The sequence below is a fragment of the Podarcis melisellensis genome (genome assembly GCF_964234715.1).
Source record: "Podarcis melisellensis genome assembly, chromosome: 1".
Classification (NCBI taxonomy): domain Eukaryota; kingdom Metazoa; phylum Chordata; class Lepidosauria; order Squamata; family Lacertidae; genus Podarcis; species Podarcis melisellensis.
Genome location: NC_138528.1, coordinates 130,918,608 through 130,979,555, shown reverse-complemented (window position 1 = coordinate 130,979,555; position 60,948 = coordinate 130,918,608). Strand labels below are relative to the sequence as shown.

At 44.3% G+C, this 60,948-nt stretch overlaps 1 protein-coding gene across 1 annotated transcript; it reads right to left on the bottom strand.

Annotated features, from left to right (window-relative positions):
• Positions 1-1,042: 1,042 nt before the first annotated feature.
• Positions 1,043-27,839, bottom strand: SH3BP4 (SH3 domain binding protein 4). Its single transcript, XM_081913588.1, has 5 exons — positions 27,738-27,839; positions 17,535-17,806; positions 9,644-11,997; positions 5,830-6,018; positions 1,043-4,346 (listed from the first exon to the last, which is right to left on the bottom strand). Exons 2-5 carry the CDS (start codon positions 17,650-17,652, stop codon positions 4,122-4,124), a joined length of 2,886 nt encoding a protein of 961 aa, XP_081769714.1. The 5' UTR covers positions 17,653-17,806; positions 27,738-27,839; the 3' UTR covers positions 1,043-4,121.
• Positions 27,840-60,948: the final 33,109 nt, after the last annotated feature.

Sequence of the window (60,948 nt, the reverse complement as noted above, 5' to 3'; positions counted from 1 at the left end):
ACTCCAAGTGTGATCTGACAAAGGCAGAAAAGAGTGGTACTAGTATCTCCCTTGATCTGGACACCAGACTTCTGTTGATGCAACCTAGAATAGCATTAGCTTTTTTTGCTGCTGCATCACACTGTTGACTCATGTTCAGTTTCAAGTCCACTAAGACCCATAGATCCTTTTCATATGTAGTACTAGTAAGCCAGGTGTCCCCCATCTGCCTTACATTTATCCATACTGAAATTCATTTTGTTAGATTTGGCCCAGTTCTCTAATCTCTCATGGTCATCTTGAATTTAGATTCTGTCTTCAGCGGCATTGGCTACTCCTCCCAGTTTGGTGTCATCTGCAGATGGAATGAGACTCCTCTCAAGACCTTCATCCGAGTCATTTATAAAGCCGTTGAACAAAAAGGGGCCCAGGACAGAACCTGCGACACCCCACTTGACACTTTCCCAGAATGAGGGTTGTCACTCTTTGGGTGGGCAGTCAACAGCTACAATCCACCTAACCGTTCTCTTGTCCAGTCCACATCTTACCAGCTTCTCTGCATGAATATCATGCAGGATTTTGTCAAAAGCCTTACTGAAATCAAGATAACCATGCCCACAGCATTCCCCCACACCCACCAAGCTTGTAACTCTTATCAAAAAAGGAAATGAGATTCGTCTGGCATGCCTTGTTTTTGGAAATGAGCTCAAAGTTGTAAGCAGTGGCGTTGAACTGCTGAGCCTGACACAGAGGAAGTTACCTGTTCAATGAATGTTTGTTCCTATTGATTTAAGTCATACTTCTTGGGTATATTTCTTGATGCTAGGGGAAGAAAGCTTTCAGGTGGGAATTGGAACATCTGAGCCCGTTCAGTTCTGGTGAGAACCTGACACCACCCCAGAAGGAGTCTCTGCAATAGTTTTTATTCCAGCCTTCACAATGACTAAAATCTACATCTGATGTGAAAGTTCAATGAGAATATGCAGAGTGGCCATTGCTTCAAAGCACAAACGCACAAAAATCTGAGTCAAGCTCCCCCAAAATGAATCACACTGAAACAAAGCAGTGTTCAAATATCTGATTTAATTGTAGTTTTGACAAGTTTTTTTTATTTAAAAAAATGTACAACAAACTACTTGTACAGTGTATTAATGTAAAATCCAAAGCAAGCTTACAATGTAAGGACATACTTTGAGTGAAAGGCATTTGGCTGAACATACAAACCACTCCAACTATGTGCTAGGACCTGACTTTTTTTTAGTCAAAACAGAAAATCAGTCATGCAGCAATTGCATCAAACTAATCTAGAAAAGCTGCTGTTGTGATTTGATAGTGTAGGTGTTGGTGGTGTGTAGTAATCATCCAGGGGAGCTTTTAGACTTAAATCCAAACATGGAAAAGTGTGTAAGACCTGAGGTAGTTTGATAAAAATGGCAGAAAAAGGCAAACCAGACCATTTCCCTGCCTCCCCCCCCCAAAAAAATCTCATGGAATATTTCATCCAATTTATGGAAACGAAATCTCCCCCAATAGCCAGCTTTAAACTCCCACTGTTAAAACGGATTAAAATCTCATTGCTGTGGCTCGATTCTGCTCTTACAAGACACAGAAGAACAAATTAACTCTGTGACTGAATCTGTAGAGTCCACAATCACTGTAACCAAGTTTCACAGGTGAAACGCGTCTGGCACAGAGGCAGGTGCAGAATAAGGCTACCTTGAACACATTATCATTAGCTCAGTGATTGCGCGCATACAGTGAGAACATTTATACACAGGAGGGGGCCTGTATTCTCACATCCCCATCCATCTGTGGGGAGCCTAGACTATCATGTGCAATATATTCCCCTCAGGTTTCCGTGTATCTAGAGAGAGACTAACCATTCCACGGACTTGTTTTATTTCTGAAAAATATCACAATGAAAGAGAAGCCCCACCCCCCCAGCCCAATTAAAAATATTTTACTCTTAATGCTCTGGCTTGCCATCTTGCATCATATTTTTGTATGGGCTACAATACAAGGGGGTCTGTTTTTCCTTCCCTACACTCAAACATGCTACTCAGGATCATGTGCAGATTCTGGTTTTGTCAAGAGAGAAAAACAGGCATGCTTTGGAAAAATGGCTTCCATGAGCACAGGATAATACCACTAGCCTAACCAACTTCAAACATGTGATGTGAACACTTGCATAGGAATCTGCTTCAATCTCTTGCAACAAAACCCCAAGTTTAAGGTGCTTTTCATTAGACAGAGTAGGGAAGTACGTAGGGAGGCCATTTAAAAGGAGCCGGCTAAGAAAGCAAATAAATGACAAAACACTTTCCTCACTAATTAAACATGTACGCAAACAATAGGAACACCTTTCCAACAAGCTTGGATCAATGCTTTCTTCAAATTCTGGAACTGTTGATAGGAAAGTTGTGTTGTATAACCCAAGTTGCTTAAAAGGTCAGCTTGTTCCAAAGAACAAAGCTGTGACATGTTTCTAAAATGGGAAAACAGGTTTAAAACATTACTAATAGTGATCACGTTCCCTTTAATATTCAACATTTGAACAGTGCCTTGGGAAATTTAGTAAATGTGTTATGAAAATCTCTTGTGCAAAAAACCAATTCACACACTAGAAAAAATGAAAACACTTCCCACATGAAGTATTTTGGAATCAAGAGGTAGACTTAAAGGGCTTCACAAAACCTTCATTTGAAAGTTGTACAACTAGACTTCTTTCTATAGCTTTATATGGTACATGACATCACAGAGGTGGTGTCATTTCAGCTCTTGAATGCTCATACAGCACATAAGGTGAATCCGAGTGACCTAAGGGCTAATAAATGAACAGAATACCCTTGGGAACACAATGAGAGAGTGCTGTCAAGTCAAGCATTTCTGAGTGACCAACTAGGCACCTGATCAGAGGTAGGTCTAGCTCTTACTTAAGGTGGAATATGTGTCTAGGCTGAAAATACTTCGGACTGCATGCAGGGCCTCACATGGTAAGTATGCTCTTCACAACTTGTGGTCCTCCAGATGTTTGAGGCTATACCGCCATCGTCCCTACGCGCACTAACGCTGATGGAGCTCAAGAACCATTGGAGGTTGCAGACGGCTGCTCTATGTGTTATGGGGAGGGGGAACGGACTATAGGCGGACTATATCCTCCCTTTGAGGAGCCAGTTTTCTGTATCCAGAGAATGTGTGGAATAGAGACACATTCAGTCATGTGAGCTTCAATTGGTGCAGCCTCAACACAGGGCAATGATCCTTGAAAGAACTAATCCTAAAACTTCAGCTTAATCAATGGCACACTTAAGAACCACTATTGAATACTTGTTTCTGCATTTATAATAATACAATGTAAACTTCTGGTGACAGTCACCTGCCAGCAGAGATGGTCAAGACACTACCGTTAGAGGATGAACCTGTGAAATGCTATTTGACCATAAGTGGTACCCATTACAATTTTCTAAAATGTGAAAGGGGATGGATCAGTCCTATAATCTGAAATTGTTTCTAGTTATTTCTAATCATGGATCTGAAGCAGCTTGGGCACTAGCACATAGTCCTAAATTTTAACAAAATCACTTCAGTGGGGGTGGGGGGGGGGGAAGTGTGCTTTTTCTTCCTTACAAAAAGGTGTACATAAAAGTGAACCATGGAGAGTCGTTATAAGACCGAGAGGATCACTGGATGGGGGGGGGGGCGTGTTAGCACACTAATGTATAAACTGTTTTCAGAGCGGCACATTAGAAATTGCAAATGCTTGCAAGATGCCTGACTGTGCTTCACTTTAATGCATATCAATGACTCATTGAGGAATGATAGTTTTAAAGGGGGCAAAAATGTGTTCCATGTTACACAGAAATGGTAGCTCTCCAAAGTAATTTCAACTTTCAAGGCTGATATCTGCAAATGCCTAAAAAAGTTCCATTTTAAATGTTACAAATTAAGAAAAGCTGTCAACCACAGAGCATAGAAAACATGAGTCTTGAGTGTCTTCTGCACCAGGGAGAAGCAACAGTAAGAAGTTTGCAGTCTGAGCACAGAAACTATTGCTCAAAACTTTGGCTTTGCAGAAGTGTCTTCCCACTGTGTTTTAGTTAAAAACATACAAATAAGAAGCATCGAGAAGTTAGGGCTCCCCTTCATATAGCATAGTCATCATGGTCTTGTGGGCTGAAGGCAGATGCCCTCAAAATCTCCAGGGAGTTGACTAAAATTAGTGTTCCAGTGAGATGCTTCCAGCGTTTTGTGATGGGATTTTTCATCTTGTCAAGGCCAATGTGCAGCTCTTGTGTCACATCGCGATAACTGTCTCCCATCTGATTGCTCCATGTGAGCATAAAGTCATACGCTGGTTTCCACATTGCCTGCCAAAGACATGAAACCAGCATTAACACAGTATACAAGACCCCTCTGCTGTTAGGATTTATGTCAGCTAAACCAAACCATCTCTGCAGTCTCTTGCAGACCCAAGAGCAAGGGCTGTCTCATAACACTTTTTGACTGGACCAGGCATGGGATAAAAATCCTGAAATATCTACCTAAGATATTCATCCATGTGAATCAACACATACAGGCTGAAATGGCACAGCCTTGACACCAGCTGCGACTTCAATGAGAACTAGACCAAAAGAAAGGCAGGAATTTCAATCCTAGAATAAACCGTATCAGAACAAATTTATGAGAAATACTGCAGCAGGCTAGGCTACATTTCTTTTTATTAAAGGGTTTCCCGCAAAACCAAATGCTAGAGGACAGAATAAGGAAAAGGTCTCAGACACAGCACACTAAGTCCAGAAACACTGCTGTCAAATTACCGTATTTTTCGCCCTATAGGACGCACCGGCTCATAGGACGCACCTAGATTTGGGGGGGGGGGAATAAAGGGAAAAAAATTATTCCCCCGCCCCCAGCCCCCAGAACGGGTCGGAGAGCGATGGCGAAGGTGCGCGCACGTTCGCCATTGCTCTCGGAGCTTGCGAGGCTGCGGGCGGGGGAAGCCAGAGCTTCCCCCACCCCAGCCCCCAGAACAGTTCGGAGAGCAAAGGTGGGCGCACGTTCGCCATCGCTCTCGGAGCTTGCGAGGCTGCAGGTGGGGGAAGCCGGAGCTTCCCCCGACCTCAGCCCCCAGTGTTTGCTTTGGCATCGCTCTGGGAGCTTGCCAGGCTGGGGGGATAGCTTCCTGAAGCCTGGAGAGCAAGAGGGGTTGGGGCGCACTGACCCCTCTCACTCTCCAGGCTTCAGCAAGCCTGCATTCACCACATAGGACGCACACACATTTCCCCTTCGTTTTTGGAGGGGAAAAAGTGCATCCTATAGGGCAAAAAATACGGTAGATGCTTCGTGTGCTGCAAATTTGGGTCTAACTCAGATTTGCAGCTGACAAATGGCTCGGTATTCTTGTAAGTACTGAGGGGTTTTCAATAACTCTTTCAACATTACAAATAGCGGCAATAGTTAGCTGGATGGAAAGAAACACCCAGTGCTGTCTGTGCCAGGTTTCCCTGTTCTGTTCCTGTGAACATGGAAAACAGATTAAATCTGAGGGTGGCCAACATTCAGATTGCAAGTACTAGGAAGGGCGAGCCATTTCACTTTGATACCTTTTTGCGATAAATACAACACCTGCAAGACCATGGAAGAGGAATAACACTCAAGGCGGAATGCATTTCTTCCTGTGCGGCCACTTTTTTCACCACAGCAAACATGCAACAAAAAATGCCGTGCTCTTTTGTCATCATTCAAGATCAAAAAGGGAGCTGTACATAATAGCAAACTGTTTTTCCAACCTATAGTGCTGAGTGAACCATCCAGCAAAACCCAGAATGCATTACATGAAAGCTTTCTTACCTCACTATCGACAGCTCCGTTCTTGTCTCGATGGGGGGCTTCATAAGCATCCATCTGTTGCTTGGAGACCTTGGCCAGTTTCTCAGCAAGCTCTCTCCAGCGTTGGGCCACTTCCACAGCCGTAGTCAGAAGCACAAAATCCTGAATTAGCCTCACAACCAAACCCTGGCAGTCCATTTTCAGCAAGGCCTGAAGGAATGCAGGACAAGTCAAGTTAGCCATGGACACCCACCCTCAATGGAGCATCAGGCCATTTCTGTAGGAGATCAGAAGATAGAGCAAAACCACTACTATTTTATATTTATATTCCTCTCTCTGTCTGGTTATAAAGATACTCCAAACAGGGGTACGTTCAGGTAATGATTAGTTCTTAAGCCAAGCAAGATAGAAGTTTGTAACTGATTTGTCCAAGATGTTCAAAGGTCTGGAAACCAAGTCTTATGAGGAACAGTTGAGGGAGTTGAGTGTGTTTAGCCTGGAAAACAGGAGACTGAGAGAAGATAGAATCATAGAACTGTGGACTTGGAAAGCCCCAAGCATCGCAATGCAAGAATCTCAACTAAACATACATGACAGGTGGTATCCAACCTCTGCTTAAAAACCTCCAATGAATAAGAGTCCATCACCACTTGAGGGAGTCTGTTCCACTGTCAAACAGATATGATAGCCATCTTCAAATGGCTGTCACATGGAAGACAGAGCAAACTTGTTTTCTTCTGCTCCAGGTGGTAGAACCTGAACCAATGGCTTCAAGTTACACGAAAGGAGATTCCAACTGAACCACTGATGGTAAGAGCTGATGTGGAACAGACTCTCCTTCACTGGAGGTTTTCAGGCAGAGGTTGGATGGTCATCTGTCATGGATGGTTTAACTGAGATTCCTGCATTCCAAGGGTTGGACTAGATGACCCTCGGAGTCCCTTTCAACTCTACAATTCTGATATTCTATTCTAGGACCTTGCTATTCCATTAAATTAAATGTAAATATCCTATTTTAATTACGTGTGTGCAAAGGCACTGCAAAACTAGCTTATGTGTTAGGACATGCAGCATAGACAGGAGAATCCCTGTGGTCTGGCCTTCAATAATGTGCATTAATTACATTATAGCCCACATGCTCTTAAAAGTGATTACTACACTCCTGCTGGGATTAGCAAATTTGACAACAGGAGTTTTAATTCCTCCTAATTGTACTATTTCAATTTCTGGGGGGAAAGAGGCTGTGGATCTCGTCTGTGTGCTCTAAAGCAGTGTTTCCCAACCTTGTGCCTCCAGCTGTTTTTGAACTACAACTCCCATCATCCCTGACTAGCAAGACCAGTGGCAAGGGATGATGGGAATTGTAGTCCAAAAACAGCTGGAGGCACAAGGTTGGGAAACACTGCTCTAAAGTGACCACTTGCCTGGCACTTGGCTATTACTTCACAGTAGTAACAATGCTCTTCCTTAGCATTTACTGAAGTAAATGCAGCATACCAAAGAAGAATACTTTAAATTCAAAAGTCACACTGTAAAAGAAGTGCCGGAAGAATGTAATTCAAATGTACCGTATTTTTCGCTCCATAAGGCACACCTGACCATAAGGCGCACCTACTTTTTTTGGGGGGGGGGGAATTCAAGAAAAAAAAAAATGCGGCTCTTGGGGGCTTTTGCAGGAGGTGGGGGAAGTGAGAGAGCCTCTCTCTGTCCCTTCCCCCTCCTCCCGCAAAAGCCAGGGATAGCCGCGCGAAGCCTCTGCAGGGCAGCGGGATGAAGGCTCCCCGCTGCCCTGCGGAGGCTTCGCAGACTACTCCAAAGCTGCTCAGGGCTTTCCCCCACCGCCAGCCCCAAAGAGCAGGTTGGTTGAGCTTGTTGGGGCTGGCGGGGGAAGCCCAGGTCCCCCCCCCCAGCCCCAGGGACCACACATTTGCTCCATAAGACACACAGACATTTCCCCTTAGATTTTAAGAGGAAAAAAGTGTGTCTTATGGAGCGAAAAATACGGTATGTACTCTTCAATATTTAGATAATGCCTCAAAAGTTGGCAAACTTTCATTTCCAAATAGCTGATTGGATATTAAGTAGCTTATAGGTAGTGGATTGATAGCAAGTTTCTGCACCAAGGAACTTGTTATTGTTGTTGTTGTTGTTTGTATGTATGGACATATTAGGCATGGTAGGACCATTGCAAGGGCCCTCAATTCTTAAACAAAGTGGATTCTCTCCCCGCTAAGTATTTTCCCCCAAGCCATTAAAAGCTGAGTGATAGTCAGGGCACCACACACTTATGTCTCAGAATGAAATGATGGGAGCTGGAAGTTAATCTTATTAAGGCAGACCTGCTGCTTCCTACATGTTCCCCCAAACTCCAAAACCAGGCCTATAGGACATGGGCAACCGACTAATCTTCTGACTTTCTAGAGCATTTCCTCCCCCATGAACTCCAACAGTTGTTTTCCCAGCAGGCAGAAGTAGTATCTTCCAGTTTACAACCCCTATTTGTACACTTCTTAACATCCTGACAAATCAAGGAGAATATCCAGGTAATCTGATAATTCATTTGTGTTGGTGGTGCTACACAACCATCATGCCTTTGCAAACTTTTGTACTACTCCCGCTGGCAAAGCAGAGCTGGCTCCCTCCTGTCCTTTGCTCACACTCCTTACTGAATGCCCACTTCCTTCCTTCCTCATCATTCTGTATCACAGCAGCTTAACCTAAGGATTCCCCTTCAGGCAACCATCACTTTATAGCATCTTCTAAAAGAGCTTTCATCATTAAGGTAGAATTCTTGTAAGAATTAAACCAATCAACATGTATTGTATATATGACATGTGTTGTGCATCATGGTTTTAGACACTGGGTCTTCAATTCAGTTTCCTTTAAACATTCTTTTTTTAAAAGGGGGCAGCTTGATTGCAGCTTTAAATGGGGGTAACTACTGTATAACACTTTCCTGAGCACACAGAGTTTTCTATACTCTTGAGGAAGAAGTAAAGTAATTATATAGCTGGTTCCACAAGATGGATTTCTGGAAGGTCATTTTTACTTAATGAAGAAAGTAGCACTTTTATTAAGAAGGCCCAAATCCCGAGAGACCTGGCTTTCAATTTGTCAGTTGCAGTGCACTTCCTTTCCCACTGAAGCAAAGTTTTAATGAGCAATTTCGGAGGGAGATACAACCCAAAGATGAAATTTATCTGCGGTTACATAATCCTAAAAATGCACCTCTGAGCTGGGAAAGGGATCCAGTCAAAGATTTTTCTGTGATTGTCTCTTGATTTAATCACCTGAGATACGTTTATAAAAATGGCAAGGAAATGCACATTGTACAATGTCATGTATTTGCACTTCAGTCATTGAAAACAGAATGGATAGCAGCCCAAGCCTAATCATGATTACTCCTAAGTAAGCCCCCTTTATCTTAGTGGTAGCTACTTCCAAGTTTAGGTCTGCAGCCTAACACAATCAAGGCTGTACTCCTAAACTTATTTACCTGGAAGTAAGTTCTGTTGGATTCATCCTAACTTACTTCTAAGTAGACATTGTTTGGATTGTGCTATCAATAGGTGCAATGTTAGTAATGTACAAGGGGATGCTCAGCCATTACCTCAGGCCCCCTGGTTTCTTGAGAAGCACCTGGGTGGTACTTAAATATATGGCAACAGTGAAGAAGAGCTGGTTTTGGTGCTCAGTTGTGCTAGAAACAAGCAGCAGCTTTCACAGCCTTAGTTATTTTTCCCACAGCCTGCTCAGGGGAGCTCTTAACACAACAGAATGCTGGAAACCAGGTGACCATTCCTGACTTAATACTTCCAATAACCAGAATACTTACTGACATCAGTTCCTTCTGGAAAGATTTCCTATCCTTACTGTCGGAATTATTACAGTCTTCTTTCAGTTTCTCCAGCACAGAAGCCACACATTCTGGCTCACTGTCCAGCTCTGCCCGACAGAAGAAAACAAGTGGCAAGTTGCTGTATCCCAGAGCATCTGCAAACGCACGCCAGCTGCTAATGTTTTCCATGAGCAAAGTCCTTACTGAAGCATAGATATAGGTGAGAAACTTACAAGGCCGCAGGATTTGCTCCAGCAACATACTCGTGGTGAGCTCGGGCCCAGAGAAATAATTCGGCTTGGCTTTCCCAACAACTAAAACATTTTTGGTATGGACAAGGCCAATTTTACCCTGATAATAACCAATGTACCATTCCTTTGTCCAAAGCTGACCTTTCAACTTGATTTTCTCCTCACTTAGCAAGGCTATGGCATCCCCTTTCTTATATTCCAAGAGATAATGGTTTTTGTTTTGCCGCACTACAGTTTTCAGTAGTTTCCCATATTTTAAGCTTGCCACTATCCGATCCTGGAAGACAGGGTATTTGCTGGTGGTTGCAAGAGGAGACAGGATTATTTTCCCCACTTCATTTTTTTTCAGGAACCTTCGCTGCCCAGTTGACCTGATAGCACTTTTGGGAGGAGGCTGTGGTGTTTGGACACAGAACTGAGTCAATATGGCATCCTTAGCATCCTTGACTTGTATTCTCAGGGTGAAGTCATACAGTTCGTTGGGATCGTGTGACATGATGGGGAATATGAGGCGGCTGACTTTGCCCAGTTTCATCTGGAAGCCCCTCACGATTTTTGCCTGCTCGCTGGCTCTTACCTCATAGTTAGTCATGTTTGAAAACATGCACAGCTTTAGGTCTTGCGGCCTCGCTAAGGTGAACTGGTGCTTCCCCCACAACTGCAGCGCCACTGCCGATGTACAATGTGCATGACGTGTGACTTCATTCACCAACAGAGTCTTGGGGGCACAATCATGTCCAAAGATGGCCACCACAGTTTTAAAAGAAGGGTGTATGTGCTTTGGCCCATAGACTCCAACTGTGATTTTTTTACTAATGTAATCCCAGACAGTGTAAGGATATGGAATGTTCTGTCCCTGGGCCACAATGGCTATGTACATGCAAGGCTCCAGGTTTTCCAGCTGAACCTGGATGGTGTCTCCATAGCAACAGCCAAGTCGCACCGGTGTGTATGGACCGTCCTTCATGTCGCTGCGCAGGCACTGCACTCCCACCAAACTCTTGCTCACTGGGTCATTCTTCACCTCCGCTGAAATTTTCATCTCCAGCAGGATGGGAGTTCTGGTTTCCATGTTGCTCAGCTTAATCTCTAGTACAGGGCTGATGGTGCTGCATTTGTCACTGTTGAGCTCAAGAGGAGGATCCAAAAGAGCCTTCATGGAGATTTGTTGTGTGTCGCCAGCACCCACATGCCCTTCAGGAAGACGCATGTTAATATTTGTATCTGGAAGCTGAACTGCTCCCCCAGAACTATCCAGCTTGCAAACGATGTTGGTCTCCACAGGCTGCGTCTGACCCCAACCAGGGTTCTGACCCAGCAGATCCAGGTCGTGGCAAGACCTTGCTAATTTTCGATGGTTCAGCCATGCAGCTCTGAAGTCTTCTCTGCTCTGGAATTCCTCCGGGGTAGGAGATTTCAACCCTGTGAAGAAGCCCGAGGATTCCGGGTTTTCTGACTTTGCCTGGAGTACGGAGAGCTCTGATAAACTGTAGGAGCGCTTGCTTCTGAAAAAAGGATTGTCCCGCCTGCTTGGCTGCTCAAACTCAAATCCATTCATTGATGGACCCTCATCAAGATGGTTACCTAGGCTGCTGTCAGTTGCAGAGCTTGACCCTGTAAAGGTGGGCACCCCTGTGTCAAAGAGCAACAAATCCACAGTGGTTTGGTGGGAGCAATCCTTGCTCCTATCAGGCATTATCTGCAAATTCCCATTCAGAAAAGGGTTAGTCTGCATGTTATTCATAAAAGGGTTGTTTTTGGCTAAGCTCAGGTTTAAATCTGTCCAGTCTCCAAGCAGGTCCAGCTCTTTGGCTCCCTCATCGGAGCTTTCCAGCAGATGGTCTATCATTCCACTGTCCGTTAATGAAGAGTTCCGGTAGTTTACAGGCTGAACGTAGGAGGACGGGATGTAGCCCATCTCTGTGGTGTTGTGAGCATACCACCACTCACCTCCTGAGGTATCTAAGACATAAAGGTGGTCACCCTTGGAGAACTTCAAGGTGGTGAAATTGTTGGGGCAGTAGTCTTTAATTGCTACAACTTCCTTTGCATTTCCAAATGACGTAGGATTGTCTATCATCAAGGCACTAGGAGAAGGCACTGCAAATCAAAAAGCAGAACGTAGTGAGCAACTGCAGGTGATAACAACCATCTACCAACATTGCATAATTATACCGTAGCTCTTTTGCTTGTACTCTGAATCGGGATATTTGCATGCATAAACACACACATGCATGTGTGCGCGCGCACACACATTATTTTTCAAGAGATTAATGGATTCTGCATTATTAGAGACTAAGGCTGCAATCTGATACCAAGTTTACCTAGGAGTAAGCCTTGTTGAACTCAATAGGGCTCATTTCTGAGTAGACATGAATAGATGTGCATACATTGCACTGTAAATCTCTATTGGGGAAAGGGTGTGATATGGGTGAGTTAACTACTTGCAGATTTGGAGATTAATGTGTGGGCAAATTCATCACTAGATCCATAAGGAGACGCTGTGCTAAATGTGGGCTGTGGCCCACAACAATGGAAAAAGAAGTTGATTGAGAATGACATTGGCCATGAACTGATTCAGCTTTGTTATACAAGGCTTTAACTAGTATTTGTTGTACAAGCATTTGCAAGCATCTGGTTACTCCTGTATCAGATAGTTATTTTTTTAAAACAACTGCCTCATTAACTTACAAATCCAATTCCAGGCTAGAAAGAGCCAAATCTAAACAAACAGCTGCATAGGTAAAGGTCTGTCAGAAACCTGAGGGACCCATCCACTTTCACATTCTTCCATATTCTCCAGTACTGAAATGCAGGTTGCTCCAGGTTGGAAAGAGTTAACAGAGTCTTAATGGTAGTGCAAATTTTATCCAAGTCATGGAAGATAATTTGTCCATGCAGGAAGGCTTACACATTCAGTAGTGAGATGGCCTGATCTCAAAGGCTCACAGTAATAAATTCAAAGGAAAAACAAAATATGAGATTCCACGTTGCTGAATCTTAAGTGGAATTAAATCTTATAGCAAAGAGGCAAAGTGTTATATCATTGCCGAAGAAGGCCCAGAACACCACGTACAATGGGAGGAAGCTGCTGCATGATAAGAATGTTAATGCTTCAAGGTAACTTAGACAAGGGGGAAAGCCACACTTAAGGAATGCTTTGCATCCATTATTCTTAAGGAAGATAACTGCTGAGCAGGGCAAACCCAAGCAGAGCTGATGTAAATGAGTAGGGAGAAATGAAGATACTAATCTGCGGCTGAGAAGCTTAGAGGTCTTAATGCACACAAATCTGGGTTACTAGATAATCACCGTCTGAGCATATTAAAGGAGACAGCGCATTAATCTTAGGGCCTTAAGGAACCCTAAAGTCACCCAGTCCAAATGTCCACATTTGTTTATATATTAAATCTCTATCCCAACTTTCCACCAGATAACATTCAAGGTGGCCAACCACAACAATACAGACACAGTGCAATAAATCAGCAAGGAAACACTCTCATATGTGGCTGAATGTAGGGTGTCAGACTAACCTGATCTCGTTTTTTGACAGAATTACAACCCTGGTAGATGAAGGGAACGCAGTGGATGTAGCCTACCTTGATTTCAGCAAGGCATTTGACAAGGTGCCCCATGATATTCTTGTAAAGAAGCTGGTAAAATGCGGTCTTGACTATGCTACCACTCAGTGGATTTGTAACTGGCTGACTGACCGAACCCAAAGGGTGCTCATCAATGGTTCCTCTTCATCCTGGAGAAGAGTGACTAGTGGGGTGCCACAGGGTTCTGTCTTGGGCCCGGTCTTATTCAACATCTTTATCAACGACTTTGATGATGGACTCAAGGGCATCCTGATCAAATCTGCAGATGACACCAAACTGGGAGGGGTGGCTAACACCCCAGAGGACAGGATCACACTTCAAAACGACCTTGACAGATTAGAGAACTGGGCCAAAACAAACAAGATGAATTTTAACAGGGAGAAATGTAAAGTATTGCACTTGGGCAAAAAAAAATGAGAGGCACAAATACAAGATGGGTGACACCTGGCTTGAGAGCAGTACATGTGAAAAGGATCTAGGAGTCTTGGTTGACCACAAACTTGACATGAGCCAACAGTGTGACGTGGCAGCTAAAAAAAGCCAATGCAATTCTGGGCTGCATCAATAGCAGTATAACATCTAGATCAAGGGAAGCAATAGTGCCACTGTATTCTGCTCTGGTCAGACCTCACCTGGAGTACTGTGTCCAGTTCTGGGCACCGCAGTTCAAGAAGGACACTGACAAACTGGAACATGTCCAGAAGAGGGCAACCAAAATGGTCAAAGGCCTGGAAACGATGCCTTATGAGGAACGGCTAAGGGAGCTGGGCATGTTTAGCCTGGAGAAGAGGAGGTTAAGGGGTGATATGATAGCCATGTTCAAATATATAAAAGGATGTCACATAAAGGAGGGAGAAAGGTTGTTTTCTGCTGCTCCAGAGAAGCGGACACGGAGCAATGGATCCAAACTACAAGAAAGAAGATTCCACCTAAACATTAGGAAGAACTTCCTGACAGTAAGAGCTGTTCGACAGTGGAATTTGCTGCTGCCAAGGAGTGTGGTGGAGTCTCCTCCTTTGGAGGTCTTTAAGCAGAGGCTTGACAACCATATGTCAGGAGTGCTCTGATGGTGTTTCCTGCTTGGCAGGGGGTTGGACTCGATGGCCCTTGTGGTCTCTTACAACTCTATGATTCTATGATTCTAGGGTCCAGTTTCAAAGAAAACCAGAACTTAAGGCCAGTTCACACATCACATCCTATACAGAAGGCTCCTCATGGTAGAAACTGGAATTAAAAGTATTGCTGGCTTAAAGAGCATTGTGTGTGATGACCCTGCACATATGTCAATCCTTGTATGCCCATGCAGTGTGCTTACTTTGGGAAGCCAGAGCCAATATAGCATCCTAATGCCCATTTATGCACATGTGTAGGATCACACACTCCCTCTGCTCCAGGCATGGAAGGATAAATGTTCAACATCTATTATGAACACCTTAATGCCCTTGCTGGAACTGAACATACAGTGGTACCTCGGGTTACATACGCCTCAGGTTACATACGCTTCAGGTTACAGACTCCGCTAACCCAGAAATAGTGCTTCAGGATAAGAACAGAAACCGTGCTCTGGCGGCGTGGCAGCAGCAGGAGGCCCCATTAGCTAAAGAACAGTTTCAGGTTAAGAACAGACCTCCGGAACGAATTAAGTACTTAACCCGAGGTACCACTGTACTTCATATAAACACCAACTTCATTTGGATACCCACTCAGACATTGGGAGGGCATATATTGGGGGGGCACTGTTTTTTCTGTTCGTTACTATGTTATGCATTATGTACTTTTATATTGTAAACTGCCTGGCGGTCCTCAGGTGAAGGGTGGTATAGAAGGTAACAACAACAACAACAACAACAAAGCTTGCAGGGCACCAGTAAAAATCAAAACCAGTTAAGAGGCCTGCACTCTGTTTAAATAAAAATGCCCATTTGTTGTCAGCAGAACATTATCAGAGAAGGAGCTAGCCAGGCTTCTCTGGGTAAGGGGTTCCAGAGTTTGGAGCAGCCACTGAGAAGACCCTCTTTCGCATTCCTACCAAATGTGCTTCAGGCGTTGGTAGATGAAAAGGAAATGCCTCTTTCTAAGGCAAAGATCTTAGGATATTACTACTTCCTGTAGGTTAATAATCACTGACAGTATAGACAAAACAGCTGTTTACCACCCCATCTCCATCAGTAAAACCTGGCTGGTGAAAAGGGTGAACAACTACACTGATTGCCAGTATTTTCTCAGGCATAATGCAAAAGATTGTGTTCATAAATCTCTAATGGTTTGTGACCTGGATGAGTGAAGGATCACCTTTCCCATATTATGAGACCAGGCTGTCTTCTCCAGCCACCCTGCCCCTGAAGTCAGGCAGATAGCAGATAGCCAAAGAGTTTTACTGCAGTCCTGAAACTGGTCTCTCAAAGAGATGCCCGTCTGCTTCTTGTTCAGGTCCTTTTTGTACAGCAGGATATTCAGTCCTGCCCCGTACTCTAAAATGGCGCAGCCTCAGCGAGAATTAGGTCTTGGTGACTGCACATACGCGAAGCAGCAGGTTTTGCAGATGGAGCCTTATCACTAATGGGGCAAATGCAGGAGGGGCTAAAAAAGTGTACTTTGTGTTGGAGACATTTAAAGCACAAGGCAGGAAACAGACGGGTGCGCTTCATGCTGAGTGAAGGAGGATGCCAGGATCTCTTCTCCTGGTAATGTGAAGTTATTCATCCTCTTTCCACTCTTGTGGATAGAGGGGAAGACAAAGCGAACACAGTAGCAGAGCCCACCCTTGCCCACCCCAGGGACAGGTGGCTAAGGAAAGCCGCTTCACTAAACCAGTTTTCCATCTCTGGATCAAGGTTAGTTTCAGTAACCATTAAGTCAATCTCAATCTTGTATCCACTGACTGAATTCCAAAGCAGAATCATGCAGCAAATATAGCTGCTGAAACAATACACAATACTTTCATCGTAATCTGCCCAGAATAGCATTTCCTATGAGGAATTAAAAAATTCAGCTAAATGTGCTGATGCTCCTGAAATTTCTCCTTCAAGCAATGCCACACTTAGTTATTCTAAACGTAAGGTATTAACTCTCGGAAAACTTTTTAGAAGAGCATTTATGCAGAAATCTTTTCATTCCAAAACAATATTTTGAAGTATTATGTAAGTAGTATGATCAAAAATTAGGATCATGTGACACTTTAAGGCACAATTCAGACAATGCATCAAATCACAGTTAAGGAAGCGTAACTATGGTTTGGTGTGGTGTGTGATTGACAAACTATTGCTTCCAATAGTCTGGCAAATCAGAGTCAGAAACCATGAGTTAGCTTATGCTAAATGGCTTGTAGTGACCAGAAACAGGGCTTTTTCACTTATCCCACCCACCATGCTTTGCCTGCTGCACATCTGGAAGACAAAGCTACAAGAGCAAAAAGCATGAGCAAGGGCAGGGGTCACCAACCCCGCTGAAGATTTCCACTGCTGCTCCTTGGGAAGGGTCCCAAACTCTTAAACTTTTGTTTTTTAAAAAAGAAAAAAGAAGTGTCTGGTCCTTCCAGAAAGTTATGGGGCAAAATGCACAGAAAGCTACTAAGCAATTTCTATGAAATGAGAGTTAATGTGGTGTGGCTGCCTTGCATGTTTTTCCAGGTACTGTGGAATGCTCCTTGTTGCCGTTACACAGCAACAGCATCGGTGGGTGTGCATGCGCAAAATCAACACTGTCTGATCTCCCACAATCAGGACCAGCAGGATGTAGCTGACTTCTCATGGTTAGGAGAAGGTCGTCAGGGCTGGCTGTCTTTCTGATTTGGTGTTATGTCATGCTCCCCATGGTAGCCGTTTTGTATTATACCATGCTCCCTGCCCCATAGCTGCTAGTTTGTGGCTGGTGCTGCCAGTGCTCTCTCACAATTTGAAATATGCCCACTAGTCTGAAAAGACTGGTGACTACTGAGCTAGTTTGGTGACTTTACTGTGATGGTGCATACAGACTCCCTTCTCTTGTAGGCCTTTAGTTTTGGTGCTCCAACTTAGATACAAAAAACCCGCTCACCTTTGACGGAACTGAAGCTGGTTTCAGAAAATTCTTCACTCAGGTCAATCAGTGTCCCCTCAGATCTGCACCGTGGGAGCCCGCTGGCATTGGCAGAACGAATCCTCTGGGCCGCCATCTTGAGATTTGTGCCCTTCCCTGAGAATCTAGTGGGCCATCTTCTCTACAAGAGTTGTGCCATTTTTCTTCAGAAGCTTTGAGCTACCAGTGCGTTTAGGGTGCTGTTTGTTTTTTGGGGGGTGTTGTGTTTTTTTTTACAACTTGAGACAAATCTGAAAAGAAAAAGAGTGGAAGAGTTACAACATGGTTTCTCTTAAGCATTTCCAACTTTGACATGAGAGCCTGTTGTAGAAAACTTCTCCAATTTCACTCTCAAGTTTATAGTCCGAAAAACACATCTGAGTGTATTATTTTACTACAACAAATAATCAAAGAAATGGTGGGGAAAACTCAAATAATCTACTTTTGGCTATTCATGTAGCCATCAGGCAAAAGCGCGGGGGGGGGGGGTGGCTATAGGATCCTGTTTCCCCACTGCAAAGTACCTTATTGCTTACTTTAAAATATGTTGAAGGAGGGGTAAGTTTCTTTACTACACCTGCTCAAGTCACTCTAGTACAGAAGGTTTTCTGTCCCATATATATCCAGTACGATCAGAGGCAGACTTCGGTTTTGACCAGTATACCTTTCAAAAGCAACATAATGGTTCCTATTCAATCTGTTTTCCTTTGGCCAGGGTAGAACAACCAATAAACCTGTAGCCCTCCAGAACTTGCTGGGCTTCCACACCTCTCATCCTTGACCACTGATCCTGCTGGCTGGTGCTCAACATGGCCAGGACTGCACTGAACTACCGTCTAAGCAGAGTACGTTTGGGCTACAAGAATCTAAGTTATGTTGACACAGAGATCTCCTTCTTAGAGAGGACCTTCTCTGCACTCTACCTAGTTCAAAATAAGCAGCCCATCAATGGGATATATTTCTTTTGGGTGTTCCGCAAGATTCTCATAAATACACATACTTTTCACACTACTGAATCAGTCTTTCCAGCAATTTGATTTAGACAACTGCTCAGATTTAGCATAGATAAAATCCAAAAGAGAAATGCAATTCATCAGGTGAAAACACAAGGAAATATAGATGGTCACATTTTCCAGCAACTTATCCAGGATGTGAACAGTTAACCAGCTATGTAGCCAAGTGGACAGCCACTCCCAAAGTAGTTATTCTACCAGTGCTTCTCAGCCAGAGTGCTTGACTGCTCTCCATAAATGTTTCCCACATTTAGTATCCTAGTACCAACAGGAGCATAAAATGTAGCGACAATTACTTTTATGCCTAGTAACTGCTGTGATGATGCCCCTGGTCAAAACCTTTAACCACTACCAGCAATCTTAACAAAAGTTATTCCACTTAAGTCCTTGTTTATGAATAGGAACATTCAACTCCTGTTTCAGTTAAGTAACAATGACATTAAAGGTAAAGGGACCCCTGACCATTAGGTCCAGTCGTAGACGACTCTGAGGTTGCAGCGCTCATCTCGCCTTATTGGCCGAGGGAGCTGGTGTACAATTTCCGGGTCATGTGGCCAGCATGACTAAGCCGCTTCTGGCGAAACAGAGCAGCGCACGGAAACGCCGTTTACCTTCCCGCCCGAGCGGTACCTATTTATCTACTTGCACTCTGACATGCTTTCGAACTGCTAGGTTGGCAGGAGCAGGGACCGAGCAACGGGAGCTCACCCCGTCACGGGGATTTGAACCGCAGACCTTCTGATCAGCAAGCCCTAGGCTCTGTGGTTTAGACCACAGCACCACCCGCGTCCCTCAACAATGACATTACATGCGTATTAATGACTAAAGGTAACGAGTTGGATCCAAAGAATTGCAAGCAGAAGCGAAGAAGCACTGGTCAGTGCCTTTAAAGGCATGCTGGCACCGTTAAACTATTGCTATTGGGCAGGGAAATTCCACAGCAGTCGTCCTCCTGCCTTTGCATGCAGAAGCTTCTGCGTAAACTGGGGCACATCTCTGGGTTCAGGTTGGAGCTCCTTACACTATCATGTGAGTGAAGATGCCTCCCACATGCACAGGGTCTCCCTCAGTTCCAAAACCAGGGCTTTGTTTTATTAATAGTTTGCTGATGTTTCCAGTGTATTTTGCAAAGTGCCAGCCAGGGATGGATGATACCTGGTTTTCAACACTGCAATATATCACCAGCTAAACATCGTGATATACCAATATATCACGATGTCTGAAATAAGAATGGGAGAGACAGCTTCCTTTAAATGTTTTTTTTTAAAAAAAAACTTTATTTTTTAATACGTAGGAAAGCATCATCTCCTGAAATGACTAATCAAACAAAAATAAAATTAAAAGGAATCCTCAAAGATACAAAAAAAACAAACAAACCCCAAAACATTTTAAATGGGAACCAGAAGGTCTTGGTTGATCTTATGGAAATACAGCCTTTTAATGATCCTTTGACTAAATAAATCCAAGTCAAAACCCAACCTCAAATAGAGAATTGCTGTACAAGGAAGCTCAACTTTTGACAAACAATTTACTTTTATTGGACGGGACGGTCATTTTCTCTTTGGTCATACAGTCTTATGAGTTCTTAGGATTCCTCAAATGAGCTATTACTCTCTGAGGAGATCCACACACACATTCTCTCTCTCTCTCTCTCTCTCTCTCTCTCTCTCTCTCTCTCTCTTTTTATTTTATTATTTGAAGATACTAACTTTCCCCCAGCCTCTTTCAAACAAGAAACATTAGCACACCCTTTTTTTCCTCCTTTCCCAGAATTGGCCGTGTTTTAGGCTGCAGAGGTCAGGATGTTACTTTTAAAGACAAGTTAAACATGGGAGAACTTTTAAGCTTCAAAATTTATGGCAAAAGCTTTTCTTAATATTTCTAAACCTTAGAGTACAAATCTTGAGTTCAGCTGAAGCTTCTGGAAGCTGCCCATGCCATAACAGACACGATGTCAAACAATATATTGCCTACTTTTTATGCAATATGCACCTTTAAGAACAAATGTGTTGAGGAGTGGGTGTGTCCGCACAGGTGTGTGTCAGGGTGAAAGAAAGCCCAGTTTCACCCCTGCAAAAATACAAAGCTGATAATGAATGAACTGCAGCTAAAATCTCACATTTATTTTTCACATGGCCTAGTCCTCATCTGCAGACTGCAATGAATTGGCCGGCATAGATGCAAACACAGTGCTTGCATGAATATGGGGGAAGGAAGAAATGGAGTTGACGTCAGAAGAAAACAAAAAGGACAGAAAATAATAATTATGTAAAAGCAAGTTACAGCAATGATTAACAAGGCTGCGTTGGTGTTAACACACACATCCTGGCATTGGTAAGCTAATTAACACATGAAGGATAATAAAAAATCTTGTCATTTCAAGTTGCAGGTGCTAGAATTGAGTTTCTGTTCAAAAGGCAATTCAGCAGTTTCATGCCGGAGTCTCCCTTCAAAGCTCCTCTTTTCAGAGTGGCCTGGCAAGCTGAAATGTTTTCCTGCTGGTTTCTGGACATTGCCATTTCAGATGTGAGTTTTCCGCCTGTTTATTTCATCTGAATTGACAAGCTGCGTTCAAAAGAAGCAAACTTGAAACCATGTTTTCAAGTTTTGTAGCAGGATTATTTTAAGCCATTACTCTAATAAAATACATAAATCACTCGTTCTAAAAGACCAAGTAGTACCACATAAAGAGGTTCTGGTTTTGTATTTTCCCCAAATTTCCAGTTTTTTCTATTTAGAAAAAACTTTCCCCACCCAAAATTTCCCAGTTTTCCTGGGTGTTCTCCTCTCAGTACAGGTGTGTATTAAAAAATATATATTAAGATTTGGCAGCCCATCCCACGAGTTTCAGGCTGCAGGACCACGATCTTATGTGCAACAATTTAGATCTTTTAATGCAGCAGAGCCAGTAGCTTTGACTTCCACATTAAATATTCAACGTATTGATAATCATTCAATTTTTATGTTAAAAAATTAAGAGAGATTTATGTCTGCTAAATGTCAGGGACTTCTCCATTCCTTTCAGAGTTACAGTGGTACCTCTGGTTACAGACGCTTCAGGTTACAGACTCCACTAACCCAGAAATAGTACCTCAGGTTAAGAACTTTGCTTCAGGATGAGAACAGAAATCGTGTGGTGGAAGCAGGTGGCCCCATTAGCTAAAGTGGTGCTTCAGGTTAAGAACAGTTTCAGGTTAAGAACGGACCTCTGGAACGAATTAAGTACTTAACCTGAGGTACCACTGTGCTCTGCTTGAGAGACAGACAAGAAGTCCAAGGCAGAGAAAGCACATCAACAATAAGGGCTTCCAAGGAACCTGGTTGTTACCAAAACAGTAGAACAGAATCAAGATTTCAGAGCTAAACAGTAGCGCTAAGCTACAACATATCAACCCGAAGACCATTTCTAAAAGTGAGCAAGGCTTCATTTATAGCATGAGATGGGTTGGGACTTTGATCTGCAAGCAGAGACCCCCCCCAAAACCACATAGTTGCCTAAAAACTGTTTTATGATTCCTCAAGGACAGTTTAAAACTGTCCTTTTGAACTGTTTCCTCTCCCCCCAATCCTGTTCAGCAAATACCTAAGAAGGGAGAGGAAGTAAAAGCCATGTGTGGGGGGGGTGGGTTGGTTGGTTTGGAAAAACATATCCTTGTCTCATTGCACCCTGTAGATCAGTTTTGACAGGTAGGTGGGACAAGACATTTGTCAATCATCTGGTGTCAATGATGTCGGGTGACTGACACCTGTCAAAGTTCATTGCATGGTGCTTACCAAACACCCAAATGGAAGCTGACTCTACACATTTCACCAATTCACTCACATGGCAGAGATGCCTGTTACTGTGGCAGCACCAGAGAAACAAGAGTGTGGCCCTTGGCCCCCCATCTCTTAACTGTGGGTAGCAGGGACCCACAGCCAGCTCTTCGCCTCTGCCCTGGAACAAGAAGGCTAAACAGTTTCGCTGCGAAGAGCAGTCCAAGTCTCATCTACAGAGAAAGCCAAGCCAGAACAAACCGAAACACGGATTACTCCAATTAATGACACAACTGACTATGATGGATATGAAATGAGAATGGATTAGTCTTTGTAAAGAGCTATTTACTAAAGGTAAAGGTAAGGTTCAAATCTGTGTGACGGGGTGAGCTCCTGTTGCTGTGTCCCAGCTTCTGCCAACCTAGCAGTTCAAAAGCATGCCAGTGCAAGTCAATAAATAGGTACTGCTGCAGTGGGAAGGAAAACGGCATTCTTACAGCTCAAATTGCATAGCTAGCTCCCCCCACAGCAGTTGATATATATTGAAACAACACAGAATTTGCACCACTTGTACACATTTTGCTCTTGGCCATGGCCTGATATGAACTAGTACAGGGATCACAGAGCGCAGGGTGAAGAAAAATAGATCAGCATTTTAGTCAGGTACTGTTCTTAATCAGATGCATTAATTAAATTACAGTTATTAAATCTTGCCTGGGATATTATTAAAAGTGCAAATAAGATTCAGACATGTAAGGTGTCAGATTGAAGGCCACTTGGCACCTGCTGAGGTTGTGGCTAGAGGGGAGATCTGAGCCTGAGCCATAGTTAATAATCCATTATACTACAACAGATTAATGGTGAATGTCAATAACTATAATACTCTGAGGTGCAGGGGTTAGAGTTCTCATCTTAAATTGGGTGACTGTCCTCAGAAACAACATTCTGTTGAGAAAGATAGATGGGTTAACACGCATTGCAGGGGTTGGACTAGATCAGTGTTTCCCAACCTTGGGCCTCCAGCTGTTTTTGAACTACAATTCCCATCATCCCTGACCACTGGTCTTGCTAGCTAGGGATGATGGGAGTTGTAGTCCAAAAACAGCTGGAAGCCCAAGGTTGGGAAACACTGGACTAGATGACCCTGAGGTCCTTCCAACTCTACAATTCTATGACTCTATGTATTTTAAGACAGGACAACATAATGCAACAAACTCTCCTGAGCCCATGCATCCCAGACCAATGCCTTTTATTGAGATTACGGTAGTTGCCAGTCATATTAGAATCCTTTCCTGACATTTCAGCAGAACATCAAGCAAACTGATCAGACAACAGCATCAAACAGGTTAGTGTGGTCTGAAGCCTAACAAGTCATATTGATGTGGCATACAAGAAACAGAGAGAGCTGGGTGCAGAAAAATCCAAAAGGCCAACATTTGGAACTTCCACTATTAGGATCAGCCAAAATATCACGAAACAAATAAGTAAGCCTTTGAGTTCTCCACAACTCTTCATCAGGCTGGATGTTAAGCAAAATGAAAAAGGAGGAGATGGGTGAAAACTGGCTTGATGTTGAGGCCACAAAGCCTGCATTTAATTACCATCTTAAGATACAGATAGGTAGCCATGTTGGTCTGCCATAGTCAAAACAAAAAAAATCCTTCCAGTCAACAGGCTCATCACAGCTATCTGCCAATCACCCATTCCCACCACCCTTCTGAGTAATACCCCTCCCCACCTTCTCACTATATAGAAGGGTCTGGAAACTTCTGTTTCAGTGTATCTGAAGAAGTGTGCATGCACACGAAAGCTCATACCAAGAACTAACTTAGTTGGTCTTTAAGGTGCTACTGGAAGGAATTTTTTTTGTTTCATCTTAAGATGGCAGAGACTGCAGACTTACTCTAACAAGTTGCACTCAGGATGCAATAAAATAAAATAAAATAATGATAACTCCCTTGTCCAAACCAAATCTACTAGGGTAGGGAACAGTATATGGGCAGCCTGCTTAAATGAGACATTGTGCATTTTTGGAACAGATATAAATCTCGTAGCATCATATAGACACTTTTTTTAAAAAATCACTGTTTCTGCTAATTGGCTAAAAGAAAAAGTTTATTTAGAAGAACATTTACATCAAATAAATATCAAAAGGAGTCAATCTTTTTAAACAAATGTTGGAGGTAACGAGCTTGAGAAGAAAATATTTACTTTCCGGCACTGCTGACATAAAATGTGTGTCATCACAAGACAAAGATAAGACTCTTGCAAGGAAGCACTCAGAAGCAACCCTTACTCTGAAACAGAACACCACAGAATTAAAAGAAAAAAGAGAAATGGTTCATCATGGTGTCATAAAGTGGCCACTACTCTCGTGTAGAGCTTGCAGTTATCAATTGTCAGATGACAACCTGGTCCTATAAAGAAGAGGAGACTCCTTTTCCCTTCCTGAAATGCACAAGGCCTTCATTCAGTGCAAAAGCAGAGGGTTCTGTTTAGGAAGCAGACTTAGGACTGGCCCATCTACACGAGGTCATCCCTCCAACTGGCCCTGGACCACCAAAGTCTGAGGCAGTGTTTGAGAACTTTCTAACTGCGGGTGACAAGTATTGCACCTGAAACCTTGAACATTTCCATTATTATTTATTAAACTTCTATACATCTGAAGATCACAGGGTGATTTTCAATATAAAAACACAAAATGCATGCCATAATAACAAACAAAAACAATACCTCCACAGTTTTAAAGGCCATAGACCGTTTAATTAGTCGAAGGTCTAGGACTCCATCAATGTAGGAATGCTTTACAGTCCTGCAGGTCTCTCAGGTGCAGTTAATCAGAGCAACAGTAAAGTTTCCCAAGGAAATTTGTGAGTCTTTGGGAAGTTTCCTGACTGAAAGGGTGTTCCAGACAAGCTGAGGCAGCAAGCCAGGTCACAAGACTGGGAACTTTGGATACAGATTTCAATACTTTTAAGCAATGGTTGAAAAGGCCATTACATATTATCTCAAATTCTTGCAGTAACAAATGGTTTTCCTTTAACTAGCAAAACATTAACCATTGCCAGGAAAAAGCTGAGTCAATTCTGACTGCAGCTTGTGCAATGTGAATTGGGTCTCTTTGGTATGATGCAGTATTTCAGAGAAGATGCAGATCCGTGTGTCCTCCACATCCCGGGCTCCTTTAGGAGCAGGAGCAGGATACAAATTGAATAAATGATAGAATGGTGATGATTGTGTTAGTTTTCTTCATGAGGAGTATACTCCAACAAGCAATCTAACTCATTTCCACCCCTTCTGCTTCAATCTAGTCCCTTTACAACTGCATTTCATAGAATCAAAGTTGGAAGGGACCATGAGGGTCATCTAGCTGGACCCCTGCGATGCAGGAATATGAAGGTGGCCTGTATCAGCACCCTGTTCTAACCCTTTAAAACTGCTTTTCCTCTGAAATTTAACCGAGCTGAACTGGTTTGAAATCCTGCTTGTTCAGATCCGTTCCTGGTGGAACAGGCACACATACACAAAAATTCCTACCAAGGAAGACCATAGGATAGATAGCATATTGCTCATTCATCCCAGCGACAAGTAGGAGAATGAGCTACAGTACACCCCACACAGGCTTTAAAGAATTACAGTAAACACATGGGGAGTGCAACAGTAAACAGGACTATGCAACACAGTAAAGGGGTCATCAGTGTCTTGTCATCAATGGTGTTCCTCTGCCTTCACAGCTGCTACTTTGATCATCCCTGCAACATGGCGAGACAAGCTACTGCAGCTACCAAATGTTTTATTGTCACTTTGACTCAAGAGTTAACAGTTCTGTATAACTCCATGCATAGTTAGAATCATAAAATCATAGAGTTGGAAGAGACCACAAGGGCCATCAAGTCCAACCCCCTGCCAAGCAGGAAACACCATTTGCCACACGGAAACTGCTGAAATGATGCTACAGGCGTACTTCAAGTTCTGTGGCAGGATCAGTCAAGTACTCAGGCCTACTAGCAACCAACCACCAATGCCGCTGATGCCGCCACGTTAGAAACTGACTTTTAAGCGCACATTTTATAGAGATTCTGTGCTAATTTGTTCGTTGCCAAATTACTCTGAAGGGTTACACTCACTTTTTACCACAAATTTAGGGAAGGTTCACAAGGCTCCCAGAAATAAGAGACGTTACATCTTTGGCTGGCCCCATTTCACTCTCGGTGAAGAACAAAATTCCAGACCAAGCAGTTTTCTATTGAGTAAAATACTTTTTCTATTCTCCTTTACTGCCCTGGATTTCTTAGTCTGTCATTCATTTCTTCCACAGATAGATGGGAGTCAATGGAGAAGCACTCTCATTGGACCCAGTATCATCTGGGGGCTCTTTCACAAGCTTCTCAACACGGCTTATGCAACTGTACTCTGTTCAACTGTGCAGCTGGCTCCATGCACAAAGTGCCATTGTAAGATTGCTAGGGAGCACTGCTTGGTGAAGAAGAGCCATGGGCAATGCAGAGCTGCAATGCCAATGTCTCAATCGGCAGAAAAAATAGCAGCCAGTCAGATATCAAGCAATGAAGTGGTAAACGCACAAAAACTTGCTCTGCTGAAAAATCTTTAACCTCCCAGAATGTCTTTGCTCAACTACAACCTTTCTTTAACAGGATACAAATCTAGCTGTAACATACTGTACTGGATTTGACACAAGACACATCTAGACAAGATAGCTCATTAGTGATCTGCATTTACCATAGATAGGATCCTGTGGGAAAGATAGCTCTCCTCTTCACTTACAGAACTTCTCAAGCCAGTCAGAATGAGGAGAAGGAGTTAGCTATATCTCAGGGACTGAAAGCCATGCAGGGTGTAAAGCTAGGATCGTAGAAGCTTGTTTTATAGCTTCAGATTCTTCAAGAGAAACCTCTGGCCCAAAGATAGCATAGCTTCATCAAAGCTCTTTTGCCATTCCTGATTCACTGTATTCTGCTAGTTGATACAGGTCAGAGAACGTCAATGAAGAAAAGAAGGGGGTGGGGGATGAGAGTATTGTTTACAACCTAGCAGTTCATGGAATAAATGCTGCATATCCACAATCTGTGCAACCTAATCATACCCGTAGCTCTTGTTTCTGATAGAGCCATTGAAGCAGAGCAACAAAATCCATTTATCAATGTTGAAAGTTTAATTGTTGGTAGTATTTGCTTATGCACTCATCTGGCAGAATCATACAGTCAATAAAAGGCCTGGATCCACCAGGTCCCTTTGTGCAATTACGAGGATGCATGTTTGCATGACCCTAATTATAAAACACACACACAGCATGAAATCTGCCTGGTTTGTGTTGATTTTACCATGCTATTTCCTGCAGAATTAATGTGCGGGCTACATGACAAGCTCTTCCAGTCCTCAAAGATATACCCACCCCCTTTCCCAAGTGACCACAAAATTGGAAGAGAAGGCCAACAACGTAGAGAGGCTGGACCTGGAAATTGCTGCTTTGGCTCCTCCAACTAGTAAATGGGTATTTCTGTCGAGAAAAGTGACACACTGCATAGCCTTGGACACTTTCAGCAGAAGGTTCTTCCTACCAAGCCGCTGTTACACCAGAAGCAAAGTTTGCAGTCAGCCTGCCATGAGATGAGCACAACTTTCAGTGCTCCCATCACCTCTTCCTGGTTCTGCTTTCCCACTCACAATTGGTAACATTTAATCTCACCACATGAGCAAGGTGTTGTTTAAATCCTATTGGATGCCCTTGTGGTGTTTTGCTCAGTTTTGGGTTGCATTACTGGCAAGCTCAAGTTCTTTGTTCTGTCTCAGACCAACAGACAGAAAAGATGTTTTATAGCAGCTAAGAATGTGAACCAAGAAATAGAACGCCACTAGTTCAAACCTCACTATAACCATACATCTACTAGGTGACATACCTCTCTCTCTATCAGACCCAGACCTTATTTATAACATGGGGTGATAATATTGCAAAGAGGATTGCACACAAAGCGAAACTGTGCCTGCGCCATTGGACTATTGTGCTCCACCTTCCTCCTCCACCAGTGGCTAAAAGAACAACTTTTGCAGTTAGCTTCACTTTTCAAGGATCCCCCTGGCTACTTAATGTTAACATTGGAAAAGTGTTGCGCCTAGAAGTGGGACGTATTGAAGGGACTTTTCCTGAACACATGGTCGAGTCTGGGCTCTTGCTTAGCTGAAAAATAAACTTGTCAGCTTAGAAAAGCACAAGAGAGACTATTTCCATCATTTGGTATCCTTTTATTCCATTCATTGAAACAGAGGCAACAACCACTGGCCACACATGGAGAGACAAGCTTGGACACTGATTTACATCCCAGATGAATTTATGATGTAATGTGCTCATTCCCAGCAATGTTTTTACACTGCCAAGTGCCTGTAATTTTTTTTTGTTTTTGTTTGAAAGCAACAAAGTGTGTGTGTGTGTGTGTGTGTGTGTGAGAGAGAGAGAGAGAGAGAGAGAGAGAGAGAGAGAGAGAGAGAGAGAATGTTAATATACGAACTTAAGGTCCTGGTTTAAAACAAACCCTGGCAAGTTTCATAACAAGCTAACTTCAACCCCTGATTTCAATCCGTGGGAGCTAAAAAAGGTTCCACCTTTGTCTGTATCATGCCGCCAAATGAAGCACTCATTTTCTTGCATACTCTGTGTACAATCGTTTGCATTTATGTTTTACTTCTTAGAATTTTGGAAATTATGACGAATATTTTAAAAAGCATTGCTGCTCAGATGCAGCTGGGCTGCTTATCCTCTTCCAAGACTGACTTTAACAGAACAAAACAGAATGTTTGGCAAGATTTGTACTATTGTGAAGTCAAGCAATCCCAAAACAGCACAATGAACAGGAAGAGCCATAAACTATATATTTAAAAGGTGGGCCTAATCATAGAATCATAAAGTTGGAAGGGTCCCTGGACCATCTAGTCCAACGCCCTGTGATGAAGGAATATGCACCCATATGCAGATGAAACCCATGACTGTGGCGTTATCAGCACCATGCTCTAAGCAACTGAGCTGTGGCTGGTTTGACAGCTGCAGCCATTCCTGGACTACAGTAGATCATTGCAGTTGGATTACTGCAATGTGCTCTATGTAGGGCTTCCCTTGTGCTTGATCTGGAAGCTGCAGTTAGTGCAGAATGCTGCAGCACAATTGCTGACAGGAGTGGTGCTCAGAGGTCTGAACTGGTTGCTTATTTGCTACTGGGTTCAAAGTGTTACTCTTAGTATATAGAGCCCCTAACAAGGTCACCTTACCCTACACATGCCCTCTTGACCACATCAACAGAATTGGCACTACTGCAAGTGCCACAAAATACCCGTTCTGCTCGGCTGTTTAGCGTGGCAGGACCTGCACTTTGGAACTCCCTGCCTACTGAAACCAAGCAGGTGCCTTCACTGCACTCCTTTTGGTACCTACTAAAAATATTCCTGTTTAGACAAGCCTACCCAGATGCTTAGGAACTGAATGTAATGTAAATCTGTTTTAGCATTTTCACTTTTGTATGTTTTAAAGTGAGGTTATAATTTTTTTCTTGATTTGACTGTTTCATCTTTTGAAAACCACTTTGAAAGGTTTCCCCCCCCCCAATCAAGTGGTTATGAATTTTATGAAATAAATAAATAATAGGCACCGTATATCAAATACACTTTGAATTAAAGGAGGGCTTAAGAGAAGCCTCTCGTACTGACAGAGTTAAGACAAACAGAGATCTACAACCTCTCCTGGACAATGACAGTTCTCTTTCTCAAGCTCTGGGAGGAAGACCTTTCATTGCCTACAGACAGCCACCCAATCTTAAACAACTCCTAACCCACAATAATACTACAACCAGACTTAACACGGACACTGGCACCAGAGCCTGCAATAAACCCAGATGCCAACTTTGCTGCCACATACACCCGGACAACACCATTACTGGCCCCAACAACATCACACATACCATCTCGGGACTATTTAATTGCTCATCGTCTAACATTGTGTATGCCATCAAATGCCAACAGTGTCCTTCAGCTCTCTATATTGGACAAACAGGCCAAACCTTACGCCAAAGAATAAACGGACATAAATCTGACATCAGGAATCACAAGACAGAGAAACCAGTAGGAGAACACTTCAATCTCCCAGGATCTCAAAGTAGCTGTTCTACTACAAAGGAATTTCAGAAATAGATTGGAAAGAGAAGCTGCTGAATTGCAACTTATTACCAAACTTAAAACCATGCAGACACCTGGTCTGAACAAAGACATTGGATTCTTATCTCATTATACATGACAAAGCCATTTTTCACCTTCTCACCCCTTGCTTTTTCCTGTAAGACCTATTGCAGTCGTTAAGAGTCGTCAACAGGCTCATCACAGTTATCTGCCAATCACCCATTCCCACCACCCTTCTGAGTAATACCCCTCCCCACCTTCTCACTATATAGAAGGGTCTGGTAACTTCTGTTTCAGTGTATCTGAAGAAGTGTGCATGCACACGAAAGCTCATACCAAGAACTAACTTAGTTGGTCTTTAAGGTGCTACTGGAAGGATTTTTTTTTGTTAAGACAAACTGTTAGTAAGAGCAGCTAACCCTTTCTTCCCAACTCCCACACCTCAGCTGATGATTGACAGTTGTAGTTCACAACAGTGCAAAGCGTTTGGAAGCTACAAAAAGCAAATAGAGATGAAAAGAGGATCAAAAGGGGAAATTTGTATCAATCCAAAGTCAGTAGAAATGTATATTCTTTGAAAACTGTTGCTGAGGGGAAAGATCTCGACCATATATATTTATTGTGATCTCCACAGGCTTTCCCTCCTCACCCAGATGCTTGACAATATACCTTTGAAATAAAAAACAACAACCAAAAATAGGTTGTTTGGCTTACAGTATCCTGCAGAGATCTTTAATTCTGCAGGATACCACTGTATATAAATTCTTTTCTCTTTCATCGCTAAAGAATGGCAGGGCGAAGAGCGTTACGTAACAGAAAACTAAGAATAGTCCCCAAGGGGATAGTGACAAAACATGAGAAGAATGATCTGGTTCTTTGCCAAGCCAGCTTTCCTTTATGCTGCTATGGAAAAAGCACTTCTGAAAATGAGCAGCTTGCTTGGTCGGCGGTCACTGAGGGCCAACCACACTCATGGGGCAGCAGGGAAGACAGCTGCTTCTTGAATCTTGCTAAGGCTTGCACACAAAGGTCCCCCCTGCAAACTTAGGCTGTCCTCACACACTCTCCAGCCTAGAGCTACTGCTGTTTTCCTAACACTGTCCAAGAAACACACACTGATTGAAACATAGAAATGTCCTCCAATGCTATATTTTGTGACAGCAGTCACGAAATTAAAAGACGCCTGCTCCTTGGGAGAAAGGTGATGGCAAACCTAGAGAGCATCTTAAAAAGCAGAGACATCACCTTGCCAACAAAGGTCCGTATAGTAAAAGCCATGGTTTTCCCAGTAGTGATGTATGGAAGTGACAGCTGGACCATAAAGAAGGCTGATCGCCAAAGAATTGATGCTTTTGAACTGTGGTGCTGGAGGAGACTCTTGAGAGTCCCATGGACTGCAAGAAGATCAAACGTATCCATTCTTAAGGAAATCAGCCCCGAGTGCTCACTGGAAGGACAGATCGTGAAGCTGAGGCTCCAATACTTTGGCCACCTCATGAGAAGAGAAGACTCCCTGAAAAAGACCCTGATGTTGGGAAAGATTGATGGCACAAGAAGAAGGGGACGACAGAGGACAAGATGGTTAGACAGCGTTCTCAAAGCTACAAACATGAGTCTGACCAAAGTGCGGGAGGCAGTGGAGGATAGGAATGCCTGGCGTGCTCTGGTCCATGGGGTCACGAAGAGTCGGACACGACTAAACGGCCAAACAACAACAATGCTTATCCATTTATTTTAGTGGTCTCCAGGACCATCTACCAAAGGAACAATACAGTGGAAACTCGGTTGTCGAACGCTTCGGAAGTTGAATGGTCTTCCGGAACGGATTATGTTCAACAACCGAGGTTCCACTGTACCAGCCTTTGCATGCTATGCAAGGACACCAGAGCCACACTCAGACGTGATGGCACAGCTATAGCTTGTTCTATACACTGTTGAACAGGACACAATCTGTATTGCAGATTAGCAAAGAAACCATGGTTTGCTTCGCCCAATGTTGGTTGGCTGCCCCACCGTCTCCTCTGTGAACACCTGGCTGAATGCAGTCAGTCACTGTAAGAAAGAAGACCCTGGATGAGATAGACCTTTGCTCTGATCCCGCAGGGATGAATTGTTATCCTGGTTGTCTTTGCAAGGGCGGAGGTTTGCTACAGTCTCACTGCGTCACCATTTTCCCTACCCATAGCAGGCTAAAGAAACAGGCTGACCGCTCTCAGCATACCCCCAGGCCAACCACAGTCCTCAAGGCTCCCTGCCTTCCTAAACATGTCACACAAAGGCTTGCTACCACTGTTCCTTAACCCAGAGTTTCCCAGACTTGGGTCTCCAGCTGTTTTTACACTACAGTTCCCATCATCCCTGACCACTGGTCCTGCTAGCTAGGGATAATAGGAGTTGTAGTCCAAGAACAGCTGGAGACTCAAGTTTGGGAAACCTGCCTTAACCCTTCCTCTCAAGACATTGCCTACCTGGGCAGCCCCTCAGACTTATAATGAAATCTGCTAGCAGCCCCAAATTTGTGAAAATAAAAATCAAGTGCAAGCAGAACTTGGTCAACAAGGGAGAATCGAGAGCATGTCCTGCTACCACAAAGAGTGGAGGAGGAATGGCAGCAATAGCCATTTAAAAAAAGAAAGAACAGAGGACGGCCTTGAACTTTTTTTTGAACAAATGCTCAAAATATCAGGCCCCCACCCAGCAAATTTTACCCATGATTAAACACCACTGGAAGCAGCGTTATTTGATTGACTTGTGACCATGTAACTCTTGCTGCTACCAGTGGCTCTTGGTCATGGCTAACTTTGACTGATTTATGTCCTTATCTTTTTGGAAATGGTTCTCTCTCCTCAGGGAAGATTTGGAAAGCAGTGCAGAAATCATGTTTCCCCTCCTACTTGCAGAACAAGAGATTACACTGCACTAGAGGGTAACTAGATTACACAGGATTTAGTTACAAATCCCTATCCTAGAGTATTTCACCTGCAAAATGGCTTAGGTGTCTAGCACACAGTAGAACACTTTGATGCTTTCCACAGATGGCAATGTACTTCACAAAGGGCAGGAAGTGGCCCAGGGCAGAAAATACAACTCTAATGGTGTGACATTTTTAAGAACTATAACAATAATTTAGAAGCAATAAATGGATTCTTTCATCACCTCAGTAGTATACAGTGGTACCTCAGGTTACAGACGCTTCAGGTTACAGACTCTGCTAACCCAGAAATAGTGCTTCAGGTTAAGAACTTTGCTTCAGGATGAGAACAGAAATCATGCTCTGGCGGCGCGGCGGCAGCAGGAGGCCCCCATTAGCTAAAGTAGTGCTTCAGGTTAAGAACAGTTTCAGGTTAAGTACGGACCTCCGGAACGAATTAAGTACTTAACCTGAGGTACCACTGTACATATTGTGTTTCCCTACATTTCTGTTAAGGTAGCTGAAGCAGATAAGGCAGCCTGCAATGCTGGATTCACCCCCCCCCCAAAAAAACTGCCACCATTCTAGAAGCCTGAAGAAGCTACTTTAAAGCGTTCTGCTTCTGGCACTTCCCTGCTGATTTTATTTGGCAAAGAGGTGTGTTCTCAGAGGCTGAGCTGCTGCAGTTACTATTCCAAACATGGTTGGTAACCTCTTAAATATAAACTAACTTCCAATCAATTTTCTAATCCTGTAAAAAACACATTACTGGAGTATTTGAACACATTTAGTTTCAATTCAGCTGCACGGATTTAATCTGGGGGGGGGGGGAATCAATCCATATATGAATTAGCGGTTTCTAGATTTCTGTGGCATTATTACGGAGGGCTGATCTCAAAGACAGATTGGTTCCAACTCCACCAGCTTTAATCTCCCAACACTGCTATAGATGGGTAGTCAGACTAAAGTTTTACAGTGTAGCAGCAGCTAGACCATATCGGCCACACACCCAAACACTGGTGTCACCCCAAGAGCAGGCTTGCCATACTATGAAGAGAGAAAAAAGAGGACACATTTGTCAGTGCTGGGGGGGGGGTGTGCAGGAGTGGGCACATTCTATGATGCCCCTTCAAAATATACAAATACAAGGACCTGGTCCCTTCCTGAATCATGCAAGACTCACGCAGCATGTATATGTTTTGCACTTGGTTGTTTAGTCGTATGGTCGGCAGTTCGAATCCCCGCGGCGGGGTGAGCTCCCGTCCTTCGGTCCCAGCTCCTGCCCACCTAGCAGTTTGAAAGCACCCCTAAGTGCAAGTAGATAAATAGGTACCACTTTATAGCGGGAAGGTAAACGGCGTTTCCGTATGCTGGGCTGGTGCTGGCTCGCCAGAGCAGCTTCATCACGCTGGCCACGTGACCCGGAAGTGTCTCCAGAGAGCGCTGGTCCCTGGCCTCTTAAGTGAGATGGGCGCACAACCCTAGAGTCGGACACGACTGGCCCGTACGGGCAGGGGTACCTTTACCTTTACTTTAGGCAACATAAAAAGTAGCCCAGACATTTTAGAAAATTCAAAAAATCCAACCAGACAGAAATTTTACCCCTGAGAAAGAGGACACGTCCTGGAAAAAAAGAGGACATATGGCTGCCAAGAGAGAGAAAAGGGGAAGGGAAAAATTGATTCTAATGTGACAAAAAGACCAAAATGCAGAACTTGTCTATTGGTGAAATCTGATTAAATTATGCATAATAATTCTGTGCTGCAGAAAATTAAGATCCTGCAAAAGACTCCAGTGTTTGGAGAAAGAATGGAATCAAGCAATATATTTTTATTCAGGGATTGAAACTTTATGCCCAACAAAATGAGCTACACTTACACTGCGATTGCCAGTAGAATGGACAGCTATCTTTTCCTTACTACTTCCTTTCAGCATGATGACTTAATACTATTTGCTGTTGTAGTTGCATACTTGACTTTATCTTATAAGACTTGACATAGATGATCACTTAAGGCTATGGAAAGCCATTTAAAAATGAGGATCTGAGTCCAGAGGATGGGGGAACTTGAGGCTCTAAGCCTCCCTTCCCCCTTCCTCCCCACCCCCTCCAGCCTCCCAATTGATCAGTCTCTGAAAGCTAAGCCAAGATCCAAGAGCTATTCTGAAACTTCGTTCTAGTTGCTTTCAGATTTAGGGCATAACACAAAAACCAAATGGAATCTACTAACTTCAGGTCACCATTTGTGATTGCAGATCTCATGTCTGGATTATACTTAATTCCTGCTTCACAAAATGCTGAAGGGATTTTAAAGATAGCGTAGGGACACCATTTTGCAACACTGTTGACATTACTACCAGCCTTTCCTGTATTTGAAAGTCAGACTTATTAGAGTGTCAGACTAGGCCCTGGAAGATCAGGGTTCAAATCCCCACTCGGCCACGAAGCTCACTGAATGACCTTGGGCCAGTCATGGCCTCTTAGCCTACCTTGCCGGGTTGCTGTAGGGATTAACTGAGAAGGTGGGTGATCCATGTATTCCCTGGAGAAAAAGGTGTGACATGAATGCAATAAATGAGCTCTTCTGCTCACCTGCTTAAGAAAGCTAGAGGGGGCACTGGGTGGAGATGTCAGTCGCCAACCGAGCATCCAGGGATCTCCACATGGTCGCAATTGAACCAGTGCCACTCGCAAAATGCGCCTGGCTAACACTGCCTGGAAGATGGGGAGCATCCACAAGTACAGGAGGCTTCCTGTTTCAGATGTAGCAGCTGAATGTCAGAGCAATAAGAAAGAGCTGTGCAAGGACAGCGCCAGGACTGAAGGACTTGCAGCCCTCGTGCTACTTGTGTTTCCTCTTCACAGCAGTCATGGCTGTAAAGGGCCAAGATGTCCAAACAGTCACACTGCTGTATAGGGGCAGGAAAAATAGTTACATGCAATATGATTGATAATCAATTACCCTTTATCCTACAGGGCCATGTTCACAGGTCATATGCCAAACTATGCATTGTCCTTGCAACTCCCCCATTTGTCCCGCAACAGTGAAATAGCACTTACTTTTCAAGCAGCATACTAACCAGGAGCAAAATTTAAGACTAATACCGACCCCACTCCCGGCCTCACAATACGGATGCATTTTGCCCATTGTACTTTCAGCTTCAGAATAATTATGTAAACAGCAGTCCATCTTTCCAGATGGACCTGTGACGGCAAGGAATTTAACTCTGTGTTTTAGTTTCCATCTACAAATGGAAACTGAAGCAATTACATAGGTTCCTTCATGGGTGCAAAACTAGGGCAGACCTCAACTCAGACTAAGGAAAAAGTAAGGAAATATAAATGCATCCTAGTTATAGTTGGGAGTCTCCTCCTCTTGAAAGCAGTGGGGAAGCAGGCATATTGACACAGTGCAAGCCAGAGTCGAGAAATCAGACATGCTGGCTGGATGCTAAAAAGAATGCTAAAAAGAAAGAAAACAGAAGGAGAGAAAGAGTGCTAAGTCCAGGAACAACTTCTGTCACGGCTAGGAAGCTGAACACACCAGGGACTTCACAGAGAGCTAGGACTGGTAGGCATTAGCATGAATGTGATGAAATGAAAGCATATTAAAATTAGAAAGCACTAAACTGCAGCTAAATCACTGGCTACTACTTGCTGGAATCTAAGTTAAATGTTAATAAGTAAATGTATTCCAATAAATTGTTAGCCTGGGGGCTAAGAGCACCACTGTAGAATAGGCATCGTTCAAGAGCTGGAGCCACATGGCGTCTGTATAGCTCAAACATTCCAGGTCACAGATGCATGCAAGCCACTTGCTCTTGAGAAATATTATTGTAAGCCACCACATTTGGGCCATAACATTCTTGCACGCAGAAAGAAAACAGCATCATTGTCCTATTGACCAAAACAAAAACAAAAAAAACACCTCCCTGATGCCTGAAAAAAATCAAATTTGCAATACTGGGTTTTTTAATGTGCTAGAAAGGGGCAGGATGCAAAAAATGCTCCATAGGCCTCTGGAAATCCTGGAAAACAGGCTCCACAAATAAAAAGACTAGACTTTAAAGACCCCTGCACAAATAAAAATCAATATTTGTGTGCAGTGATGGCAGACACGCATCTGGAAAAGTTGATTGCTAGATAAAACCTACATCCTTTTGTACATGTTGTTCTAGCCAGCATGGTTTGGAGAGGAAGACTACACATTACACACAATAGTCTGTAAGAAAACCCCAACACCTTTTATCTTAAAGGGGGGCCCTGTGCTGAGATGCCACAGGGGGTGTATCTGTGACACAAACCTGCCTATTCCTCCCACCACCTGTTTTCCCTCTTCTTCAAATTACGGCCCCTTGCAGGTTTCTTTCTCCACAAATATTGCACTAGCAGATAACCACAGCTAACCAGTCTTCTCCCCGGCTCGAAGATACATAGGTTTTTCTTGCCAGGTAAATATAATTTATGAATGACAAATCATAATAATTAATAAATCAAATAAGTAACAAATCAAAAGGATTTCTCCTAAAGTCATTCTCTCACCATATATGGTGGGCCCAGGGAGGCCCTCGTTTGTGTGCCCCTCCATGTGAGGTCCAGACAGTGGCAATTTGAGAACGGGGCCTTTTCTGCAGTGGCTCCCCATCTGCAGAATGCTCTCCCCAGGGAGGTTCATCTAGCACTTTCACAGTATATCTTTAGATGCCAGGGGGAAGCGTTCCTCTTAATTTTCTACAGCCTTTTAAATGTGTTTGTAGGGTGATGGTCATCATTTTGTTGTTTTTATTTTAACTATTTATTTGTGCATTTATCTTGTGAACTGCCTCGAGATCCTTCGATGAAGGGCGGTATATAAATCTAATAAATATAAAATAAATAAAATAAGAAGAAGACCTAATTAGAAACATTAGCTCAATAAACATTAGCTTTCAAAACTGCTGGAACTCAGGACAGATTTTTATATTTAAGCATGCCTGTATGCTGAGGACACCTCTCTCTGTAACATCCGAAAAAGGAGAGGCCTTGCAAGTCCTGGACTGATGCCTAGCCTCTGTGGTGAGCCAAAAAACGGAATCCTGGCGAGACAGAGGCACTGTGAGTGGGTGGTTCACAACCCTGGATAATTGGTCAATTGCCTGCTTTGGACGGGGCTGTACTTTCCCCAAAGAACAAGTTTGTAGTGGCTCATGGACTCATCTTTGTTGCTAGAGGTCCAAGTGACCTTGGTGGCTAGGTGCGCTTCAACTACCAGCTTCAGCTAGCAGGACAGTTGTGGGTGTTTCTGGATTGGTATAGCCTGACAGCTGTCATCCATGCGCTGGTAACATCCAGGCTGGATTACTGCAATGCGCTCTTTGTGGGGCTGCCCTTGAGGTGGGACCAGAAGCTGCAGCTGGCAGGATATTGCCAACAGGTCACCCCACTGTTGAAAGAATTGCACTGGCTGCCAATCAGCTACTGGGCTAAGGTTAAGGGGCTGGTTTTGGTGTATTGGTGTCCCTTGCTCCCTGGCCTCCTTTGGCTGGAAGGGCAGGATATCAGTTTAATGAATGAAAATAAATAAATATCTGAGCCCCACCATATAGTTAAAAAAGACCTCAGAGATTCTCAAGCAGCAAAGCAGACTCAAACTGCATCTAGAAGCAGCTGCAGTGTCATCCAAGGTTTACTTGGGCAGAGTTTGCAGACTCAGCTGCAATGGCCTGTGTCTGATCCACAGTCCATGAAAGGCAGAATTCTCAAAATCACTTCAGGCAGTTTGCTTATCTTGTCACAAACAGAGCCATGACTAAGCCTCACAGTTAGAGGGAATAAAACAAGTGAGCCGAGGGTTTGTTTCTTCCATGCTGTCACCACACATAAATATTAAGGGACCTTCTCTTCCGAGACCATCATTTGCAAGCAAGGGTGCCAACTTGAGTAAAATATGGGAGGGGGCAGGTAAGCCCCACCCCACATAATTAACACACACACACCATTTGAAAGGCAACGCCCATCAACTTGGGGGGGTCACAGCCCCTCAAATATTTTATTGGGTGGGCCGAAGGGACATTGGCCCCTTGGAGTTGGCTCCTATGTTTGCAGGATCAGGACTGAGCCAGACAGTCACTCATGTTGGCATGCAGTTCAAGTGCTGTCCCTCAGAATCCCCTCACCTGCCCTGTACTTTTAAAGCATCATCACTTCAAGCAGTCATGGGCTCCCCCAAACAATCAAGGAGAATTGTTATGAGACCCCTATTCCCCCCAGAGCTACAATTTCTACACAATGGCTTGACAATCAACCCCTCTTCCCAGGGAACTGTACAGATTGCAACCCTTTGAGGGGAACAGGGTCTCCCAACAACGCTGAGCACCCTTAAACTATAGTTCACAGGGTTCTTTCAGGGACTGTTTAAAGTGCTATGGTGCTGCCCTAAATGTAGTGAGGTTAGGGTCTAAGAGAGGGATGGGGAATCTTCCGCCATCCAGAGGTTGTGACTCAAAGTCCTGTCACCCCGCCCCCAGTCAGCATGGACAAAGGTCAGGGCTGATGGAGCTGTGGTGCAGCAACATCTGCAGGGTTCCCCATCTCACTGTAGCACATCAGAGTGCATTAAGCTGTACCACCAAATCTTCCGATGTACCAAGAGTCCTGGATTTGTGTCTGCTGCAGCCTCTTGGACAGGCAAAATGTCTTGAATGGGACCTGTCTAGAATTGGATACTACCAAAGTTCTCTCAGAACTTGAAGGCAAATAGCCCGATCAGAGTGAGGCCAAGTAAATGTTCTGCTGCCCCCTGCTTTGTGGGAATAAGTAGGGTGTGTGGAGAACAAACTAAAGCACTAAGAACTGATTTGCCCAGTACAATAAGAGAGGTCATATCTACTTTCTGACTCCTCACCTTAGCCTTAGCCAACAGCTTTGAAAGTTTAGCTATCGCCATGCAAATACTAAAATGTCATAAAAAGATTGTTTTTCTAATCTGGACTGAGTTTCTAGTTTTATAGTACATTATAAATACTTAAATGTTTGTATCATCTCAGTAGATGTAAAGGGGGTTGGGGGGAACACATAACACAGGAACTGTTTGCGCTGCTATTCAGGTTGCTGCAATGATTTACACAACTGAAGAACCAGCTTTTGCCCGTAAGCACTTTTTTTGCTACAACTAGCTATAGTAAAGTTTTAAAAAATAAACAAAAGCATCAGCAGAATATAATGTCCTGTAAATATCATGGAGGAATGAATGGCCAATTTTTTCTGCTGCTTTATATTAGAAGATTTGGATGCAACTTCTAATAGGCTGCTTAGATAAGGATAATAAACAATGATAATTTTATTTATATCCCATTCTTCAGAGATAATTGAGAGTGGTTCACGCAATACAGCAACAAAACCTAGTAATTTAAGTTATTTAGCAAACACAATGAAAACCACAGCACACCCATCTATAATCTATAATCAACCATACAAAATACAGCCGTGGACAGAAACAAGCCAGACCACCAGCCAACACAGAATTCCCCCTCCCCAAAGGAACAGGATCATCTTGATCACATTTCCCCTCCTGGTTTTACTAACATTCCCCCTTTGCGGTGCTATGCAGGAGATCCTCAGAACAAAGCCTGGTTAAACTTTGGGTGTAAAAATTCGACTTAAGAGTGGGGTTCAAAAGAACAGCCATTGTTTTCAACACATCACATAAGCCTTCTCCACGTGTACTCGGCCGACTTCAGAAGGGCTCGCTCCCACGATCACAGCCTTGGGGGACTGCGGCGGGTTCTTCTTCTGGATCCGCCAAGCCACACGGGAGGAGGCGCCGGTCCGGGGGCCCAAAGGGAACCCGCCGCCCCCACCTGGCCCGAGTTCCCCTTCTTTGCATCCAGCTGCAAGCAAAGCCGGGGCAGCCCCCCCCCCCGGCCTCCATCCAGGTCGCTCGCCCCACAGCTGCTCTTCCCATTCTCCAAGGAAAGGAGACCACCCCGAGCCGGAGGAAGCCACCAGCACGCCGGAGCCCTGGTGGCCGGGGAGCGGCGAGTCCCCCTCCGCCAGAAAGGCCAGCAGCGGCGCGCCACGGAGCTCCCTCGAGGGGCTTCTCTGCCCCCGCTCCCAGCCCGCATCCCCGCGGGGTATTGTAGACCCCCGCCAGCATGCTCCAAGGGAGAAGCCCCCCAGCCAGCCCCCCAAACCCAACCTTCCGCCCCGCCCCGCTGTCCGCCTCCCTCGGGGTCCTCCGCGCACCGTCCCTCCAGCCGAGAAGCTTCCCCCAAAACACCCCCCGTCCCCGACCCCGGACTTGGAGGGAGATGCCTGAGCCCCGCGGGGAGGGGGAGTCCCGGCGCCCGCGCGCCCCCTTACCTCCTCCGCCCGCGCCAGGGCCAGCAAGGAGGGCAGCGCTCCGGCGCCGAGTCCCTCGCCTCGGAATGGAGCCGAGGAGGAGGCGAGGCTGGCGAGCCAGCGAGCGCGCGCCTCGGCGTCCCCTCGACGTCCGCGCAGGGACCTCCTCGCTGATGTCACTGGAGGGGCCGGGCGTGGAAGGGGGACGCCCCGCCGGGGGGAGGAGGAGGAAGGCGGCCGGCGGGGAGACGCGCGGAGCCCCTGGCCCACCCGCCCCCTCGGCCTCGCGGGAAGCGGGAAGGCGCCCCCGGAACCCCCCCCTCCGCCGGGCTCCCTCGCATTTAAGGGGAACTTTAAAAACAGCAAGCAGGCGAGCGGGAGCCTTGCCGTTTCCCCCTTGATTTCGGAGGGCTGTGCAAGGGGCGCCCTCCGCCTTTCGGGGGGGGGGGGAGAAGGAGGGCCAAGCGCCACGGCCTCTTTCTTCGGGGTCAGAAGAGCGATCACGGAAAAGATGGTGGGTAGGACTTGGAGGCAGAAGGCCAGCTCACCCCCACTGGGGACTAAAGAAGAGGGTCGCCACGGAGCTGGAGAGTTGCTTAAATATATACCTTTTACAAATAACAACATTCCTTCGGTGGTTTTCTTTTTAAACTGTTCTCCATCCATTAATGAGAACCGAACTTCCTTCTCAAAACAAAAAAAAATTCCTTCCAGTAGCACCTTAAAGACCGACTAAGTCAGTTCTTGGTGTGTATCTGAAGAAGTGTGCATGCACACGAAAGCTCATACCAAGAACTAACTTAGTTGGTCTTTAAGGTGCTACTGGAAGGAATTTTTTTTGTTTTAACTATGGCAGACCAACACGGCTACCTATCTGTAACTCGAACTTCCTTCTGAGATTTATGGAAGGGGAGAGAAAATGTTGTTGGGATTTTCAGAGGTGGGGTATAGGATTGCCACCTGTCCTCTTTAATACAGGATTGTCCCTTATTTCAAAGCAAAACGTTGTGTCCTATATTGATTCAATACAGGACATTCTTTGCCCTTTATTTCTGCTATTTCTTCTCTGCTCCTGTACTTTCTCTCTCTCTCTCTCTCTCTCTCTCTCTCTCTCTCTCTCTCTCTCTTTCTCGTGTGTGCCAAGTTAAGGATCCTCTCCAATTGCCTGTCTCTGCTCTTGCAGGGAAGGCTTTGGCAGCTTGGCTGGAGAAACTGTCTCTCCCATCTTTCCTTTCCTTTTTTCTCCTTGCTCCCTCTCCTCATTCCACCCCAAGGAGGAGCAAACCAGGGCAAGGCTTCATGTTGTCCCTTCCAGTTCCCTGCAGCTTCGGCTGGGTTAAGGTGGCATCTGCAGAGTTGCGGCCTGGGATCACTGGGCCCCTCAGAGACAAACAGGTTCTGAGGCTCTGGAAACAAGCAATTTGTGTTGGTGTAGCCCAGAAGCCCCAGTTCTGAACATACAGTAGTTATTTATCTGCATTATATTCGAGAGAGGAGGGTGGGAGTGAAGTTGCTCCCCACAAGGCTCTCCCACCCCCCAACCTGCCACTCTTGTCATATTTTCTCTCTTTTTCAGAAATTTAACATTTGGAACAAAGCTCTCCCCCTCATCAGAATATGCCCACCTTTATTTATTTATTTTGCTGTGGCCTGCAAGTGTGTGAAAGGGTTTGTGCAAGGCACAGACAGATCTACAAAATAATAATAATAATTGTGTGCATGTGACAAATTCCAGAGGGGGCCGTATGGCTGAGCTGCAGTAGATCATAATGGAGTGCTTTGAAGTAATTTCAGCACCAGGTGGAAAAGAAAATTGCCGCCCCCCCTCCACCACCACCACTCCTGCCTGCCTGCCTGCCACCATCCTGTCCTGTATTTTGCTAGAACAAAGGTGGCTAGCAGAGTAGCATGTATTTGTGGCCCTTACCATACCTTCCAGGTTGCCAGAGTGTGTCTGTGAGCACTCCTCAAATCCTCTCAGTGGTTGGCAGCCTTCTTGGGTGTCCACACTTCTTGAAAGCCTCCGTCATAGGCTGGGTTTTTCTGTAGGAGCAGGAGGGCCCCAACCATGTGCCTGACAGCTGTTTGTTTTTATTCAACTGAAATATGTTCACTTTTAAAGAAATCCGTGCAGAAAGCCCCTTCTCCCTCTCCCCCCCCCCACCACACATGGTGAAAGGAAGGGCTACCCTCAAAAACAAAACAGGCCAGTGCACTGATCTCAGGTATTGCTTGCCAGCTTCCCATTCTTCAATGAAAGCCCTGGGGTAGATGTTGTGAGGTTACGCCTCCCATGGAGTTTTCCCTAAGATCAGTAACTGGAGGCATCCAGGGAGGCTGCAGAGCTGTGCGGAAAGGTTTCCTAGGAAGACAAATGCATCACTCACGGCCACCTCATACTGATAAAGTAACTAAGCACAATGCCACAGCAACAAAATTATAGAAAAATTCCAGAACACCTTCCAAGTGAGGCAGAAAAATGGAAGATTATTTTGTAGATGAAGAAAACTTTCAATAAACTGAAGGAGGGATTTTGGCACACTACTATTTTGAAGTAATACACATTACTATCTCAAGAGGGGAATCCTAAGTCCATTAAGTTCACAGTCTTAAAATTACTTAGATGCCTCATTTCCCTCCTCTATTCCTGACTCTTGTCACGGTCCCATCTGCACAGGGGCTTTTGTGAATTCAGTCCAGGCAGCTAATATATTCTCCTCTGCTGCAGCCACAGAGGAGCAGCAGGCATCTTTCAGAGAAGCAAAGCAGACTGCCCAAATATCTCAGGGCTGCTTATATCCTGCCCATCTTCCCAAAGGAGCCTCAGAAGTTACTCACTGAGTTCAATATACCGGTACTTCCGCATGTATGGGAATAGGATTGCAGCTTCATATATGTTTCCGTAACTAGCTAGCCAGGAATCAAGTTTGTGACAGTAGCAGAGAGTGCAGGTGATAGGAAGCTGAGCTTTTGGTGAATTTCCCCCTACATTTTAGAGAAGCAGGCGTGATGATTTCATCTTTATATGCTTGATAGAATCCATCCTTTGCAGCTCTGCAGGTTTGAGAACTCCAGAACAATCGCCTACCGCAGAGCGATGCAAGCAGGATCTGCCAACCCAAAACAGCGTAAGAGCCATGATGTGCTTTTGTCCCATCTCCTGCAATCTGCTACTTGTCCCATCAAACAGTGGAGGAGAGGGGGGGGGGGAATGATTTGTCTTCTTCTTTTGACCAGCTTCTGCATGTATTTGGAAGAGCTTCAGTTTCCTCATTTGCCTTGGCATCACCATCTATTCCAAGAATGCAGTGATCAGTGAATGGCTCTTAGCAGGGGTGGCATGCAGGGGAAAACTGTCCTGCTGGAACTGGTCAGAGGAGACATGACACTTCTTGCGCTGCAAATGGACAAATTGGCTGGAGAAAGTTCACACACACACACACACCAGGCTACCACATACTAGCGTTGTAGGGAGGGAGGGTGAACATAATTTTAGCTAGGATTGCCATATTCCCCAAAGTGAAAATGCAGACAGAGTAGCTGAGCCTTTCTTGGGAACATCCCCCCAATATATATATATATATATATATATATATATATATATATATATATATATATATATGGGGCTTTTCTTTTATTTTTTCAGTTTTTTAAAATAAAAATAGCTTAACTTGCCATACGTCCAGGTTTTTCCTGGACATTTGGCCAATTCAGCAAATATCCACCCAGATGCCCTTTTTCTGAGCAGCCCTATTTTAGCAGTGTTTCCAGTGTGGAAGTATATTCTCTATGTTTTTGTCAGACATAGTATTCTCTCTTGAGTCTCAGTCAGGGGAAACATGCTTCATGTTTTTCGGAGAAGCTAAAGTTCCCACTGTAGAGCTGGGAACTGGTCACTAAGCATTTCTCCCCTTCCCCCTCTGTTGTAAAAATGATTCTATTTTTTAAATATATATGTTTTTAAACTCTAGTCATTGATCTGATTTATTGCCTGCCCTTCAGCCTGAGGTCCCAGGTGGGTTGCAAAAAATTACAATCAAGAAAATATGGAGGATGCTGAAATGTGTGCCTCAGGTGCCCTTCTGTGGGGAGGGAGTTTCACAACGTGTTTGTACAGGCACCACTTGGGGGAAAATTTAAAAAGACAATAGAGCTCCCCACTTGAGGGGTGGGGAGAGACTGCTGAAGTGGTTGGTCTGTAAAATGGATTGGGAAGCTGGCGGAAAGTTGGGCTCCATCAGCTGGAGAAAAACAGCTCCAGGGGAGGCCCACTTGCCCCTGGGCAGCTCCAAGTAAGCAGGGAAGCAGGGAGCTTAGCTGGGTGCCTGGGGCAGGACCTCACTTTCAGGCAAATGCCCTTGTGGGTTTTCAACATCAGTTCTAGAATATTTTCAAGTGAATCGGTTTTATTTTTTCCGTTCAACTTTCCCTGAAAAACTGTTCTGTGGAATGAAATGTTCCTGACAATGCAAGTATCAGTAGTCCACTCCATCAGTTCATACAATGCAGCTAATGATTAACAATGTTGTTGTTGCATCTTTCACATAATAGCTCCATCACTGGGAGTTTTCAGCATGTGCTCATTTTGTTTACGCTGGCCTTTTCCAAGCAGGCAGGCAGCTGCGAGCAGTCAGAGATGAAGTCATCACCACATGGATGTTCACCTGAGCCCATTCTTCACAGATTGCTTACAAAGAAGGAAGTGGAAGCAGCTCTTCAAAGGCTAAAAATAGGAAGGGAAGAATGCCAAAGAAAAGACCCACTGCATGTATGATCTAGCCCAGTGAAGTCCTTGTAAGTCCCATTTCTGTCTCTTTCCCGGTGAGTTTATAATAGTGCTTCTTTCTGGCAGAATAATGTCTAGAGTCAAATGAAGCAGGAATCTGCGGCTGAAAATCAGAAATGATACCAAAACCTTAAAGAGAGATTCAAAGATACAGTGTATAACACTGAAAGGATGTTTTCTCTCCTGCAAAATAAGCGAGAACACAGTGTATCCCGTTAGATGATACACAAAACCATGACACAAGATCCCTTTTATTGTTGAAGGCCTTAAATAGGCTATTCTTCATTGCAGGCATGTTCCATTAATAGTGTGCTATTGTACTGCTTTGTGTAGAGAATTATTGTTTTCAAAATAATCACTGAAGGGCACATTTTGCTGCTGTTGGTAGAAAGCTTGCTACGCTTCACTTTTTCTTTTTTATATATTAAACTTATATGTAGGAAGTATGTTCACTGTGAACCTAAAGAGCTGGAATGATTTGGAAATGTACCCATTGACAGGATGCTAGGAAGCAACGTGAGACTGGTTAAACTCAGAAAGCTCTCAAGTAATGGTTCCTCCAGCCCTCATTCTTATTTTAGGCTGAGAGGCAGACGGGATAGGAGATTGGTAGACCTGTGTTCAAACAAAGAACTGTCCAAGTCCCACTGAAAAAGCAGAGCTGAGGGAGTGTGAAAGAGAAGAGTCACAGAACCAAAAGGGGAGGGGTGAGGAGTCTCCTCACACCTTCACTTTCTAAGCAGAATAGGGAGGATGGAGGGAAATGAGCCTCAGGTAGGGGATGAGTTCAGTGTCGTTCTCCTTCCTGTTAAAATTAGAACTCCCTCCTTTCTTTCTACACACAGAACTCCCACTGTCACTTACAGATGGGTAGTATAATAATAATAATAATAATAATAATAATAATAATAATAATAATAATAATAGTAGTAGTAGTAGTAGTACCTGTCCATCTGACTGGGCTGCCTCAGCCAACTCTGGGCAGCTTCCTAAATCGGTTGCTCTCCTTTCTATCCCCCCCAAACATACAGTGCATTTCTTTCCTTTTCAGGCAATAGCAATGCATGCAAGCCAGACTCTGATGAGTAGGCATGGCAACAGACAGGATATTAGTACTGCATACAAGTCCCCACATCACACAAACAATTTATCTGGTTTTTTTGTGGGGAGAAATGCACACTGGCATTTTGAGTTTAACAATGTTGTGTGGATGCTTGAAATTGAAATTGAAATACTTTATTGTCACTCGTACAACTTGTATACAGTGAGATTACACGAGCACCCCCCACTCAGCTCTCTTAGTCTTAATTCCTCTTGTTTACTGACATACACCCACCAAACCCAAAGGTCAGTTGCCCTGTTGTTATCTTTTCATTCAGCAGCCTAACAGCCCACGGATAGAAGCTGTTCTTTACCCTGTTGGTGCGACTAATCATGCTTCTATATCTTCTGCCCGAGGGCAGGAGATCAAGAAAGTGCCGGCCAGGGTGTGAATCATCCCTGAGAATTTTCCTCATTCTCCTGAGGCAACGTTCTTCCTGCTATTTCATCCAACGTCCAACGGATTCACGGGACAGCCCATAATATCTTGTGCTGTATGCTGCAATCATCATCATCATCATCACCCACCCCATCCCACAATAAACACCCACCTGGAAGCACCCTAAGTTGTGATTGCTGCCAGTCTTGTCTGTTTACTGTCAACAAGGGTTGCAGGGGCCCCACCTCTAAGGCCAGCCCAAGACATGTTCGTACTGGATCTTAATGGTCCTCATCCTCCTAACACAGAGCATAACTCACCAGGAGATTTCCCTGCATATTTTGTATTGAATGAGCAGAAGCTGCACAGAACGCATACTGTGTTCCTGCTCATTTCGGAGTATTTTGTTCCACAAGTCAGGTCAAGCTGGTTCTTACTCTGTCTTGCTTAATGACATCCAAAATCTTCTGCCTGAGGAGTTGCTTCCTTGTAAGGCTGCCTTCGCCTATCCCTGCCCTGAAGTCTCGATTCCAAACTTGTCTAGACTTTTCTCACGTATATTCAGAACAGGATGCTACAAGCAGCCACTGATGTTACATGGAGTAAAATACACAATCAGAATCTGAGAAAGCACTTGGCCACTCCGCTGGATTCTCACTGCACAGCACAGGCTCAGTTTTCTCAGCATGGCTTTGTTTGATACACGTGGTGCATGGAGCTTACCCCGCTAAAACATCTAACCATCCCATTGCTGCTGCAGTATCACCTAAGGTGGCCCAGCAAAGGAATATTGCCTGAAATGCCGTCTTCCTCCTGTGAGCCACATGCGGCCAGTTCAACAAGCTGTTTCCAGATGAGGTGCTTTTTGTGTAATGGTTTGTTTAATTTTGCAGGAGTTCCATGTGGCACTAGATCATCCACACACACACACACACACCCCGCCCCGCCCCGCCCCGCCCCCCGCAGTGCTACACCCATCTTTTTGGTTATTGAAAAAAATGTTTTACGGAGAGAAAGAGCATAATAACAACACAATCTGTTTGCAGGTGTGAACAAAAAGTATACAGCTGAGGCCAGGTTGGGGGAGTGGGATGATCTCTGGGAAAGCTGGATGGTGTATTGAGATGTCTCTTCTTTCTTGGTTTCTCATTGTGCATTTCCTTTTGTTTCCTGCACCACAAGTCCTTTCTTTAAAGACTTTTGCCTGTTTTGCAATACTTTGCCTGTAGCACTTCAGCTCTCACAAACTCTTAATTAATTATTTCCTCTCCTGAAACAAAATGCCCTCAATCTCTAGGCTGCCTCTGACTTTTTTTTTAAATGGTAAGACCACAACAATATAAGGTAATTTTATTTGTGAAATTGACCAGAAAATTCAAGGGGACAGTTTGACATTGTCTAGAGAAATCCAGCAGGCCATTTTCCTGGCCCAGTTAGAATCTCCCCTATACTATCAGTGACAGGATCCCCAGCCGACCCTAGGGGATTGCAATTAAGCTCATCATCATTTAAAAAAAATCATCATAAAAGCTGACCACTATTTTGAGCAGACAAGCACTCTTGTCACTCTTTAAAAATAAAAGTACACAATGACACAGTTCCCAAAGCAATTCTCTGGTATCCTGTGTACCTTTTTGCCCATTCTATCTTTCATTCTATCTTTCATGATCACCGAAGAATTGATGCTTTTGAATTATGGTGCTGGAGGAGACTCTTAAGAGTCCCATGGACTGCAAGAAGATCAAACCTCTCCATTCTGAAGGAAATCAGCCCTGAGTGCTCACTGGAAGGACAGATCCTGAAGCTGAGGCTCAATACTTTGGCCACCTCATGAGAAGAGAAGACTCCCTGGAAAAAACCCTCATGCTGGGAAAGATGGAGGGCACAAGGAGAAGGGGACACAGAGGATGAGATGGTTGGACAGTGTTCTCAAAGCTACCAGCATGAGTTTGAGCAAACTGTGGGAGGCAGTGGAAGACAGGAGGGCCTGGGGTGCTCTGGTCCAGGGGGTCACGAAGAGTCGGACACGACTAAACGACTAAACAACAACATCTTTTATGGGAGAAGATGCATCCACTTTCTCTAGCAATGGATTGCACCCCCCACCCCGCTTCATTCTCTCTCTTCCTCTCCCCTCCCTGCCTTTTCACACTCCTGGAGCAAGGCTTATTTCTTCCTCCTTATATTTGCACAATAATCTCTAGGATGGGGCTACTAGGAGCAAATCTGGCCCAGCTAAAAAGTTGGGTGCCTCCGCCTTTCTCTGCCAAGCAAGTTTCCTGGTTTAGCCTGCATTTTAAATCTACCTCTGTCACCTTCCCTTCAAAACTCAAAATGTTATTGTTCCCTATCTTTAGCAGTTATGGGTGCCTTGGCACCCACAAAGTCTGTTACACCAGATCTGTAACAATTCTTGATTTATAGCTGCAATTAGATGTGGGAAGAGAAAGATGCTTTTGTCATCAGACAGCACCAGTGGGCATACACTGCATGTTCAGACATCTCTTAATCCAGAGAACGTATACAAGATAATTCATCTGTTAAAACTGGGTGAAGATACATTACATTTACAAATGTCGGTCCAAAAATCCCCTCACCAGTTTTCCCCGGCAACTTGCTGGTCCAACACCTGGGGTTGCCATAACATACCTAGTTCTGCCCAGGGTGTTATGTTTTTTTATGGCAGTACTGACCAGTATGAAGTACTGGTGCTTCTTTTGTTGCTACCCTTGGCAGTCATTTTGTGTCTGTACTCATGGCACTTTTATCAATATATGAGCATCAGCACCTCATTTTTTAGGTAACATAAGCCCTGGTTCAGCACCTTTAACCTCTCTTTAGGGTATCCTGGGTAAGAGTCCTAGGCCCAGCACAATGGAACAACTGCACTGGTGTGTTGCCCTCACCCAAGTCCTTACACCAGGGCTACTCCGAGGCTCCTGCACCAGTTACTGTTCCTCAGTCCTAGCAAGAGCCATTGTGCCACTCATCCATCCAACGTGGTTCAATTCATTGGCCTGAAGAAGTTTTTAGAAAGTCACACCTGTAAAAATAACATTTACAATCAAGTCTGAGTATTGAGTCAACAATAGATTATCTAATTAGCACTAAGCATCAGGAAGTGCTGTTATGCAGACTCTCTTCCCTAACTAGTTTGGGAGATAGCAAGATCTCAATCTTTAGTGCATCTAAAGATAGCCGGCTTAGGTGCATCTGAGAGCAACAGGACGTGGAATTATTGGGCAGAGCCTGAACATGTGCCTAAAGCTGCTAATTAATATGCAAAAGTTGGTGTTTTTCTTTTCATCCTAAATTAAGCAGGGGTTAATTTAGGATGAAATTTTAATAGGATTGTCCCTCAGGTATATTGTCTAGACAGAAAGGCAGAATGAGAGCTAGTGAGTCATTGTAGTGTAAAAGAGAGAGTTTTTCCAGGCAGACTGAGGTTCTACACTCAACCAAGAAGCAACCTGGGTGAGTCTGGGCCAATCGTTCTCCCTCAGCCACAGGTTATTGTTGTTTAGAGCGCTTATTTTAAAATAGTGCTTACCATCTGCATTTTTGTTAGCATTTGTATCATGATCACCAACATTTCTCCAATGAAAATAGGGATGTCCTATTCAATAATGATGATGATGATGATAATAATAATAATAATAATAATAATAATAATAATAATAATAACCACACCCATGTGACTGGGTTCCTCCAGACACTCTGGGTGACTTCCAACATATATAAAAACATAATAAAACATTTAAAAACTTCCCTATAGAGGGCTGCCTTCAGAGGTCTTCTAAAGGTTGTTTAGTTACCTATTTCCTTGGCTCAGGGGTCGCATAACTCCACACCTTCCAACATTTTTCCAATGAAAATATGGACGTCCTACCAGGGGCGCCATCAGGAGTTGTGGGGCCAAGGGACCCCCAACATTTTCAAGGAGGGGGCTGGGCCCCCTAATTCTGTGGTGGCCATGCGCGCATGCCACAGGGAGTGCTCGCATCACTCATGCATGCCATGGGGCGTGCTTGTGTCATGCACTCTTGGAGGGTCTGTTGTATTAAAAATCTTTAAATTTTGTTTAAAAATATTGTCTACTTGTGCCCTTTTAATCAATCAAAAGGTTTTCAAGGGGAACTTCCAGAGACTGAGCCTGGACATTCTGTAATCAAAGCAACTGCTCCGTGGTCTTTCCTCAGACCTCAGAGTTGACCAGAAATGGTCAAATGAGAGTTTCAGATCAGGACTGAGTTATTTGCCAGTATCTGACTGAACTAGCAGGCATCAAGTAGGGAAGAGCAGAGCATTATAAATGTAGCTGCCATCGTACTGTGTCTGTTGCTTGCTGTTGTAATAGATTTAACATGAGGCTGCATTTTAAAATGCAATGTACTTGTAGCCTCTGGTGGTACAAGTATTATGACAGCTAGTAAATCACTACAGTGCTCTTTGCATTGCCTTGTTCTTTGCTGGTGCTTCCTAAATGTGGAGATACTCAGTGCCTGCTCTCATGCCTTATTTTCAGCGCAGTACTGATTGCTGGCATGGGAAACAGAACAGATTAGTTTTATCTTGCTCACCCACTCTTTTGTGAGTTGCATCCCTGTGTCGGTTCAAGAGTATAAATTCAGGGCCCTCCTGTTGTATGGAGTCAGCAAAAAGGATATGAAGCACAAATGGGCGGTAACATTTATTCCATAGTCAATAGTGATTGTTACCAAGTACCACTTGATCTGCCCCCACAAATTTGCCCAGAAATAAATAACAACAACAATTGTATTGTTTATACCCTGTCCACCTCTTTTGTAGAACTCTAAGTAGGAGACAGGATATTGCAGCTGTCTGAACAATAAACTTGATTCAGAACTTGGCATCTGCACACTTTGGCTGTGATCCTAGACACACTTACCCAGAAATCAGTCCCAATGAACTCAGTGGGGCTTGCTTCTGAGCAGAGTAGGCATACACAGGACTCAAGAATAATTACAGGACACAGACAAGGTGAACATTTATATTCTGGATACAAATGGCCTCCACAGGACTTCTCCATTGTGTCCACTGATAGTTTGCAGGTGATTGTCAATAGATTTTGGGCTCTCTCACCCCTGCCTACCGTTGCTCCCAACTCCTATCCTAACCTCCCTGACCAAGGTGGTACACTAGTTAGTGATATGGGATTTTGCTCAGGTTTGCTTACCAACAACCTCCCTGCCTGCCTGCAGCTTTACCAAGAATAGATGGACCTCCTACTAGGTACCTGTTAGGTGTCAGGTCCAGCCCCCCCCCAATGAGACAGAGTGAGGCAGTCGCTCCAGGCTTATTTGGGGTATCATGAAAGGTAATTTGTTGTTGTTGTTGTTTAGTGTTAGAGAGGAGATTTTCTGATTCAGTTGGGATTTTTTGTCTCAAGTGCCTTGGGTACTGTGCACATTGAATGGGGGCAGAGAGGGGGTGGAGAGGGCTTGTCATTGGGAGTTGGCCAGTGACCTCATGCCTCTCCGAAAGAGCCAGGACACAGTCTGCCCACAGTCCCCTTGAGAGGTGCTTCTATTCAAGGTGGATCAGAAGAAGCCTGCTTCCTTCTCTTGCTATGCTGAGGATATCTACATTGCTTCATTTAGACACATAAACATTTAATGACTCAGTAGGGAAACATAAAATATTCAAAAGTCATTCTCTGACTTAGCAAAAAATGAATCAGGGCTGTTCAGGAGTAATACATTTTCAGAATGTGAAGATCAATCAGCAGTTCATCATGTCGCATTTCAACATTATGGCAACTTTCCCATTCCAGGCCAACACTAAATCAAAATGAATTACAGAAGGAATTTCAGATTGGCACAATATGATTACCTGAGTTGGACGCTTGCCATGAAATTATGTCTATCATTTTTCTTCTTGAAAAGTTTCATTAGGAACACTGGCCAGTGGTGTAGCGTGGGGGGGTGCAGGGGGGGCCGGCCGCACTGGGTGCAATATCTGGGGGTTAGGGTTAGGGTGTGCAAATCCACGGGTTAGGGGGCACAAATTACTTGCCTTGCCCCGGGTGCTGACAACCCACGCTACGCCACTGACACTGGCTATGGCTAAGGCTTCAGTTCTCTCTTCATAGCCCCTTCCAAATTAAAGTCACAGCTGCAGCAGCCACTGCCATTGCAGGTCCCCCCCCCCCCATAGTTTGCATGTGGTGTGTCTTGTGATCAATTATGTGGGGCGGGGCTTCTCTGCCCCCCATATTTTATTCAAGTTGGCACCCTTGAGTGTTGGTGTGTTAAATAGGATTTATTCCCAGGTGAATGGAATTGCAGGTATGTAGGCTAACATCTGTTTATTGGCTGTAGTTCGACAATATCCTTTTTGAGGGAAGGCAACCAGAACTTTACACAGTATTCCAAGTGCAGTTGCATCATAGATTTCTCCAATGATATTATCAGTTTTATTTTCAAGCCATTTCCTAATGGATCCTATGTTAGCATTCATTAGAAAAGGGACTAAAAATGCAAGCAGGATTTCTTAACCGTTTTAGAATGCCTTTTAAGACACACAGGCTCCCAAGCGCTTGGGATCCTTTGAAGGGGAGAGTGCTGGAGACTTAGGTATTGCTGTCAGTGCTCAAATTATTGGAGGTGTTGGGAGGGAGCTTAAAGAAGTTCTCAACTTCCTAATAAGATGTACTGTCAAACAAATGTAAATGATAATGTCCTCATATTATTGTTTTCCTAGACAATTCCCAAAGTTTGAATGAACTCTCCACTGCAAGTTGCAAGCTAGAACTGTGTGTCTTCAGCCATGGCTTGGCTTTCTCCTGCACAGGAATCTCAGATAATTCATTTACTTGATCTCTAGAAGCCAGCTTTTAAGAAAGAAAAGTATCAGTGCAGCCTTGTCAAGGAAAAGCTTTTCCCTGTGCTGCTGCTGTCATCTTCCCTGCGCAGTGGGGCACTGCTTCCTTCACACTGCAGGACGCTGATTTCTCTGTTTCTTCCTGAACCCACTCCTGTGTTTGCTTGCAAACTTTTGCAAAATGATTGTTTTTGTGTGTGGCAGATGTGGCAGGTCTGTCCAAAACAGAGCCTTGCCTGAATCTGTGTGTGCTTCCACAGTCATTGATGTCGCCTTTTACAGCTTCATTCTGGCTATTCCTTGCACAGTTCAAATTGCAACCTTCCAGCCTGACTGATCTGACCCCTTACACTGTTGCCCTGTTGCAACGCCCACTGTCTTGCTCTCACTCCAACTTGGCAAATTGTGATTGCTTTCCTCACGATTAAATCCAGGTCCTCAAGGCAATATTTTTTCTTAGTCCTGAATTACAACTTGATCTTTAATTAGTTAATTAATCTAAAAGTTCTCCATAATTACATGACTGAAATTACCGGTACATTCTAAAATCCATAAGGAAATATTCAGATGTTCCCCACTCCTTCTGGGCTCTCATATTGACCTAGCTCAGTCGGTAGAGCATGAGACTCTTAATCTCAGGGCTGTGGGTTTGAGCCCCACACTGAACAAAAGTTTCCTGGATTGCAGGGGGTTGGGCTAGATGATCCTTGTGGCTCCTTCCAATTCTCTGATTCTATCTAGTTAAACTTTGCAGGGTGAAATATTCCTGTAATTCGTGTAACTCTGTCTCATAAAAAGGTTTCTTCAACTATGTTTGAAGAAAGAGGAAGACCAAGCAGGTGGTAGGTCCTCTGTGTGGAGAAGACAAAGAAATGCTATTGGGTGGCAGAGAGAAGGCAGAACTGCTCAACACCTACCAGTACTTTGCCTCTGTCTTCACCTGTCTGGGAATGGCCTGAAGATGAGGACTGGGAATGGCAGACCAGCTTCTCTCTGATGGAGAGCTGGAGGGGGAGGAGTCACCTCCCTTGTCCACAGCATGTTCAGAAGCAGAGAGAGACAGAAGCCGAACAGCTTAGGGAGGAGTTACCCAGTTTCAAGATAATGACAAGAGAGCCAGAGGGGAGGGAACAGCTAGTTGAGACATCTCTTGAGAGCATGGAGGACCCCCCCCCCATCCCCACAGACTTGGAGGTCCAAACAGAGAGCAGAGGAGTCAGAGGGAGGGAGGAACTTCTTGTTGGCACCCAAAATGCTGCAGAAGCTGGAAGGAGGATTAGACTAGCCAACTGCCCTCCTTGCGGAGAGCTGTGTATTTGCGCTTGCAACATGGTGCTGTATTAGAAGGACTATAAATCTATCAACTGCTTCTTAATTCTTATCTGTGAAGTTACCAAAGGAGGGGAGGACTCTCCATGCATCACCCAAAAGAAAAGCAGTGCCCAACCCGGTGCTAACAGGTTAAAGGAAGTAAGGCAGGAGCCCCAAAATAGGAAAAGACGTGGTAAGGGAACACCTAGCTACTTTAAAGGAATTTTAATCTCCAGGACCTGATGAGCTCCACCCAAGGGTACCAAAGGAGTTTGTGGATGTAATCTCAAAGCTTCTCTCTATGTGCATTCTTGGAGAACAGGTAAGGTCCCTGCAGACTGGGGGCAAGCAAATATTGCCCCTGTCTTCAAAAGGGTGGGTGGGTGGGAGAAGACCTTGGTAACTACTGCCTGGTCAGCTTGATGTTGATACCAGGAAAGGTCCTAGAACAGATAATTAAAGTGTTGGCCTGGGAGTACTTAGAAAAGCATGCTGTGATTACTACGACCCAGCATGGGTTTCTCGGACACAATCATGCTAGATAAATCTCTCTATTTTTAAATATACCGTATTTTTCGCTCTATAAGACACACCAGACCATAAGACGCACCTAGTTTTTGGAGGAGGAAAACAAGGGAAAAAATATTCTGAATCCCAGAAGCCAGAACAGCAAGAGGGATCTGGCTTCTGGGATAGCCTCTTGCTGTTCTGGCTTCTGGGATAGCCGGGCGAAGCCTCTTCAGGACAGCAGATGAAGGCTCCCCCAAGAGCCGCGCTCCCTTTAAAGAGGGGGAGGGAAGGCTTTTTCCTCCTCAGGAAAAAGCCCCCAAGAGCCACACACACGCTCTGTGTGCTCTTTAAAGGGAGCGCTGAGCAGAGCCTTCTGTCTGCATTCACTCCATAAGATGCACACACATTTCCCCTTACTTTTAAGGAGGGGGAAAGTGCGTCTTATAGAGCAAAAAATACGGTAGTTACAAGCTTGGTGGATCAGGGGAATGTGGATGTAGTGTGTCTTGATTTCAGTAAGGCTTTTTACAAAGACTCATATTCTTGCAAAGAAGCTGGTAAAATGTGAGCTGGATGAATTAGCGGTTAGGTGGATTTCAAGCTAGTTGACAGACAGAACCCAAAGAGTGTTCACTAATGGAAAAAAGTGTCAAGTGGGGGATTGCAGGGTTCTGGCCTGTGCCCATTGTTGTTCAATAATGGTTTTTAGGCTGGAAGAACCAGCTGCACAAATATAAGATGAGGAACACTTGGATTGCCATTAGTACACTTGAATAGGATTTAGGAGTCTTAGTAGACCACAAGCTGAACATAAGTCAACAATGTGATGCAGCAGCAAAAGAAAGCTAATGTATCAACAGAAATCAAGTGCCCTTATCAAGGCAACTAACAGTACCACTCTATTTTGCCTTGGTCAGACCACACCTGAGGATATTGACAAGCTGGAATATGTACAGAGGAGGGTGGCCAAGACGATCAAGGGTCTGGAAACCAAACCTTTTGACAAACAGTTGCTGGAGCCTGGTAAAGAGGAGACTGAGAGGAGATAAGCTAGCCATCTTCAAATATCTAAAGGGCAGATGGAAGATGGAGCCAGCTTGTTTTCTCCTTCTCCCGAGGGTAGGACTCAAATCAAGGCTTCAAGTGACAACAAAGGAGATTTTGACTAAACACCAGGAAGAACTTTTTGACAGTGCATTGCACTGGTTGGACAATATGACCCTTGGGGTCCCTTCTAACTCTGCAATTCTATGAATCCATGATTCATTAAATATATACTTAACCAACAAGGGCAGAACCTCATTTCACTGTCTACTGTGGGGGATTTGTATCTTTCTGCTTCTTGGCAACTGAAGGTCCCATTATTTCTCATCTGCACTTTCATAATTCTCACCCAAATGGCATTATAAACAAAGAGTGTCTTGTCAAGGCTTCACTCTGATGACTTTAAACTTTACAAGATAAGCTTTTGGCAGTTCTGTATCTGGCTCGCTTGTTGCAAGCTGAAACATGCTGCCTTTGTGTACGAATGCATTTGGTTTTCAGTGCTTCAGGGTCACAGTAAATGAAGCAGTTCAGCTGACTGCTCAAGAAAACAAAATAAAAAGTCTGCAAGTGTATTTTTTTCTGGCACTTTTATGTTTACTCCAAACCATGGGATCTTGAAAGCAGCCAGATGTGCCATGAGCAGGGCTGGCCCTGCCATTACTCAAAGGGAGCATCAGGGGCTGGGTGGGCAGGGACAGCAGCTGCCTTCTGGCTGTTCCTCCTAAGCCCCAGGGCTCCCCCCCCCCACACTGTAAGAAGAGTTGCAGGGCTTTCTCTGCTACAGGGCCGAACAGCCCTGGATAACCCCTGTTATCAGGTACAAGGGGGACACCTGCCCATCAGCAGAGCTGAAGTAAGATGCAGCTGCCAGCCCTGGTGCCTCCGTAGGTGGAGAGGGGGAAGGGGCGCCATGTTGTCTTTTGCCTCAGGCAGAAGCATGTCACTTTTCAAGGACTATTGATAAATCAATCCCACTTTGAGAAAATGATGTGATGGGATATCCCAAATTCCCCTTGAATATTTGCCTTTTCCCTGTTTCCTGATGGCCCTGATCAGCACCATCCATAAATGACATGGCAACAGAGACTTCCTCCTGTGTTCTGGTGCAGCGGATTGCCAAGCAGAAGTTGGACCTCCTTAAGAAATTGCCAGAGGTTTCTTCAGGAGGCAAGACGACCCTTTCATTGTGCAGCTGTTGTTCGCCCAGAGCAAATCTCCTTAAGAAGAAAGGAAGTAACCAAACTGCACGGCAGCAACACACTGGCTCAGCCTTTGTACTGCAAATAAGGGGAGAAATGTGCATTTGGTGAGGTTTTATTATTCCCAAATGGGGCGGGGGTCTCATTTGTTGTAAGCAGTTTGTTGTTGTTGTTTTTTGCTAAACCACTTAGCGATTTATTTATTTTTACAATCAAGCAGTAGATATCATGTCATGATGTCATGGCGTAGCATGCATGTGCCAGCACCCACGGTTTGGGGCCCAAGTCAGCACCACTGACCCCATCCCAGCCTCACGGCTGCCCTGTCCTATACCCAGAGCATCCCAGTAAGTGATAGTGATGCTGCTGCCATAGTTGTTTACATGTTATCTGAAATAAAGCAAGAACCAGGTAGCTTTGCAGATGTCAAATACCACTTCTATCTGTTAAAGAAGCTTCTGGTACTTCTGCTATGTGAAGGTCTGTCTGCCAGTGCCCAGGAGAACTTAACCAGAAGCCTGCTTCTACTCCCACAACATTTGCCTGACAGGATCATCAGTTTCAGCTAGGCTGAAAGAAGCAGAGTTTGAATAATTACAGTGCAGCAAAAGGAAACTTTCTTGGACTGCATCATCCTGGGGGCTCAGCCAGTTAACAATATCCCTGTGCGCATTGACCACAAGATTTGGTTCAGACCCCAATTTTGCCTTTGTAACTGTGACTCAACTTGGACCAGTGAGGAGGATGGTTCTGCTCAGGAGTCCGAGTTTAAATCCTTCTCCCCACCCTCAATCACTATTTGGAAATCAAAACTTGTTTTCTCTTTTGACAGAAGTGAATGAAATTTGCAGGCATAATAACCCTTTCAGAATGGTCGAAGCCTGCCACATTACAGGCAAATAAGTCAAAGAACATTTGTGCTGAACATCTCTAAAATACGCCCCCCACCCCACCCCAAGGAACTGTCTCTAACTTGTTACATTTTGGGCCAGAATTAGGTGAAATTTGTGGGCAAGGTCTCTTCTTAGGGCATGAATCTTGGGCAACTTTGGATTTGGGCTACACTGCTTACTTTCTACCACATAGCTTTTGAGGAACTGCAGTGTTTTTAGAGGAAGGGTTTCTATCTGAACAAGCCAGACAAATTTAGCATTCAAAAGTACCCAGTTTACTATGTGTGGAAGAGGACATGGCTGGTTGGAACCCTGAATAAGAGCATTCCTTCCCATAATAAGCTGGGCACTTTTGAATACCCAAACCAGCTTCCTTCTGGCTCTCTCTTCTTCTGTGGGGATTCTTCTGTACTTAAACCCCATCTAGCAGAACCATAAACTGATGAATGTACAAAGGAGAATGTGACAAGCTGTGATTATAGTCATTGTGCATTTCAGACATTATTGGTTCTTTTGGCAGGAGAATTAAATGCAGTATTGCCTGCAGATTTCAGTACAGCCTCCACCTATGATTAAACTAAATTTGTCTGGCCTCTTCAGATAGCACCCCCTTTGTCTAAAAATATTTCTGTGGCTTCCAACTTACCGTATTTTTCACTCTATAACACGCACCCAACCATAACACGCACGTAGTTTTTAGAGGAGAAAAATCTGTAGGCATGCCACCCATAGGCATTCCCTCCATAACACGCACAGACATTTCCCCTTACTTTCTAGGAGGAAAAAAGTGAGTGTTATGGTGCAAAAAATACGGTAATTGCTTTGATGCGTTCAATACATATGGTGCAAAAATAAAATAATGTAGCTTATTTTCCATCAAGAGGTCAACGGTGGCAAAAAGTCTCAGGCTGGCCCTGAGTATAAAGCTACACTGTTATGTGACTAGACCTAAAAATTCCTCTGGAGTTTTAAAGGTAGCTTATTGCAGCACAAACTTTTATAAGCATGAAGTGAATGGCAGGGGAGGATATTACATTCGATAAGCTTGTTAGTGTTTAAGTTGCCTTGGGATGTTTCTGATTTTAATATCTTTTTTCACATATGAGTTTATTACCTTCTCAAAGCATTAGAGACACAGAGTTAAGTAAG

What these genes read in the sequence shown, in the direction of transcription:
- SH3BP4 (XM_081913588.1), bottom strand. Translation starts at nt 17,652, where the DNA reads ATGGCGGCCCAGAGGATTCGTTCTGCCAATGCCAGCGGGCTCCCACGG. An exon ending in CAGCTTCAGTTCCGTCAAAG is followed by an intron (nt 11,998 to 17,534) that starts GTGAGCGGGTTT and finishes TTTGATTTGCAG; the next exon opens with TGCCTTCTCCTAGTGCCTTG. An exon ending in ACGGAGCTGTCGATAGTGAG is followed by an intron (nt 4,347 to 5,829) that starts GTAAGAAAGCTT and finishes TGTCTTTGGCAG; the next exon opens with GCAATGTGGAAACCAGCGTA.